The sequence below is a fragment of the Misgurnus anguillicaudatus genome, chromosome 22 (genome assembly GCF_027580225.2).
Source record: "Misgurnus anguillicaudatus chromosome 22, ASM2758022v2, whole genome shotgun sequence".
In the NCBI taxonomy this organism is placed as follows: domain Eukaryota; kingdom Metazoa; phylum Chordata; class Actinopteri; order Cypriniformes; family Cobitidae; genus Misgurnus; species Misgurnus anguillicaudatus.
Window position 1 is genome coordinate 32,073,994 of NC_073358.2, and position 51,906 is coordinate 32,125,899.

General features: G+C 37.8%; 1 protein-coding gene across 1 annotated transcript; it reads left to right on the forward strand.

The window, feature by feature from the left end:
- The first annotated feature begins 3,929 nt into the window (after nucleotides 1–3,929).
- On the forward strand, nucleotides 3,930–51,237 carry LOC129440263 (uncharacterized). Its single transcript, XM_073860791.1, has 96 exons — nucleotides 3,930–3,947; nucleotides 4,128–4,346; nucleotides 4,429–4,572; nucleotides 4,655–4,811; nucleotides 4,893–4,920; nucleotides 5,024–5,135; nucleotides 5,267–5,359; nucleotides 5,457–5,520; nucleotides 5,619–5,717; nucleotides 5,805–5,908; nucleotides 5,995–6,133; nucleotides 6,314–6,432; nucleotides 6,592–6,741; nucleotides 6,822–6,992; nucleotides 7,082–7,382; nucleotides 7,493–7,563; nucleotides 7,664–7,751; nucleotides 7,849–7,966; nucleotides 8,043–8,166; nucleotides 8,270–8,406; nucleotides 8,575–8,830; nucleotides 8,925–9,167; nucleotides 9,263–9,439; nucleotides 9,527–9,672; nucleotides 9,754–9,844; nucleotides 9,928–10,317; nucleotides 10,408–10,534; nucleotides 10,732–10,850; nucleotides 10,932–11,128; nucleotides 11,213–11,396; nucleotides 11,508–11,673; nucleotides 11,831–11,955; nucleotides 12,055–12,363; nucleotides 12,497–12,700; nucleotides 12,785–12,910; nucleotides 13,003–13,173; nucleotides 13,317–13,421; nucleotides 13,497–13,592; nucleotides 13,677–13,809; nucleotides 25,566–25,630; nucleotides 26,109–26,327; nucleotides 26,409–26,552; nucleotides 26,678–26,792; nucleotides 26,880–26,907; nucleotides 27,093–27,198; nucleotides 27,585–27,677; nucleotides 27,776–27,839; nucleotides 27,939–28,037; nucleotides 28,125–28,228; nucleotides 28,315–28,453; nucleotides 28,577–28,695; nucleotides 28,856–29,005; nucleotides 29,087–29,257; nucleotides 29,348–29,648; nucleotides 29,773–29,843; nucleotides 29,946–30,033; nucleotides 30,133–30,250; nucleotides 30,329–30,452; nucleotides 30,557–30,693; nucleotides 31,308–31,563; nucleotides 31,653–31,895; nucleotides 31,989–32,165; nucleotides 32,250–32,395; nucleotides 32,477–32,567; nucleotides 32,650–33,039; nucleotides 33,127–33,253; nucleotides 33,446–33,564; nucleotides 33,645–33,841; nucleotides 33,927–34,110; nucleotides 34,229–34,394; nucleotides 34,528–34,652; nucleotides 34,749–35,057; nucleotides 35,202–35,405; nucleotides 35,497–35,622; nucleotides 35,718–35,888; nucleotides 36,034–36,138; nucleotides 46,022–46,168; nucleotides 46,262–46,504; nucleotides 46,598–46,774; nucleotides 46,860–47,005; nucleotides 47,089–47,179; nucleotides 47,261–47,650; nucleotides 47,729–47,855; nucleotides 48,056–48,174; nucleotides 48,256–48,452; nucleotides 48,538–48,721; nucleotides 48,826–48,991; nucleotides 49,141–49,265; nucleotides 49,373–49,681; nucleotides 49,769–49,972; nucleotides 50,064–50,189; nucleotides 50,297–50,467; nucleotides 50,613–50,717; nucleotides 50,794–50,889; nucleotides 50,974–51,105; nucleotides 51,202–51,237. The coding sequence occupies exons 2-96, from the start codon at nucleotides 4,140–4,142 to the stop codon at nucleotides 51,220–51,222; spliced, it is 14,658 nt and encodes a 4,885-aa protein (XP_073716892.1). The 5' UTR covers nucleotides 3,930–3,947; nucleotides 4,128–4,139; the 3' UTR covers nucleotides 51,223–51,237.
- Nucleotides 51,238–51,906: the final 669 nt, after the last annotated feature.

The following is a 51,906-nucleotide window of genomic DNA, read 5'->3' on the forward strand; positions in this document are numbered from 1 at the left end:
TTTGAACAAAATGTTGCCAGTAATAACATAAATTTAAATCTACAGTAAGTTACCGACAACCCAGCTGCAAATTTCTACGGAATTTTTTTACAGTGAAATTAAATTACATTTTCACTGTAAAAAAATCCGTAGAAATTGCAGCTGAGTTGCCGGTAACTTGCCGTGGATTTGAATTTGTTGTTTTCTGGCAACATTTTGTTCGAGGTTAAATGAACATTAAAGATTTACTTTGTCTTTGTCTTTACAGAGTAAAACTAAAAAAACAGCATCAAGCAAAACATTTTGGGAAACAAAATCTGAAGCAAAAAAACAGAAAAGGGTTGATGATGATTTCTGGTTCCCAGAATGCTTTGCATGAGGCTGTTATTGTATACTTTTATTCTGTAAAGATAAAGACTTGTTAATATTTATTTTTATATTTATAATTTATAATATTTAAATTTATTTAACTTTGAACAAACTCTTGCAAGTAAATAACATACACTGTAAAATGTCTGTAGAAATTACAGTATTACTGGGTATTACTGGCAACTAGCTGCCGGTAACTTGCTGTAGATTTTACATTTATTAAAATCTACGGTAAATTACCGGCAACCCAGCTGCAATAACATTGTAATTCCTACGGAATTTTTTTACAGTGTACATATTAGCTGTATTTTCTGTTTGTATTTTAGGGAAGAGTGAAAAATAAAATATGGATGGACATTAAAACTTTGCAAAAACAACAACGCTGGTTAATGATGGCCTTTTGCACAGTACTGTATATTATTATATTTAAATTATGTATTAAAAATAAACTTAATCAGATGACACTTCAGGATACTTCCTCTTGATTGGTGTTTTTTTTTATTCAAAATGGGAAAAAAACCATTAAAATAAATATACGCCTGTCTGGTAATGCCAAGCTCTGAAACATAGTAGAAATAAAGTGAGTGGGGGTCTTCAAATGTTGATTTGGGCAATAGTGGTGGCCTTAAAGTGAAAAAGGTTGAGACCCATTTGTCTCTAGGTGGTGCTGGTGCGCCTACAAAAAGCAATGGTGTTGACAGACTCTCTGTTCTTGTAACTTCGCAACCCATACTGCTTGTGTGTCAAGGTTCCTTCTTTGGTTTCATTCCTGGGATGATCATATAGATGGAAGCAGCTTTCCACAACTATTTTTGTACATGTTCCACATTTCGTATCCTTGCTCAGGAACAGTCCTCATTTCAGATAGTCTCAGTTACACTATAGAAGATGTATAGGATACTGTACTCTGCAAAAAAAATGATATAGACATAATTTGTTAAGTTAAAGTAACATAAAAATAAGTTTAACAATTTCAACTTGTTTTTATATGTTTATAAGTTCAAACTTAAAATAGTAGGTTGATTTGACTTGCAAAACCAAGTTGTTTTAACTTCATGCTGCATTTTTACAGTGCACAAATGATTGTTTCTCATGCTAGATTTTAACTTGTCCTCTGTAACATAAACGCATGCAGTGAGAATCTTCATAGATAAATAAAATAAAAACATAATTAAAAAAAACAACTAAAATGTTTTCTGGTCAAATGGCTATTATATATAAGCTCTATATATATATATATATATATATGTTACTATTTTTGTCCATTTTTTTACTTGAGGAACAGCTTTCTTGTCATTTATACCATGTAGTTTAAGCCCCAGTAAGTGTTGTTGGTATTACATAATAAAACAACATCTGTTACAATGAAATTCATCATGGTATTTATTTCCAGTCACTCCTAATGACTTGACCAATGAATGAATAAAATGTCTTTCACAGAGCCAAGTCTATTAAAATAATTTAATTACTGCTGTCAGTACACGTGAAGGGCTGGAACTGGATACTAAAATTTATACCGTACCACTGTAACACTGAGTACCGCCACTTGGCAAGATCATTTAACTTGCACACGGCTGGACATGCCAAAAATATGTTGCAGGGTATCTCCAATTACGTTACAACTCCGAAGCTGTTCAGGAAGAAGTGGGTGTGTTGAAATAGTGAGAATGCCTTCATGTAATGGGGGTCTGTATCCACACTCTATGGTATGAGCAAATGAAATGAGTCATTAAGGATTTACAGCACAGTAATAGTCCAGAATATGTAGACTGTCAACATGTTCACTTTAATCTTATATCAGTGGTATTAATACAAGAAAGATACAGTAACAGTTTTGCTTGGATGGAATACATAGATATTCAGATGTAGTGAATTCTGACTTGTGCATTTAATGCGGTTTCAGCATGTCTAAGTGAGTTTTAAAAGGATAAAAAATAATAGACATTAATAGCCACTGAACAATATTGCAAGGTATTTCATTTAATACATACATATTTGTCAAATTTCTAAGAAGTTAACTTCCTTACATCTTGCTTTGGCTTTGAATTACAGTGAAACGACACAAATTTGGTATTGAGTAAAAGTAAGATTAAATGTGATAAGTCTTTCAATAATGACATACACTGTTCTTTATATACATTGTTATTATTCGGGGCTATAATAAATAATTGTATGAATGTCGTATGTAAATTCAAGTATGCATAGACAAATGTAATGTTATAAGACTATTATTATATGATTAAAAGACTTTTTGATTTGAATGTGTCTTGCCTCAGCTTACCTTTTACATTTTTACAGCTTTGACCAACTAAAGGCTATGCATGCTAAGAATGCTCTGAGCTTAGGGTCACATGCAATAAAATCAGACAAATGTTATGCTAGTGTTGATATCTGTTTCACATTGGATGAGGATGTAAAGAGAACAGGGAAATAAATACATTATCCAGTAGCAAACTTTATATTTAACAAAAATAAGATCAGATACACATGTACAGTTGATAAAATCTATAACCTAAATTTGACAGTACCAACTGCAACCACACTGTCATTACCAACCTTCAACTCTCTCCAAACTTTCAATATCTGTTCCAAATTTACGAACACCTTACCACATATCTATGGCCTTATATAAGATCTTAGTTGACGATAATCACTCTTAAAAATAAGTTTATAAAAAAAGTGTCTTACCTTTTTAGTCTAAAGAGCCTTTTTCCATTACAAATAACCTTTTGTGCAGCAAAAAGTCTTTATTAGAAAATTTGGGAAAATATGGTTCTCCTATTTCTCCTTTTCTCTTCACATACTGTGTTATGTATGTGCTTGTGTCGAAACATTGCAGCAAATGTATGTACCTTGTGTACCAAAAACATCTGCTAGTGATGAGGCAGCAAATTGATGACAAAGTCAAGTAGTTCTACAAATATCTCCTTGACATTTAAAGGTTAGATTAAATCATAAAAACTAATCCCTGTGTGATGAATCCCGTTTCAGATTCACTGATGTATCAAAATACATCTATTGACATGTTTAAAGATAGTGTCGAATGATTATCACAATGAATCTTTTAAACAGTACAGTTAATTAAATTGTGCGTGCTTCCGTGTTAATCTTTCCGAACTAATTCCGGATGAGAAGCACATCTGAATGATTGCCAGCACCAAGTGTTTCAAGTGATCGATCCTTACATATGAGCTTTAAAGACATTAGTTAGCCATTTTTAACTTCTGCTTGCTTTGCAGAACAAAGCGAATATAAGGAGGTATGGACCAGCACTGGAGCCAGCTGAGGAGCCAGCCAAGTTCGTGAGAGTTTTGGTGAGTTTCTTTATACATTACTACTTTAATTAACGATGATGATGATGTATGTATGCTGTATGTGAACTAAGAATGACCAAACATGTTACAGCTTTTAAATTTCAACATTACTAATATTACTTGTTAGCTAATGCATTCATTATTGTTAATGAATGGGATCTTATTGTAAATATATATAAATACAATACATACATGGTAATATATTCTTTTATTTTTTGTAATTGTGCAATTTTGTATATTACAGGGCTGCTGAATAAACATCTTTACCTGTGGGAAGGTAGAAAGGTACATTTATCAGTGTTTACTGTTTGTGTCATTTTAAAATTAAACAGCACATAAGTGTAGCCTACTGCTGTAAGCTGTCTAAGTATATAGTGTGTGGATTGCATACTTTTCATACTGCACACAAAAAGTTATGTTGTAAAATAAGGATAATTCATTTATATGATCCTCTCATCGGCACAGTAAACCGCCACCATGAGTACGGACGCTGAGATGGCCGTTTACGGCAAGGCTGCCATTTACCTCCGTAAGCCTGAGAAGGAGAGAATTGAAGCTCAGAACAAACCCTTTGATGCTAAGACTGCCTGCTATGTGGTTGATGACAAAGAGCTGTACGTCAAAGGGACAATCAAGAGTAAAGATGGTGCCAAAGTCACTGTTATTACTCTTGACACTAAGGAGGTAATATATCCCTATTTTATGAAAATGAGTTAACACATACTAAAAATTTGCTCTTCATTAATCTGTTGAATTGTGTTAACAGGAAAGAGTTGTTAAGGAGGATGATGTCCACCCAATGAATCCTCCCAAGTTTGACAAGATTGAGGACATGGCCATGATGACCCATCTCAATGAACCCTCTGTGCTTTATAACCTCAAAGAGCGTTATGCAGCATGGATGATCTATGTAAGTCAAGCAGAAATAAAGCAGCATTGAACTTCATTATGGCTGTGATGCTACAATCTGATCATTTCTGTGTTGCTTTCAGACCTACTCTGGACTTTTCTGTGCTACTGTGAACCCCTACAAGTGGCTCCCAGTGTACGATGCAGAAGTGGTGGCTGCCTACAGAGGCAAGAAGCGTATGGAGGCCCCACCCCACATCTTCTCTGTCTCTGACAATGCCTATCAGTTCATGCTTACTGGTAAGATCAGAATCTGGAATCACAAGATGATTTTTTGTTAATAAAGCAATTACTTAAACAAAATTACCATTCAATTTACAGACAGAGAGAACCAGTCTGTCCTGATCACGTATGTATCTACTTTTATTAAGAGATGTTGAAAACAGCTATATATTCTTCTCATAGAACTTCTACATGTCTTATCATTATGTATCTCTTCTCTTATAAACCAGTGGAGAATCTGGTGCTGGAAAGACTGTGAACACCAAACGTGTCATTCAGTACTTTGCTACAGTTGCAGTGCAGGGTGACAAGAAGAAAGATCAAACTCCCGGCAAAATGCAGGTATGCATGTATAAGATATTAAACTACAACTGTCTATGCTTATATTACTATCTTTAATTGTAGTAAATTTAGTCACTACAAATGGTGTTTAGACTTTAATATAGATTATTAAAACCTTTTTAAAAACACAGGGATCTCTTGAGGACCAGATCATTGCTGCCAACCCTCTTCTTGAGGCTTATGGTAATGCCAAGACTGTGAGAAATGACAACTCCTCTCGTTTTGTAAGTTTTGATTTACATGAGAGACACCTGTTTGAATTTTATGAATCTCACTGTGATTGCACTACATTGACTCAAATGTTACTATGTTTTTGAACAGGGTAAATTCATCAGAATTCACTTTGGCACAAGTGGGAAACTTGCTAGTGCTGATATTGAGACATGTAGGTGGACTTGCATTAAATTCACACATCCTGCACAATTGTCTTTGACTGTAACTATTAAGACGTTTGTGATTTACTTTAATACATCCTCTGAACAGATCTGCTGGAGAAGTCTAGAGTGACATTCCAGCTTTCAGATGAGAGAGGCTACCACATCTTCTACCAGATGATGACCAACCATAAGCCTGAGCTGATTGGTAGGTGCACGTATTTCATTTAAAGCTTTAAAATGCCAGTGAATGTAGTAAACTACTCTGTAATTAATGCAATCTGGTATGTTACAGAAATGACGCTCATCACCACCAACCCCTACGACTTCCCCATGTGCAGTATGGGTCAGATCACAGTGCCAAGCATTGATGATAAAGAGGAGTTGGTTGCCACTGATGTAAGTCATTGCTATTTTATTAATGCCACTGGTATTTTACATAAATATGGCAGTTCTTAAAGTTCATCCCTCTCTATAATTTTCAGACTGCTATTGACATTCTGGGCTTCAGTGCTGAGGAGAAGATGAGCATCTATAAGTTCACTGGAGCAGTGCTGCATCATGGTAACATGAAGTTCAAGCAGAAGCAGCGTGAGGAGCAGGCTGAGCCTGATGGCACAGAGGGTGAGACTAAGTAGTTACATTGTATGTCACAAATAGTATTTCACGTAAAAAGTTTTCCAGTTAGAAACTACTGTTTTAACATGCTAAAAATATCTTGAGATCCATGTTTCTATTTCCATGTTGAAAAACGGTTTCATTGCATGAGATCGAAATGATTTTCTCAAACTTGAAAAATTTCAGATGCTGACAAAGTTGCCTACCTTTTGGGCTTGAACTCTGCTGATATGCTCAAAGCTTTGTGCTACCCAAGAGTGAAGGTCGGAAATGAGTTTGTAACCAAAGGTCAGACCGTGCCACAGGTATGTAGGCCTTAAAATATGTCCAGTAAATTATTCGCCTCAATATAATGTGCAGTATATATGTGTGCAGTACATGTGAAACATTATGCGTATGACTGCAGTGTTATTACCCAAGTAAAAGAAACATTTAATAAAATGTAAACTTGTGTTTGTTGCCAGGTGTACAACTCTGTTAGCGCCTTGGCCAAATCTATCTATGAGAGGATGTTCTTGTGGATGGTCGTACGTATCAACCAGATGTTGGACACAAAACAAGCCAGACAGTTCTTCATTGGTGTGCTGGATATTGCTGGCTTTGAGATCTTTGATGTAAGAATTATTATTTTTTCTCTTCTCAAAGTGGAATTGTTTATAATCAGTTTTAAGTAAATGTGTGTTTTGTTCTCCAGTTCAACAGCATGGAGCAGCTGTGCATCAACTTCACTAATGAGAAACTGCAACAGTTCTTCAACCACCACATGTTTGTGCTGGAACAAGAAGAGTACAAGAAGGAGGGCATTGTTTGGGAGTTCATTGACTTCGGCATGGACTTGGCTGCTTGCATTGAGCTCATTGAGAAGGTTCCTACTGGTTTTTATACCTCTTCATTTCTGTCTTTTTCCAAACACATAAACTGTGATAGTAATACCTTTAATTTATTGTTAAACAGCCCATGGGTATCTTCTCCATCCTTGAAGAGGAGTGCATGTTCCCTAAAGCTTCAGACACCACCTTCAAGAACAAGCTGTATGATCAGCACCTTGGCAAGTGCAATGCTTTCCAGAAACCAAAGCCTGCCAAAGGCAAGGCTGAGGCCCACTTCTCCCTGGTTCACTATGCTGGCACTGTGGACTACAACATTGCTGGCTGGTTGGACAAGAACAAGGATCCACTGAATGAGTCTGTTGTGCAGCTGTACCAGAAATCTTCTGTCAAACTCCTGGCTACTCTCTACCCACCTGTTGTTGAGGGTAATATAAACATGTTGTGTTAATAAAACTATGTTTGTCAATGTAACAAAACTCTTATTCATAATTTAGATCATTACATTTAATGTCTTTCTCTTTATATATTTAAAAAGAAACTGGTGGTGCCAAGAAGGGAGGCAAGAAGAAGGGTGGTTCTATGCAGACCGTGTCTTCTCAGTTCAGGGTACATCATTATCTGAGATAATAAGTGAATAATGCAACAATTCTACAGCATTAAAACTCAGACTAAATCAACAGACTGAAATTGATTTATAATTTTACAGGAGAATTTGGGCAAGCTCATGACCAACTTGAGGAGCACCCATCCTCACTTTGTGCGTTGCTTGATTCCCAATGAGTCCAAGACTCCAGGTGAAGACAAAAAGCACATACAGTAAAGATATGCAGACATTTAAAAAACATGCAATGATGGTAAATATCTCAACTCTTGACTTTTACCATTTTACAGGTCTTATGGAGAACCACCTGGTTATCCACCAGCTGAGGTGCAACGGTGTACTGGAAGGTATCAGAATCTGCAGAAAGGGCTTCCCAAGCAGAATCCTCTATGGTGACTTCAAACAGAGGTAAATGGGATTGCATAAAATACTGAGTTATGTAAATTTATTCAGAGATCTAATGCAATTTCATACTGTATCACAGATACAAGGTGCTGAATGCCAGTGTTATCCCTGAGGGACAGTTTATGGACAACAAGAAGGCCTCTGAGAAACTCCTGGGATCCATCGATGTTGACCATGACCAGTATAGATTTGGACACACAAAGGTTAATATTTTGGTTGACAAGGATTCACAGATTCAGAAATCATGATGTTTAGTTTGAACACATGCAATGAAATTAATATTTGTATTATTGTGCATGAATTCAGGTGTTCTTCAAAGCTGGTCTTCTGGGTACTCTTGAAGAGATGCGTGATGAGAAACTGGCTGCTTTGGTCACAATGACTCAGGCTGCGTGCCGTGGTTTCCTCATGAGGAGAGAGTTTGTTAAGATGATGGAGAGGAGGTATTGATATTATATGTGTTACATCAACTTCTGCTATTCCTGTGGCAAATATGCATGATCTTTATATTGGATGATACTAACACAGACCACAGGTATATTGAGGACTTTTGTGTTGATTGCAATTGCTAATGACATTGTCCATCATTATTTTTCATATTATTTGATCAGAGAGTCCATTTACACCATTCAATACAACATCCGCTCCTTCATGAATGTCAAACACTGGCCATGGATGAAGGTTTACTACAAGATTAAGCCTCTGCTGAAGAGTGCTGAGACTGAGAAGGAGCTTTCAAACATGAAAGAGGACTATGCAAAGTGCAAAGAAGATCTTGCCAAGGCTGAGGCCAAAAAGAAGGAGCTTGAAGAGAAGATGGTTGCCCTGCTGCAAGAAAAAAATGATCTGCAGCTGCAAGTGGCCTCTGTAAGTATTCTTTACTGTAAATTAAGTAAATGCAATGCTTTGGATTCTGGTTCCAATTGTGTCTTTTTTCAAATGCTATAAAAAATTATTTTAGGAATCTGAAAATCTCTCAGATGCTGAGGAGAGATGTGAGGGTCTGATCAAGAGCAAAATCCAACTCGAAGCTAAACTCAAAGAGGCAACTGAGAGACTGGAGGATGAGGAAGAAATCAATGCTGAACTAACAGCCAAGAAGAGAAAACTGGAGGATGAGTGTTCTGAGCTGAAGAAAGACATTGATGACCTGGAGCTCACCTTGGCTAAAGTGGAAAAAGAGAAACATGCCACTGAGAATAAGGTTTGAACAATAATTTCATTTCATATAAAATCATTTATTTTTAAAATTCTGATAATTTTTTTTAATTCTGAGCTCATTTATGATAAATCACACAGGTGAAGAACCTGACTGAGGAAATGGCAACTCAGGATGAGAGCATTGCCAAGCTCACAAAGGAGAAGAAAGCCCTCCAAGAGGCACATCAGCAAACTCTGGATGATCTCCAGGCAGAAGAAGACAAAGTCAACACTCTGACCAAAGCCAAGACAAAGCTTGAGCAACAAGTTGATGATGTGAGTTAGTTTTTTCAAAAGGGTTAGTTTTAAACTAGATTGTGTTCATCCAACTAATTTAAAAACATTGTCAATGTTGTCCAACAGCTTGAGGGTTCACTGGAACAAGAGAAGAAACTCCGTATGGACCTTGAGAGAGCCAAGAGAAAGCTTGAAGGAGACCTGAAATTGGCCCAGGAGTCCATCATGGACCTGGAGAATGACAAGCAGCAATCTGATGAGAAGCTGAAGAAGTAAGTGAAAATTCATGAAGTTATTAAAAGTGTCTTGTTGTAATGTGACTTGTTATACATGGTTTTGCTTTTTTATAACAGGAAAGACTTTGAAACTAGCCAGCTGCTCAGCAAGATCGAAGATGAACAATCTCTTGGAGCTCAACTTCAGAAGAAGATCAAGGAGCTTCAGGTATTTTGTGGGACATTTTTAATTATGGTTAAAATAGTAAATTTAAGATTGTTAATTGTGTGCTTGATTTCTTGCCATTGTAGGCTCGCATTGAGGAACTGGAGGAAGAGATTGAGGCTGAGCGTGCTGCTCGTGCAAAGGTTGAGAAGCAGAGAGCTGATCTCTCCAGAGAACTTGAAGAGATCAGTGAGAGGCTTGAGGAGGCTGGAGGAGCAACTGCTGCTCAGATCGAGATGAACAAGAAGCGTGAAGCTGAATTCCAGAAGCTGCGTCGTGATCTTGAAGAATCCACTCTTCAGCATGAAGCTACCGCTGCTGCCCTCCGCAAGAAACAAGCAGACAGTGTGGCCGAGCTGGGAGAGCAAATCGACAACCTCCAGCGTGTCAAGCAGAAGCTTGAGAAAGAGAAGAGTGAATACAAAATGGAGATTGATGATCTCTCCAGCAACATGGAGGCTATTGCCAAAGCAAAGGTTGAAAATTTGATTTCTAGAAGAATAAATGTGAAAAATGTGAATATAATTAGGAATCTTTTTAATTTTAAATGATGTTGTTGTTTTCAGGCAAATCTTGAGAAGATGAGCCGCACACTGGAGGACCAACTTAGTGAAATTAAGTCCAAGAATGATGAGAACCTCCGTCAGCTAAATGACCTCAGTACTCAAAGAGCAAGACTTCAAACCGAAAATGGTAACAAATGACAATCAAGAACAATTTAAGAGAATGCTGCAAATAACAGTATTGATTAAGTAACAATTTACATTAGACCATTAAATGAAATATGGTAATTTATAAATTATTGCTACACACTTGCCTTAGAGCTTGTTTAAAAAAACTTAATTACATAAAAGCACTGATCTAATAAATGTGAATCTAAATCTCACAAGGTGAGTTTGGCCGTCAGCTGGAGGAGAAGGAGGCTCTTGTTTCTCAGCTCACCAGAGGCAAACAAGCTTTCACTCAGCAAATTGAGGAGCTAAAGAGGCAGATTGAAGAGGAGGTTAAGGTAAAACAAAACAATCATTGGGATTGCACACTTGCCAGTTATTGCAGGGCAAAGGTAACAACATCTGATTTTATCTCCAAGGCTAAGAACGCTTTGGCCCATGCAGTGCAGTCAGCTCGTCATGACTGTGACCTCCTCCGTGAGCAGTTTGAGGAAGAGCAGGAGGCAAAGGCTGAGCTCCAGAGGGGAATGTCTAAAGCCAACAGTGAGGTCGCTCAATGGAGAACCAAATATGAAACTGATGCCATCCAGCGCACAGAAGAACTTGAAGAGGCCAAGTATGAATATGAACAAAACCTGATAAAATATCTGTTAATAATATTGCTTGCTTGTTCTGACCAATGTTATTAAATGCTTTACAGGAAGAAGCTGGCTCAGCGTCTGCAAGAGGCAGAGGAACAGATTGAGGCAGTGAACTCCAAATGTGCCTCTCTGGAGAAGACCAAGCAGAGACTCCAGGGTGAGGTGGAGGACCTCATGATCGATGTGGAGAGAGCCAATAGTTTGGCTGCCAACCTTGACAAGAAACAGAGGAACTTTGACAAGGTAAGCAATTCTAAGTGCGTATGTGATATATAAGTTTATTGAAACTTGAATATAAACGTATTCCCTGTTTTATTAATTATTTTCCCTCACCCTAAACTTTTTACACCCAAGGTTCTGGCAGAATGGAAGCAGAAATATGAAGAAGGTCAGGCAGAGCTGGAGGGTGCACAGAAAGAAGCTCGCTCACTCAGCACTGAACTGTTCAAGATGAAGAACTCTTATGAGGAGACTCTGGATCATCTGGAGACACTCAAGAGAGAAAACAAGAATCTTCAGCGTAAGAAAGAAATTGTTGAATGTATATAGTCATCTGAATTTATTAATGGAACATTAACCTGAATAAATTACAATGCACAGATATGAAATCCACATTGGTAAACCACAGTTTGTGTACTGAACATTATTTAATAATAACATTTTTTTCTTACCTGTAGAGGAGATCTCAGATCTGACAGAGCAGTTGGGTGAGACTGGTAAGAGCATCCATGAACTGGAAAAGGCCAAGAAAGCAGTAGAGACTGAGAAGGCTGAGATTCAGACCGCTCTGGAGGAGGCTGAAGTGAGAATCTTAAGATTGGACTAATTCAATTTCTTATCAGAACATTATTAATGAACAACAATGTAATTCTAAAATATTCTGTTATAACAATTTTAACAGGGCACCCTGGAGCATGAAGAGTCCAAGATTCTTCGTGTCCAGCTTGAGCTTAACCAGGTAAAGAGTGAGATTGACAGGAAGCTTGCAGAGAAGGATGAGGAGGTCGAGCAGATCAAGAGAAACAGCCAGAGAGTCATTGAATCCATGCAAAGCACACTTGACTCTGAGGTCAGGAGCAGAAACGATGCTCTGAGAATCAAGAAGAAGATGGAGGGAGACCTTAATGAGATGGAGATTCAGCTGAGCCATGCCAATCGCCAGGCTGCTGAGGCCCAGAAACAGCTGAGGAATGTTCAGGGACAACTCAAGGTTTGTGACTTCTCTTTAACTACATTTCAAGAACGTATACTTAATAGTTAACTAATATGTACATAGTCTAATTTAGTATGTTAGAAAAAAGTTTAAGCACAAGGGCTTATAAGAAACTGTTGTTATCCTCAAGGATGCCCAGCTGCACCTTGATGAGGCCGTTAGAGGACAGGAAGACATGAAAGAGCAGGTGGCCATGGTGGAGCGCAGAAACACTCTGATGCAGTCAGAGATTGAGGAGCTGAGAGCTGCTCTAGAGCAGACAGAAAGAGGTCGCAAAGTGGCTGAACAAGAGCTGGTGGATGCCAGTGAGCGTGTTGGACTGCTGCACTCTCAAGTAAACCATAATGTTTATTTTTACATTAAATTTAAGGAAACTAAGAGCACAATTAAACAAATCAATGTTTTTTTTATTTTGTAGAACACAAGTCTTCTGAACACCAAGAAGAAGCTTGAAGCTGACCTTGTCCAGATCCAGGGTGAAGTTGATGACACTGTGCAGGAAGCAAGAAATGCAGAGGAGAAGGCCAAGAAGGCCATCACTGATGTGAGCAAGAGTAACTTCCAAATATTTCACAAGCACAAATATTTTTCTACAGACTTAAAATTTTGGCATGCATTTCTTTATTAATGTAAAAGGCTGCAATGATGGCAGAAGAGCTCAAGAAGGAGCAGGACACCAGTGCTCACCTGGAGAGGATGAAGAAGAACCTGGAGGTCACAGTGAAGGATCTGCAGCATCGTCTGGATGAGGCTGAGAATCTGGCCATGAAGGGAGGAAAGAAACAACTCCAGAAACTGGAGAGCAGAGTGAGTTTTATTTCAATTTTCATAGTCATGATGTAGGCGTTGTGAAGTGTATGTCATGGTATAATAATGCATATTATATTGTTGATTGACAACAATGTTTTTTTTTTTTGCATAACATTAATCTAATAATATATTTTATTTAGGTCCGTGAGCTTGAAGCTGAGGTTGAGGCAGAACAGAGACGTGGAGTTGATGCTGTTAAAGGTGTCCGCAAATACGAGAGGAGAGTGAAGGAGCTCACCTACCAGGTAAAGAATCTGGAAAAAGAATCATTTTAAATAATTGAGTTATATTTTAGTCTAATGTGTTGGTATTTCCTGCAGACTGAGGAGGACAAGAAGAACATCAACAGACTGCAGGATCTGGTTGACAAGCTTCAGCTGAAGGTCAAGGCTTACAAGAGACAGGCTGAAGAAGCTGTGAGTATCTGATTTGCAAGTTATAAAGATCCCACAAACATTTGAGATCTCTAGTACCCTGTTTAACTGTTCTTAACTTTGCAGGAGGAGCAAGCCAACACTCACCTGTCCAAGTTGAGGAAGGTGCAGCACGAGCTGGAGGAGTCTGAGGAGCGTGCTGACATTGCTGAGTCTCAGGTCAACAAGCTCAGAGCCAAGAGCCGCGACGCTGGAAAGGGTAATATTACCTTAAATGCATGTTTTTCAAGCTGCTTTATATCTTGATAAAATGTTCTATTGTCTATATTACTGTATTAACATATATACTTGTTTATCTTTTTTTTAAAGGGTAAAGATGCAGCTGAGTGACAAACACCGCCTACAATTTACTCTCCATGTCTGAAACTCTGAAAAAATAATGTTCAATAAAGTAAAAAATGTAGCAGTTTCTTGTGTTTTGTTTATTCACTATTTTTGACGTGTTACCTATTTGTGTTACTAGGGCTGTCACAATGATTAAATAATTGTCTCATGATGATTTCAGATCACCGCAATGATTGCACATTTCTTTAAAAAACACAAGGGGGAGCTCCAGCGCCTTTATAAATGAGACCGTATCAGAAGGCGCTCCTTAACTGACAGTGTAACGCGATACATTGCAAAGCCATTCAATACAGTGGAAAAAACAGCATTTAAAGAAATGCTCCAAAACCTTGATAAGCAGTATTAACTGCCAGGTAAAACTGTTCTGATATAGTCCGTTTATTTTGATTGCATTTTGACAATTTATTGTGTTTATTTTTTATTGCCTAAAAAGGCAATTAATCGTCATAATTGTCACAATATTTAAGGCTAACCATCAGACAAATTTCAGAACTGTGACAGCGTGTGTTACACTATTAGTATGGCTTGAGATATGTATGTATAACTTAAAGGAGTGCTCCTGAGCGGAGTCTTGTCTATCAGAATTTAGACAAAGATGTTATTAATAATTCATTGATTTTCAATTTATGCATTGGTTCAAAGCAATCTGAAGTGGGCTGTGTTGAGAGGAATGGCTATATCATGACTATCAATCTGTGGTGGAGAAGGAGATTCTGACAGACATGACAAGTACATTAAACAGCAGAATAATAGAATAGACTGCTAGAGGAACTCTTTTGTTTTTAACTCTAAACAACAATAAACAGCAGTATAATTTATTCATAAATGCTTCTCAGTGCAAAAACACGTTTTTAATGTAAGCCTACTGTATAGAGTTGCAGGGATGAGGGATTTTTTTTACAAAAAGCTATAAGACACTTTGTTCATCAAGATAATCTTCAGAAATTAAACCAATTTTTATGAATTTTGAAGTCTAAATGTTACTAGCCTACAAATAAAAACTTTTTTTTTTAAAAGCTAGGGATGCACTGAAATTAAAATTCTTGGCCGAAACCGAAAAAGAGGAAACCAAAGCCGTAAAAACGAAATGAATTATTATGCCAATTATTAGTACAAATGCATTTATGGCTATCACTGTGTACTAACTTTACTAGGGGTGTGTGACGGATCACAAAACTCACGGTTCGGATCACATTACAATTTTTGAGGCACGGGTCAGATTATTTTTCAGATCATCAAAATGGGAGTGGGGAAAATCTAATAACAAATAAAGAAATTGCAAACATTTATAAAAAAGAACAAAGTTGCACATTAATAAGGGCTAACATTAGCATTAGGTACAGAAATCGAATTAAATGAGTTCTCCGACTCATCAGAGGAGTACGAGAGCGACGCACGGGCTCATAACCCCTCTGCGCTCTCCAACTTCTCAGGCGGTAGGAGACAATTACGGGCTCATAACCCATCGTCTTCCTCCTCCTTCGCCAGAGGGTGCATCGAGTGGCGTGAGGTGTCTTCAGCAGAGCCTCCCTTACTCACCCACCCAGCAGCGGACTTAGGTGAGTGTTACCATACACAACACTGCTGTCGGTGCGGCCAATATGCACACACCGGCAATCACCTCCGTTGCGCCCACCGCGGGTACACCGATCGTGCCTTTAGTCCCTCTCGCACGGTATCTGGGGGCGTGGGAACAGCTTCCCAGCCCGTCGCGTTGGCTTTTACGCACGATTCATCTCGGCTATGCGGTCCAATTTGCCCGGCGTCCCCCCAAATTCTCCGGCGTTCGTTTCACTGCGGTGAGAGCTGCCGATGCGCACGTCCTCCGTGCGGGATCGCTGTCCTATTGGCGAAGGACGCGATCGAGCCGGTACCTCCAGTCGAGATGAGGTTGCGGTTTTACAGCCCTTACTTTATTGTACCCAAGAAAAGTGGCGGCTTGCGACCGATCCTGGACCTGCGTTCGCTGAACCGTGCACTACACAGAATGCCGTTCAAGATGCTGACGCCCAAGTGCATATTTCCATGCATTCGTCCAAATGATTGGTTCGCATCCATCGACCTGAAGGACGCGTACTTCCACGTATCGATTCTCTCCCGGCATAGGCCGTTTCTCCGCTTTGCGTTCGAGGGGCGAGCATACCAGTACAAAGTCCTCCCATTCGGGCTCTCTCTGTCGCCCCGTGTATTCACCAAAGTAGTGGAGGGGGCATTAAAACCCCTGAGAGAGAAAGGTGTGCGCATTCTCGCTTATATAGACGGTTGGCTAATAATAGCTCAAACATGTCAGACGCTGTGCAATCACAGAGATTTAACCTTAAAACACCTCGCTCGTTTGGGTCTTCGGGTCAACTGGGAAAAGAGCAAGCTTTGCCCCGTGCAGAGAATCTCTTTTCTCGGGATGGAACTGGACTCGGTCGATTTGACAGCTCGTCTAACAGAAGCGCGTGTACAGTCGATTCTGACTTGCCTGAATACATTCAAGAGCAAGAGCGCGGTCCCACTGAAACAATTTCAGAAGCTCCTGGGGCATATGGCAGCAGCTTCGGCTGTGACACCTCTCGGGCTGCTTCATATGCGACCGCTTCAGCATTGGCTTCACGATCGAGTCCCGAGGAGAGCGTGGTTACGCGGCATTCACCGTGTTATCATTACACCTGCGTGTCGTTGCACTTTCAATTTGTGGTCAGACCGTGCGTTTCTCCGAGCCGATGTGCCTCTGAGACAGGTCTCCAGGCATGCGATAGTATGCACAGATGCTTCAGCCACGGGGTGGGGGGCCACGTACGATGGGCTTACGGCTTCGGGGGTCTGGACGGCACCCCAGCTGCATTGGCACATAAATTGCCGAGAAATGTGGGCTGTATATCTTGCGCTCGTCCGTTTCAGCAACGAGTTATGGGGCAAAGACGTATTAGTTCGCACAGACAACACTGCGACCGTGGCGTACATCAATCGTCAAGATGGTTTACGCTCGCGTCACCTGTCACCTGTCGCATCTCGCCCGTCACCTCCTCACTTGGAGCCAGAAGAATTTGAGGTCTCTTCGAGCCATTTACATTCCGGGCACGCTCAATGTAGAGGCGGATGCGCTCTCTCGGGCTGCGCGTCCCGGCGAATGGCGGCTCCACCCCATAGCAGTTCAGCAGATCTGGAGACGTTTCGGCAAAGCGCAGATAGACCTGTTTGCTTCCCCAGAGACGACTCATTGTCGCCTGTTCTATTCACTAGCCAACGACTCGCTCGGTGTGGATGCATTGGCACACAGCTGGCCGCGAAACATGCGCAAATACGCGTTCCCTCCGGTGAGCCTCATTGGGCAAACCTTATGCAACAGTTTGAGTCAGAAACTGAGATGGCAGGCCAGAGCTCGACATTTTTGTGATGAAATATGCAATTTTCAGTCATAAAACACCTGCAAGGCTTGAAAGAGCCTCAGCCAAAAAAAAGTAACGCAAAAGTAACTAAAAAGTGATGTAACCATTACTTTCCATGAAAAGTAACTAAGTAACACAATTAGTTACTTTTTTGGGAGTAACTTAATATTGTAATGCATTACTTTTGAAACTAACTTTCCCCAACACTGGAGATATGTCGCTTTAACGTTTAGAAATGGACAAGGCAAAAGTAATGTTTTAACAAAGTAAACCTGTCGCATATCACATTAATACGACAATGCGCAAATGCGCATGTTGCCAATTTGTTTTCCGGCATTTTTAGACTGCTCCCGCAGAGTTTTAGCTCAGTTGTCATTTAATAAATACAACTTTTATTGGGTTACCAACTCTGCCTTAAGGCGCTTTTCCACTGCACATGAAAAACAACGGCCAATAAACCAGAAGTCATTAATTTCCTATGGAAAGTATCAAAGGGGCTGTGTGATGTGCCGACAGTTTGCGGATGTGTAATTTTCAGATCCGTTTTCAGTGTTGGATCCGATAAAAAATTTGAACTTCTGCGACTACACCGCATGGCATAGTTATGTACACTAGATGTCGCCTTGGGGTTCTAAGCATGCGTCAAAACCACCGCCATCTTGGAACAGGGGTCTTTTCATAGGAAGTAGCTAGGTAATGTTACTATCTCGAATTCATGGACGATGCCGGACTTTTGTGCTGCGCATGGATGTTAAGCCGCCTTCCACTGCACACGACATATGAAAGCAATTGTCGGACTTCGCCCCCTAGTGGCAGTCGTAATGAAGTTTCAGTTTAATCGTCCATGGGAGAGAAGCTGATTCCAGCCAAAAGGCTTCATTCCAATATTTACCATAGTGGAATAAATAAATGAACGCAAATGAATGAAACAATAAACAGCTCTGCATATATGAACAAAGACAAGATTAAAATAAAGTATACATATTAAATTAATAATGTATTACTTATATGTAATCAGTCTTTTTTTAATGATTCAAATGTTACTGATTAAGTACTGATTAACAAAAATGATTTATAATTTTCACCTCACACACAGTTTTTTTTATTGGAATACACTTAAATACATCACTTCCGGTCGACATATCGCATGCGGTGTAGTCCCACAAGTTCACATTTTTTAACGGATCCCATGCTTAAAAAACGGATCTGAAAATTATGCATTCACAGATGGTCCCCACCTCATGCAGCCCCTTTGCGACTCTCCATAGGAATGTGAATGACTTCCGGTTTATCAGCCATCGTTTGTCGTGTGCAGTGGAAAGGGGTTTAAAGTTTGAGGGCCCTATTTTAACGATCTAAGCGCATTGTCTAAAGCGCACAGCGCAACGTCTAAATGGGCGTGTCCGAATCCACTTTTGCTAATTTAACGACGGGAAAAATCGTTTTTGCGCCGAGCGCATGGTCGAAAAGGGTTGGTCCTATTGTAATGGGAGTATTTTGGGCGTAACGTGCAGTAAACCAATGAGAGTCACAGCTCTCATTCCCTTTAAAAGCAAGTTGCGCTGGCGCTATGTCTAATCCCTATTTAGATGACGGACTTTGTAAACTGAAAAACTAAGCGGAGGAAGACGACCCCCAGTTTAAGATTAATGTTAAATAATTGTGTTGTTTTTCCCTTATATTGAAATTGTTATTTTTTTTATTAAAACCTTTAAAACCCGTTTTCTTTTAGTCATGGAAGTAAAAAGCAGGCTTGTAATTGCTTTAAATGTATGGCTATCCAATATCATCAAAAAATAATTTACAAGTATCTAAGATAAGGTTTGTACTCTAAAAATACTTTATTTGTAACAAACAGGAGATAAAGAATTTACAAACGGCTCTCCTCACGTTTCAGCACTTTGGACAGCGTTTTTTTAGCAAAGAGTTTTTTTAAGCATTACTTACAAATGTTTCTCATCTCGCCATATCCACAGGTACATCATATACAATAAATCCGTGAGGTAGCATTAAAAAAAAACATTTAAAAACAGATGCATTTGTTTAAAGCAAAGCATTTATTTACTTATCAGGCTGCAGGTGAAGCAGCACTTTGCGCCTTCTAACGTCTCATAATCAGTCCCCATTTATAAATATGTCCAAGAGACTCAATAATAATCTCTTAAATTCAATCCTTTAATCTTTCATATTTAAAAGCATTTTTGTGCTGCTGCGCATTTATGTACTTTGTGATAAGCAAACCCGCGTTGTCCTCCCGTTTATAGGCGCATATTACTAGTGCGCTCTTTAAATAACATAAAACATATTGCGCCATTGACTTTAGACTTTAGACCAGGTTTTTGTTGGTCAATGGCGTAGTCTATTTTAGTTGCCTCAAAATAGCAACGCGCCAACAATGCGCCTGAACACACCTCGTTTTTCAGACCAGAACGCCCATGGGCGCAAAAGGGGCGCAAATGCATTTGCTATTTAAACAACGCGGCGCTAAACGTGAAAATTAGGGTGGAAACTAGCAAAAGACTCTTGCGTCGCGCATTGCGCTGCATTGCGCCGGGTGTAAGATAGAGCCCTGAATGTTGGATCCGTAAAACTTGTTGGACTACACTGCATGTGATATGCCAGCCGGAAGTGATTTTTTTCAGTGTATTATAATCAAAAACCGTGTGTGAGGTGAAAATTATTCATCCTTTTTGTTTAACTTTATCAGTAACATTTGAATCCCTAAAAAACTTTTGATTACTAATAAATAATATTTATTTTATTATTTTAAGTTATTTTATTCTTGTCTCCATATGTTCTCTCAAAAAAATTGGCAGTCTTTGTTCATATATGCATAGCTGTTTATTGTTTCAATTATTTGCGTTCATTTATTTATTTGTTAAATACTGGAATAAAGCCTCCTGTGCTGAAATGAGCTTTTCTCCCATGTACTTCATATAAAAACGCGACAGGATCCCATGGTTTTCTAAAATGACTTTAGAATTTGTGATCACAGTCCTCCTCTTACCAAAGTTTATAAGTTTCCATCTGCAAACATTCTCAAACTACAAAATGCAAGGTTGTGGGACTGAACAGCTGTAAACATGTGCTAATAAGCAGAGCTGGTTTATTTTTGGCCATACGGACATCATTCACTTCGAGAAGGCTTCTCTGTTGTTTACTCGGTTTACAATTTCTGTAAATTTTGTAATGTGTTTAATGAGTGTTTAAATGCAAGCATAGGTGTTTATACAGTAGGATTTAAATACTTTTTAAAGAACTGTAGACTTGTAAGTCTTTTAAAGTTTCATGGTATATTGCTAATAGTTACAGAAGAATACAAGTTAACAGAATACCCTTTATACTGATACAGTATTACGTAATTCAAAGATCCTGAAGGGAGGTTACTGTAATTACAGTAGGAGAACAGGAGGATATTGAATTGTCTGAAACCATAAGTTGCGAAATGCAACAGTGATCCTAGGATGTCAGAACTTGTTTTACTGTAACTTGTATAAAAAAATCTGCACTTAACAGAGATGTTTTGAGCATTATTATTCTTTGTTTAATTTGAATGTGTCATTGCACTGCACACTAAAGGAAGACATGAATTGCTTAATAAATGTAAGTCAATGAATTAAATCAAGCTTCATTTTAGTCACTTTTTGTCTTTGAAAAATATTGTGGTTTACATATATATACTGTTTTAAAAAGGAAGTATTACACGTCCTTTAAATATTTCCAATACTTTTATTTATCTTAAATCCACTTTTTTCTTTAACTTTTTTTTAAATGTATGTACTCTGTGCAGTTACAAATCTATAACATGCAGTTGTTGATTTGACACATGCAGGGGCGCCGCTAGCAATTTTGAGTCCTATGAATATAAGGGTTGGGCCCCCTATACCCATTTCGCACCTACATACAATCCAACCTATCTATCCAACATATTTGTATGCAATTTAATAATACATACCTATTTCTTTTGCTATTGTTTTGACCACAATTATAGAGACCTACAATGTCTGCAGCTAAGATGATTTATTATTGTGCAAATGTAAATTTAATTGAAAAATACAGCACAATAATCAAATATTCTGAGAAAATGCAACATTCTTAAACAAAGATTAAAAATAATTGTGACCCTGCCTGTGAAAACCCAGCTGAAGTATTTATTTGTGGTTTACGGTTTCCTACGTAAAATCATCCTATAATGTTAAGAACATTCTGTGAAAATATTAACTTAATTTTGACTGAGTAATGTCATGTCAGCGATTGAAATCATAGTAAAATAATGCTTGAAATCAAACTGTGATGCTTTTTATCACACGATAAGATTTGAGACTTTAGTTTTCACAGGCAGTCTTAGTTACATACTGTACAGTACCTGAGCTGTTACACACATAGATATGTATAAAGGCTAGGGCCCAGTTGCATAAAGCACCTTAAGTGTAATTTTCCCTTAAGTTGTTTCCTTTAAACTTAAGGGTGTTGCAGAAAAACCCTTAAGTTTTTCTGTTGCGTCTCCATGGCAACAATAGTATTTTATAACAACAAACCGGGGTTGCTGTCATGAAACACTTAACGATTACCCTTACCTAAGAGAACTGTTTAAGGGATTATATGCAAAACTCTTTAATTATTATCTTACAGTAGTTAAGGGGAATTTACCCCTTAAGTGTCATAGTTAAGGGAAAAACTTAAGGTGCTTTATGCAACCGGGCCTAGATGTATTACGGCGGGGTCTCTAACGTCATCACCTGGCGGCCATATTGCCTCGGTCAGCTCGCTCACTCGTGGCATTGTGTTTAATGGTGAAGATACTTTTAGATGACCATAACTTGCTCAATTTTCTACCTATTTTGAAACGGTTTGTTTTCTTACAAACGTTATTAACGTGGCTATAATTCTGTATGCTTTAACATGATTCATAAAAAGTATTCATTAAGTATGCAGTGTCATAATTACATCTCTGACGTTTATAACAAACCAAACTGTTTGAAAATCGGTAGAAAATTGAGCCAGTTATGGCCATTTACTAGTACATGCTCCATTAAACGCAATGCTACGAGTGAGCGAGCGCCCTGTGGTAAGATGGCCGCCACATGCGGACGTTCCACTCAATGGCCAGCAGCGCGGGTGAGACATCTACATATCTAAGGTTACACACACCAAAATTAATGTAACATTTAAAAATGGCAAACAACAACAATACATCTTTTCTAGAAATTGACCTTCTGCCTTAAATAAGACTCGCTCAAAAATGCTTGACCAAAGCTTGTATTATAATTATTAGCATTTTTTAAAGGTGAATAACAGGTTTCACACACCATGCTTCAGTAAAGCAAAAATAACGACCGGTGTTGTGTCGAACTCAGTTCCCCCTATGTTTCCCTTTAGTGTAGTGCTTTTATAGCGTTTTCATCACGTTACATTTAGAAAGATTAAAGATTTGAATTGGTTATACTAAAAAGGCATAATATCATGTATTTTATAATACAATTTATTAAATATTTCATACATTTGACAGTTTTCTATTAGGGTATTTCTTTTAAAATATAGCCTGTCTTTTTCTTTTTTTTCCTTTACTGGTTGTTTTAAAAATGTAATGTTTGCATACATAATTAAATAAATATTATACATATAATATGATTCATACTGTAAAAATAATTGACTTACCATTAAGAACAATACAGATACATTACAGAAATACACACATATACATCTCAGTAGCCATTAAAACTTTAAATATATAAATAATAAAACCTATAACGTGATAAAAACGCCATTAAAACACTACACTGAAGGGAAAAATAGGGGGAACATAGGGGGAACAGACTTCGACACAACACCGGTCATTGAAACAGTGAACTCGAGACTTTAGACTGTTTTTATCAACGGGATTCTAAAATGAAATAAAAAGGACAACTATAGCAGATTACAGAATACATTACATTACTGGACTAGTTTAGCTTTCGTTGCATTTCTTTCTTATCACAATCAACTCTCATTTTCTTGACTGAATGAAAATACTTCCTTGGCATATTGTGTTACAAAACATAGGGGTGTGTAACTTCATAGTTTCTGTTAATTAATTAAAACAGGTAAGGGCTGACTTCGCGTCAAAAGCATGGAACGTAAATCACCTTGTTTTAAAAAAAACTGGGGTGAACAGAAAACTTTACAGTGGAAAGGAAACTGTATCATCCCAGCGTTACATTATGTAAACTGCATTTATAGTAGTGCACATATGCGGATTTCATCATAGCAAATAACAGTAAATACACACACCTTGTTCTCTCTCTGAAGTTCACTCCGCACTGTGAGACCGCGTGGATTGAAGAAGGCGCTAAAAACGCAGAGTAAAGGACGGGGCGGAGTTAAGAGGGCCCAGCTTAAGGGGGTTTCGCATAAGGCTGGGCCCCCCAAAAGTTCACGTGCCATAGAATCGTCCTAACCCCCCCCCCCCTTACGACGCCCCTGGACACATATGTGACCCAGCTAAAGTAATCTTTTACTGTTTTTTTATATAAAATCACCCTACGTAATTTAAAGAACATTCTGAGAAATTATGATATCGTTTATATTGACTGAGTATAGTCATGTCAAAGATTGAAATCCATGTGAAATTAATGGCTGAACTAATACCGTATGTTGATTCTCATTATCTCAATATGTGATTTTCAGACTTTACCCTGGTTTTCGCAGACATGGTCACATATTTAAAATCTCTTTTGAAAAATCACATATAATATTTATTTACCCCCAAACCCCTTAATACAGTGTACAAAATACATCATTTCAAAACAAGGCATTATTTCATTGGCATCATGCATTGAGAGTATGCAAAAACATGGTATAATACATAACAAGTCCTAGTTACATTTTTTTATGTTTAATCAATTAATTTTGTTGTTCCTTGTTTTGGTCATAAAATGAAATACAGTGGGATATAATTGTTCTGTAAAATGAACATAATAATACTTATAAATAAAATAATAACATCAATAAAGCAGATTAACACAAACAAGAACAACTAAAGTGATAAATAATCTTGGTCAAACTAATTAAACCTCTAGTACTCATTTTAAAACAAACAGTATTAGCTTCAAGATTTTATTATAAATTATTATTATATATAAAAATAGCAACAGTCTCATGCCGTATCTTTCTTTTAAATTTACATTACAAAACATCAGCAAGAACTGTCATGCAACTGTACTGAAGCCAATATTAGAAAAATCTAGTAGCTATTGCCATACACAGGCACAAGTTATTCTGCATATTAGGCAGTTCAAGAAATCTGATCCTTGAGTATGCACAAGTGTCCACGGAATGCAAATCAATCAATCGAAGCAATAAAATAAAACATAAACCTGTACTAACAAATAAACATGACAAGCATTACATTTACAAAACATTTAGGGTAGGCTATATAAAAAATTCCAGTGGTACTGACTTCTTAATAACAAAAATAGTCTACCTGTATTATAAAATATTACTGCTATTTCAAAGCAGGAATGTAATTCTAATAGTTAGATTTAATTGTAATTTAACAACACAAAGTTTGCAGAAAAAATTATTTACTTGGTTAAAAATATTATCTTATTTTTGCATACAATCTAAAAAAGAAGCAATGTCAGTGAATTGTGTTGCTCCAAATTTATGTTTAAATTACACGTTGAACATATTGAACAATGTTTGAGGTAAAAACCTTATAATAATCGATTAGTAAAAGCTTTTAAAGTTAATCAATCAAAAGCAAAGCATCTTTATGTCACAGAAATTATAATATTATTTAACATTATGCATTGTAAATGAAATATAATAATATAAGATATGCTAAAAGCTTGGCTATTTACATCTTTGCTAGTTGAACTTTGGACAGCAGTACCAATTGGTCCAACCGAACACTTTCTCAACATCTAGGGTAAAGCCATATTTGGAGAAAGCCACATATAACTTCTGCATTGCTAGCAAAGCCAATACAGTATAAGAGCAGAGGCAGACCTGGAGACATTTGCGTCCAGAAGACAAGCCAAGTTTTTGTGTGGTAAGATGAACTCTCATTTCTTTAAAAAACACACTCGGAAATTACTAGATAAGAACAACTAGGTTATAGAAAAAACAGTATAGAGTGTCTCATCCTCCAATTGTTCAATTTTAAATTTTTTGGTCATATTTTTTAACTTAATGTTTAATTTCAAAGTCTTTGAATAGTTTACGAATGAGCATGGTATTTACATCTATGTAGACAGTGACCTTATATGTCTATTACAGTGTGAGGATCTTTGTCAGCATCTGTGGAAGTGTGAAAAGGTAAACATCATGATATTTAATAATGACACACAATAACCTACATACTATACACTCCAAAAACAAACGGTGCCAAATAGCACCAAAAGTGGTTCACTGGCTCGTAATCAGGGGGACCATTTTAAGTGCTATATAGCACCCATGTAGTACCTGTGTAGCACCTGTATAGAACCATATCTGATGCTACTGTATAGTGGTGCTATATCACCCCCGGATGGTTCTTCATGCTTTATAGGTGCTATATAGCACCAAAAATGGTGCCCCTATGATTTCAAGCTTAGTGCTATTTAGCACAACTTTTTTAGAGTGTACTCTTCAGACTAGGACAAACCATCAAAAGTATAAAAATGTATATTGACATTTAGGATAGTTTTGACTTTGAATTTCTGGACAACATATAGTAAAATTTTATGATTAGACCTAAAAAGACGTAATTTCTATCCTGTTCATCTAGCTCAAGTATTTTTTTTAATTTCAACAGAAAGCCGCCACCATGAGTACGGACGCTGAGATGGCCGTTTATGGCAAGGCTGCCATTTACCTCCGTAAGCCTGAGAAGGAGAGAGTTGAGGCTCAGAACAAACCCTTTGATGCTAAGACTGCCTGCTATGTGGTTGATGACAAAGAGCTGTATGTCAAAGGAACAATCAAGAGTAAAGATGGTGCCAAAGTCACTGTTATTACCCTTGACACTAAGGAGGTAAAGTTTCCACATTTTCTGGAAAACTAAAATTCACATTTCACTACCCACTTTCTAATGTCCGCTCAATCACTTTTATAGGAGAGAGTTGTCAAGGAGGATGATGTCCACCCAATGAATCCTCCCAAGTTTGACAAGATTGAGGACATGGCCATGATGACCCATCTCAATGAACCCTCTGTGCTTTATAACCTCAAAGAGCGTTATGCAGCATGGATGATCTATGTAAGTCAAGCAGAAAGTGAAGCAGGATTCAAGTTCATTATGGCTGTGATGCTACAATCTGATCATTTCTGTGTTGCTTTTATACCTACTCTGGACTTTTCTGTGCTACTGTGAACCCCTACAAGTGGCTCCCAGTGTACGATGCAGAAGTGGTGGCTGCCTACAGAGGCAAAAAGCGTATGGAGGCCCCACCCCACATCTTCTCTGTCTCTGACAATGCCTATCAGTTCATGCTTACTGGTAAGATCAGAATCTTCAATCACAAGATGTGTTTTATTTGTTTTAATAAAGCAATTACTTAAACAAAAATCACCATTCAATTTACAGACAGAGAGAACCAGTCTGTCCTGATCACGTAAGTATTGAATCTACAGTTCACACAAAGATCTTGGGAAAATTTTGAACTATGAAGTAGATTTCAGATAAATGTAGATTTACCAAATGTTAGAAGTAAATAAAATAAGAATATCAGAATATTAATGTTGGCTTATGAAATGTCCACTCCTTATGCTGTCTATTTTATCTTCTCTCATAAACCAGTGGAGAATCTGGTGCTGGAAAGACTGTGAACACCAAACGTGTCATTCAGTATTTTGCTACAGTTGCTGTGCAGGGTGACAAGAAGAAAGATTCCAGCAAAATGCAGGTACTCTATATAATACTATAAATGAAGAGTTTCGTTGCAAAACGAGATAAATCCATTTTTTTACATTTTTGTCAAAACATGCTTATTATTATGTTATCATGTTATTATTTAGTTTTATGGTGCTACCTAGCTGTATTTTTTAAGTTATGAAGGTTTAAACAAAACAAACCAACTGCAGTTGCATTGAAATTAATTGGAATGCACAACCAAAAAATGAGATTTCTGAACCATTAAAAAACGGTGGTTATCTCGTTTTGCAACGAAACTCTTCAAATTGTACCTCATCAAAGAAACTTAAAACTACTACCAAATTTTCTTACTTTTAATTTGTCTTATGCAAAATATTATCAAAGTGTTAATAACTATAATAACCTTTATCCACACAGGGATCTCTTGAGGACCAGATCATTGCTGCCAACCCTCTGCTTGAAGCTTATGGCAATGCCAAGACTGTGAGAAATGACAACTCCTCTCGTTTCGTAAGTTTTGATTTACATGAGAGACACCTGTTTGGATTTTATGAAGCTCATTGTGATTGCACAACACTGACTCAAATGTCACTATGTTTTTTGAACAGGGTAAATTCATCAGAATTCACTTTGGCACAAGTGGAAAACTGGCTAGTGCTGATATTGAGACATGTAGGTGGACTTGCATTAAATTCACACATCCTGCACACTTGTCCTTGTCTGTATCTCTTTAGACGTTTGTGATTTACTGTGAATACATCCTCTGAACAGATCTGCTGGAGAAGTCTAGAGTGACATTCCAGCTTTCAGATGAGAGAGGCTACCACATCTTCTACCAGATGATGACCAACCATAAGCCTGAGCTGATTGGTAGGTGCAAGTATTTCACTTAAAGCTTTAAAATACCAGTGAATGTAGTAAACTACTCTGTAATTAATGTTATATGGTATCTTACAGAAATGACGCTCATCACCACCAACCCCTACGACTTCCCCATGTGCAGTATGGGTCAGATCACAGTGGCAAGCATTGATGATAAAGAGGAGTTGGTAGCCACTGATGTGAGTCATTGCTATTTTATTAATGGCCATGGTATTCTACATAAATATGGCAGTTCCTGTATTTCATCCCTTTCTATCATTTTCAGACTGCTATTGACATTCTGGGCTTCACTGCTGATGAGAAGATGAGCATCTATAAGTTCACTGGAGCAGTGCTGCATCATGGTAACATGAAGTTCAAGCAGAAGCAGCGTGAGGAGCAGGCTGAGCCTGATGGCACAGAGGGTGAGATTAAGAAGTTCTAGTGTATGTCACGAATAGTATTTTCAAAAATAGTTGAAAAATACTTTGTTTTAGTGTTCACAGCATAAAGTTATAATTAATTTTCTTCAACTTGAACAATTTCAGACGCTGACAAAGTTGCCTACCTTTTGGGCTTGAACTCTGCTGATATGCTTAAAGCTTTGTGCTACCCAAGAGTGAAGGTCGGAAATGAGTTTGTAACCAAAGGTCAGACCGTGCCACAGGTATGTAGGCCTTAAAATATGTTCAATTAATTATTTGCTTTAATTTAATGTGCAGTATATATGTGTGCAGTACACGTGAAACACTTGGCGTATGACTGCAGTATTATAACCCAAGTACAGAAAGTTTTAATAAAATGTAAAACTTGTGTTTTTTTGCCAGGTGTACAACTCTGTTAGCGCCTTGGCCAAATCTATCTATGAGAGGATGTTCTTGTGGATGGTCGTACGTATCAACCAGATGTTGGACACAAAACAAGCCAGACAGTTCTTCATTGGTGTGCTGGATATTGCTGGCTTTGAGATCTTTGATGTAAGAATTATTTATTTTTCTCTCTTCTCAAAGTTGAATTGTTCATAATCAGTTTTGAGTAAATGTTTTTTTTTTCTTCAGTTCAACAGCATGGAGCAGCTGTGCATCAACTTCACCAATGAGAAATTGCAACAGTTCTTCAACCACCACATGTTTGTGCTGGAACAAGAAGAGTACAAGAAGGAGGGCATTGTTTGGGAGTTCATTGACTTCGGCATGGACTTGGCTGCTTGCATTGAGCTCATTGAGAAGGTTCCTGCTGGTTTTTATACCTCTTTATTTCTGTCTTTTTCCAAACACACAAACTGTGATAGTAATATCTTTCATTCATTGTTAATATAGCCCATGGGTATCCTCTCCATCCTTGAAGAGGAGTGCATGTTCCCTAAAGCTTCAGACACCACCTTCAAGAACAAGCTGTATGATCAGCATCTTGGCAAGTGCAATGCTTTCCAGAAACCAAAGCCTGCCAAAGGCAAGGCTGAGGCCCACTTCTCCCTGGTTCACTATGCTGGCACTGTGGACTACAACATTTCTGGCTGGTTGGACAAGAACAAGGATCCACTGAATGAGTCTGTTTTGGGGCTGTACCAGAAGTCTTCTGTCAAACTCTTGGCTACTCTCTACCCACCTGTTGTTGAGGGTAATATAAACATGTTGTGTTAATAGAACTATGTTTGTCAATGTAACAAAACTCTTATTCATGTTTTGGTTCATTATTGCCTTGCCATTACATTTAATGTCTTTCTCTTTATATATTTATAAAGAAACTGGTGGTGCCAAGAAGGGAGGCAAGAAGAAGGGTGGTTCTATGCAGACCGTGTCTTCCCAGTTCAGGGTATGTCATTATCTGAGATAATAAAAGTGAATAATGCAACAATTCTACAGCAATAAAACTCAGACTGAATCAACAGACTGAAAGTGATTTATAATTTTACAGGAGAATTTGGGCAAACTCATGACCAACTTGAGGAGCACCCATCCTCACTTTGTACGTTGCCTGATTCCCAATGAGTCCAAGACTCCAGGTGAAGACAAAAAGCACATACAGTATAGATATTCAGACAATTGAAAAAAACATGTAATGATGGTAAATATCTGAACTCTTAACTTATTCCATTTTACAGGTCTTATGGAGAACCACCTGGTCATCCATCAGCTGAGGTGTAACGGTGTACTGGAAGGTATCAGAATCTGCAGAAAGGGCTTCCCAAGCAGAATCCTCTATGCTGACTTCAAACAGAGGTAAATGGGATTGCATAAAAATAGTGAGTTGTGTAAATTTATTTAGAGATCTGATGCAATTTCATACTTGTGTCACAGATACAAGGTGCTGAATGCCAGTGTTATCCCTGAGGGACAGTTTATGGACAACAAGAAGGCCTCTGAGAAACTCCTGGGATCCATTGATGTTGACCATGACCAGTATAGATTTGGACACACAAAGGTTCATATTCTGGTTTACAATGATTCACAGATTCAGAAAGCATGATGTTTAGTTTGAACACATGCAATAGAAATTAATATTTGTATTATTGTGCATGAATTCAGGTGTTCTTCAAAGCTGGTCTTCTGGGTACTCTTGAGGAGATGCGTGATGAGAAACTGGCTGCTTTAGTCACAATGACTCAGGCTGCGTGCCGTGGTTTCCTCATGAGGAGAGAGTTTGTGACGATGATGGAGAGGAGGTGAGTAATGGTAGAAATCGTTAGAAATGGCACAACATCCTTTTTTTTAAATAATCCAGTTGTTATATACCTGTATCTTCTTGTATTCCTGTAGCTCAGTTAGTAGTGTATTGTGTTAGCAATGAAAATGTCATTGGTTGATCGTCGGGAACACACATGCTGCTAAAAAAATATAACTTAAGTAAAAGTCTCCTGTAAAAGTGTCTACCAAATGCATAAATGTATATTTTTCTACTTCAATGATTCAATGAGTTCAAAGTGCTGAAAATGGTCATTAAAATGTACACTGCATTAAATATCTAATTGTCAATGGCAAAGAATTATACTGTCATGATTACCCTTCAAACAGTTTACATCCATGTCTGTTAATTACATTGTTTAGTTCAGTTTAATATTGAAAAAGCACCTATACAAAAACAAATGCATATCTACTGAATACGACAGTATTCTCAACACAACATCTTACTAGATTTAAGAACCAGCATCCCTTTTAAGTCTGTAACAAATATAAATGTAAAGTAAATTATGCACGGCACAAAGAATCATGTTGAGAAACTACAAAACTATTGTGTTGACGTTCAATATTTTTTGTGTATTAAATTATTGTTTATCAGGGACTCCATTTACACCATCCAGTACAACATTCGCTCATTCATGAATGTCAAACACTGGCCATGGATGAAGGTTTACTACAAGATTAAGCCTCTGCTGAAGAGTGCTGAGACTGAGAAGGAGCTTTCAAACATGAAAGAGGACTATACAAAATGCAAAGAAGCTTTGGCAAAGGCTGAGGCTAAAAAGAAGGAGCTTGAAGAGAAGATGGTTGCCCTGCTGCAAGAGAAAAATGATCTGCAGCTGCAAGTGGCCTCTGTGAGTATTATTTACTGTAAATTCAGTAAATTGAATGCTTTGGATTCTGGTTCTAATTGTGTCTTTTTTCAAATTATGTATATTTTTAGGAATCTGAGAATCTCTCAGATGCTGAGGAGAGATGTGAGGGTCTGATAAAGAGCAAAATCCAACTCGAAGCTAAACTCAAAGAGGCAACTGAGAGACTGGAGGATGAGGAAGAAATCAATGCTGAACTGACAGCCAAGAAGAGGAAACTGGAGGATGAGTGTTCTGAGCTGAAGAAAGACATTGATGACCTGGAGCTCACCTTGGCTAAAGTGGAAAAAGAGAAACATGCCACTGAAAATAAGGTTTGAGGAATAATTAGATAATTTGATTTCATTGATTTTGTTATATTCTTTCAAAAATTTTTATTCTAATCTCATTTATGATAAATCACACAGGTGAAGAACCTGACTGAGGAAATGGCAACTCAGGATGAGAGCATTGGCAAGCTCACAAAGGAGAAGAAAGCCCTCCAAGAGGCACATCAGCAAACTCTAGATGACCTCCAGGCAGAAGAAGACAAAGTCAACACTCTGACCAAAGCCAAGACAAAGCTTGAGCAACAAGTTGATGATGTGAGTAAATTATTCAAACTTGTTTTAACTAAATTATTTTCATCCATCTAATTTGAAAACATTGTCAATGTTGTTTTCCAACAGCTTGAGGGTTCCCTGGAACAAGAGAAGAAACTCCGTATGGACCTTGAGAGAGCCAAGAGAAAGCTTGAAGGAGACCTGAAATTGGCCCAGGAGTCCATCATGGACCTGGAGAATGACAAGCAGCAATCTGATGAGAAGCTGAAGAAGTAATTGAAAATATATGATGTTATTAAAAGTGTCTTGTTGTAATGTGACTTTTCATACATGGTTTTGCTTTTTTATAACAGGAAAGACTTTGAAACTAGCCAGCTGCTCAGCAAGATCGAAGATGAACAATCTCTTGGAGCTCAACTTCAGAAGAAGATCAAGGAGCTTCAGGTATTTTGTGGGACATTTTTAATTATGGTTAAAATAGTACATTTAAGATTGTTAAAGTGTGCTTGATTTCTTGCCATTGTAGGCTCGCATTGAGGAACTGGAGGAAGAGATTGAGGCTGAGCGTGCTGCTCGTGCAAAGGTTGAGAAGCAGAGAGCTGATCTCTCCAGAGAACTTGAGGAGATCAGTGAGAGGCTTGAGGAGGCTGGAGGAGCAACTGCTGCTCAGATCGAGATGAACAAGAAGCGTGAAGCTGAATTCCAGAAGCTGCGTCGTGATCTTGAAGAATCCACCCTTCAGCATGAAGCTACCGCTGCTGCCCTCCGCAAGAAACAAGCAGACAGTGTGGCCGAGCTGGGAGAGCAAATCGACAACCTCCAGCGTGTCAAGCAGAAGCTTGAGAAAGAGAAGAGTGAATACAAAATGGAGATTGATGATCTCTCCAGCAACATGGAGGCTATTGCCAAAGCAAAGGTTGAAATTTTTATTTCTAGAAGAACAAATGAAGATATGTGAATATAATTAGGAATCTTGAAGACTAAATTATATTGTTGTTTTCAGGCAAATCTTGAGAAGATGAGCCGCACACTGGAGGACCAACTTAGTGAAATTAAGTCCAAGAATGATGAGAACCTTCGCCAGCTTAATGACCTCAGTACTCAAAGAGCAAGACTTCAAACCGAAAATGGTAACAAACGACTAAGTTTAAAAAATGTTGCACATAACAGTATTGTGTAATGAACTATTTAGATTAGACGGTTAAATGAAATATGGTAATTTATAAATTATTGCTACACACTTGCTTTATAGAGCTTGTTTGAAAAACAATTTAGTATATATATAGCACTAATCTACTACATGTGAATCTAAAACTCACAAGGTGAGTTTGGCCGTCAGCTGGAGGAGAAGGAGGCTCTTGTTTCTCAGCTCACCAGAGGCAAACAAGCTTTCACTCAGCAAATTGAGGAGCTAAAGAGGCAGATTGAAGAGGAGGTTAAGGTAAAACAACACAACTATTGGGATTGCACACTTGCCAGTTATTGCAGGGCAAAATAACAACATCTGATTTCATCTTCTAGGCTAAGAACGCTTTGGCCCATGCAGTGCAGTCAGCTCGTCATGACTGTGACCTCCTCCGTGAGCAGTTTGAGGAAGAGCAGGAGGCAAAGGCTGAGCTCCAGAGGGGAATGTCTAAAGCCAACAGTGAGGTCGCTCAATGGAGAACCAAATATGAAACTGATGCCATCCAGCGCACAGAGGAACTTGAAGAGGCCAAGTATGAATATGAACAAAACCTGATAAAATATCTGTTAATAAAATTGCATGCATGTTCTGACTGCTGGTTATGAAATGCATAACAGGAAGAAGCTGACTCAGCGCCTGCAAGAGGCAGAGGAACAGATTGAGGCAGTGAACTCCAAATGTGCCTCTCTGGAGAAGACCAAGCAGAGACTCCAGGGTGAGGTGGAGGACCTCATGATTGATGTGGAGAGAGCCAATGGTTTGGCTGCCAACCTTGATAAGAAACAGAGGAACTTTGACAAGGTAAGCAATTCTGAGTCCTTGTGTGATATACAGTTGTTGTTTAACACTTGAATAAAAACTCAATTCAGCATTCTACATTTAATAACATTTCCTTGACCCTGAAATTTCTTCACCCAAGGTTCTGTCAGAATGGAAGCAGAAATATGAAGAAGGTCAGGCAGAGCTGGAGGGTGCACAGAAAGAAGCTCGCTCACTCAGCACTGAACTGTTCAAGTTGAAGAACTCTTATGAGGAGACTCTGGATCATCTGGAGACACTCAAGAGAGAAAACAAGAATCTTCAGCGTAAGAAAGAAATTGTTGAATGAATATAGGCATCTTAATATATTACAATGTACAAATGTAAAATCAGCATTAGTAAATGACAGAATGTATACTGTTCATTATATACTAACATTGTTTTCTATCTCGCATGTAGAGGAGATCTCAGATCTGACAGAGCAGTTGGGTGAGACTGGTAAGAGCATCCATGAGCTTGAAAAGGCCAAGAAAACAGTAGAGACTGAGAAGGCTGAGATTCAGACCGCTCTGGAGGAGGCTGAAGTGAGTATCTGGAGATTAGACTTATTCAATTTCTTATCAGAACATTATTAATGAACATTTAAATTCTAAAATATTCTGTCATAAAAATTTTAACAGGGCACCCTGGAGCATGAAGAGTCCAAGATTCTTCGTGTCCAGCTTGAGCTTAACCAGGTGAAGAGTGAGATTGACAGGAAGCTTGCAGAGAAGGATGAGGAAGTCGAGCAGATCAAGAGAAACAGCCAGAGAGTCATTGAATCCATGCAGAGCACACTTGACTCTGAGGTCAGGAGCAGAAACGATTCTCTGAGAATCAAGAAGAAGATGGAGGGAGACCTTAATGAGATGGAGATTCAGCTGAGCCATGCCAATCGCCAGGCTGCTGAGGCCCAGAAACAGCTGAGGAATGTTCAGGGACAACTCAAGGTATGTGACCATCGCTTTGCGGGTATTACTCTAAGTACATACTTTTTCGATGCATGAATGTTGATTTACTGTATAATCTAAAGTAAGTGTGTTATGTAAAGGTTTTAGCACAAAAGCATATTTTAAAAGTATTGTTATGTTCAGGATGCCCAACTGCACCTTGATGAGGCCGTGAGAGGACAGGAAGACATGAAAGAGCAGGTGGCCATGGTGGAGCGCAGAAACACTCTGATGCAGTCAGAGATTGAGGAGCTGAGAGCTGCTCTGGAGCAGACAGAGAGAGGTCGCAAAGTGGCTGAACAAGAGCTGGTGGATGCCAGTGAGCGTGTTGGACTGCTGCACTCCCAGGTAATCTTTAAGCACATTTTCCCCAAATACAATAGGAAACCATGCTACAGATTTGATATGTTTGTTTTATTCTAACCTTCATTTATTTCAGAACACAAGTCTCCTGAACACCAAGAAGAAGCTTGAAGCTGACCTTGTTCAGATCCAGGGTGAAGTTGATGACACTGTGCAGGAATCAAGAAATGCAGAGGAGAAGGCCAAGAAGGCCATCACTGATGTGAGCAAGAGTAACTCCTAAATGTTTCACACACACAAATATTTCTGTATATTTTCATACATTTAATTTAATGTGTATCTGGACTTTTCTAAAAGGCTGCAATGATGGCAGAGGAGCTCAAGAAGGAGCAGGACACCAGTGCTCACCTGGAGAGGATGAAGAAGAACCTGGAGGTCACAGTGAAGGATCTGCAGCATCGCCTGGATGAGGCTGAGAATCTGGCCATGAAGGGAGGAAAGAAACAACTCCAGAAACTGGAGAGCAGAGTGAGTTTTCTTTCCATTTCAACTTTCATAGTCATGATGTAGGCGTTGTGAAGTGTATGTCATAATATAATAATGCATAGTGTATTGTTGATTGACAACGATGTTTTCTTTGCATAACATTAATCTAATAATATATTTTATTTAGGTCCGTGAGCTTGAAGCTGAGGTTGAAGCAGAACAGAGACGTGGAGTTGATGCTGTTAAAGGTGTCCGCAAATACGAGAGGAGAGTGAAGGAGCTCACCTACCAGGTAAAGAATCTGGATTAAAGTTAATTTCAAATCAATTTAGTGACATTTTAGTCTAATGTGTGTGTATTTCCTGCAGACTGAGGAGGATAAGAAGAACATCAACAGACTGCAGGATCTGGTTGACAAGCTTCAGCTGAAGGTCAAGGCTTACAAGAGACAGGCTGAAGAAGCTGTGAGTATCTGATTTGCAAATTATAAAGATCCCACAAACATTTGAGATCTCTAGTACCCTGTTTAACTCTTCTTGACTTTGCAGGAGGAGCAAGCCAACACTCACCTGTCCAAGTTGAGGAAGGTGCAGCATGAGCTGGAGGAGTCTGAGGAGCGTGCTGACATTGCTGAGTCTCAGGTCAACAAGCTCAGAGCCAAGAGCCGCGATGCTGGAAAGGTAAGTTTTAATAACTGATAAATGTCAATTCAAAATTTCTTTCATTATGATATCTAGTACAAATCAAAGACTGACATTATCTCTTTGTTTTTCAAGGGCAAAGAGGCCGCTGAGTAAAGAACACAGCAGAAGCTTGACTTATAATTTACAATGGTTATTCTGAAAACAAAATAAACATTTTGTAATCATATATCAACTTGTCTGGACCTTAATATCATTTTTTCATCATATGCAAATGGTTTAATTTACATTTTATCCAAGTTGTGGACATGCATAAAATATCACTTTAGCTCTAGAGGTTTTTGTTAGAAAATACATCAATCATTTGACAAAAAATATAAATTATAGTGTATGGGGATTTAAAACTTGCAGCAAAGCACCAACACTGCAAATGATCACATCAATTACTAAAATCACAAAGACAATCATAAAACAATGCTGAATTTTCAAAGCGCATTACAACGGACCACTGGAAAGACAAAGTCTTAGTTTGAATTAAGCATTCAATATGTGGCTTTGTAAGCAAGTTAAGAAGAAATAACATTTAAAGTCTTTCAATTAACTGTATTTATATGGTTTTAAAACAAGATATTAAACACTTTCAGGTGATCAGTGTTTCCTTACATGAACCATGTTCAGCATATTTTATGTATTTCTCTCCACAGTACTGAGTCTGACAATGCATTTCAAAAACACAGTTTTGTTTGTGTTTCTATGGAGAATCACATTTATAATACCATTTATAACACCAAAATGTAATATAAAGGAATTTAAAAAAAAATCTTTGAACTGAATTAACTAAGTGGAGATGTTGGACAGAGCAAATTAAATAAAATAAAAAATAAGTTTACTGAACTTTGTTCAACCTAGTAACTAATACTTTTTAGTAAAGACTACTATTGGCCACTTGACTTGTCTGCTACAACAACTAAAGGTTCTATGTTAATACAACTTAACCTGTTTAGTTTCACCCTCTGTAAAACATAAAATAATTTAGTGCAATGGGTTTCCTCGCAAATTTCTAGTAATGTCAACAAATTGGGGTTAAGAGACAGTAATATTGTAATGTAACTAATAACTTTCAAATGAGAGTAACTTGTAATATATAATGTATTACATTTAATAAAGGTCTGAAAAAGTTTTAATTCACCTTTTCCAAATTAAAGGCCTTAAAAAGTATTAAATCAGAGCAGCAAATGATCATGGCATTAAATTGCATAAGGTATTGTTTATTTCTTGTGTTTCATTATAAAGTGAAGAGAAGGTGTACCTTGTGGTTAAGATGAGATCGCTAAACACTTATTGAACAGTGCACACTAGATGCAGATGTGTTTAAATCGAAGTTTAAAGTTTGACATCTTCCCAAACATTGGTTTTGAATGTTCCCAAGATTGGGTTTTGACGTCTTCCCAAAGGTGGGTTTGGATGTGTTCCCAAGATTGGATCTTGAGGTCAGATCAACGTTGGATTTGGACGTCAGATCAACATTGGAATATTGTGGTGGCAGATCTTCAATGTGAAATTAATGGTTGAAATTAAACTTTAATTCTTGTTATCTCAGAATTTGATTTTGAGACTTTTTCGCAGACAGGGTCACATATTTAAAATCTATTAAAAAAAATCATATATAATGTTATCTATCTATTTATCCCACAAACCCTAAATACAGTGTACAAAATGCATTTTCTAAACAAGGCATTATTTAATTGGCATTATGCGTCATGCAAAACATGGTATCAATTAATCTATGAATTTCTTTGTTTTGGTGATAAAATGCAATACAGTGATCAATGGGATATAATTGTTCTGTAAAATGAACATAATACTTATAAAAAACAATAACATTAATAAAGCAGATGAACAGAAACAAGAAGATCTAAGTGATAAATAATCTTGGTCAAACAAATGAAACCTCAAGTACTCATTTTAAAACACAGAGTAGCAAAAGATTAGCTTCAGGATTTTATTATAAATATAAAATACTGTTATTATATATAAAAATATATTTCTTTTAAATGTACACTACAAAACATCAGCAAGAACTGTCATGCAACTGTACTGAAGCCAATATTAGAAAAATCTAGTAGCTATTACCATACACAGGCACAAGTTATTCTGCATATTAGGCAGTTCAAGAAATCTGATCCTTGAGTATGCACGAGTGTCCATGGAATGCAAATCAATCAATCGAAGCAATAATATAAAACAAGTTGTACTAACATATAAACATGACAGCATTACATTTACAAAACATTTAGTGTAGGCTTTAGTCAAAATGCTAGTGGTACTGATTTGCTATACCAAAAATAGTCTACCTGTATTATAAAATATTACTGCTATTTCAAAGGACAGCAGGAATTTAAATCTAATAGTTGGACTTAATTGTAATTTAACCACACAAAGTTTGCTGAAAATAATTATTTAAAAATACAACCATATTCTTTCTGCATACAATCTAAAGAATGGCTCATCTGTATATTTTAATTGCGTGGCAAATTTCCACGCATTGAACCAATGTGATTTTCTAAATATGACTTTATTACATTGACCTAATGTAATTTTTATTGAAATCAAGCACCACATCAGATAAATGTAATTTAATTATGTGGCAAATTTCCACATAAAGTTATTACATTATGTTATAGTTGTATCTCATGTTTGTTGGATGCATATAAACTCTTTCTGCTGAAATTATCAACGATGACATTGAACCAATGAATCAATTGGTAAACGGGATATTTTTAACAAATTAGATAAGTGAAAAGCAGACTATGAGATCTTGCTTTGCATTTAGAAACAGTTAAATATCATGTGAACGGTCCTACAAGTGTATATGTTTGTATTTTCTTGTGTACACCAATATATTCTAATAAAAAAACATTGATACAAACCTTGTTTCTTCAAATAAGTCCAAGAATTTTTACTTTTTGAAAACAAGCTTCAACCTGAGGCGATTAAACTCCCACATTATTCAAAACCATCAAAAATTTAAATATGCACTTATCTTTATTAATCCACTGCAGATTTGAAGATTGAATATATATAATTTCACCTAAAATAATCTTAAAAGTAACTTTTCTTACCTAGAGACAGAAATATTGAAAAACTGCTATGATGTCCATTGAGTTGCCTTGCTCTATATACAACCCATTTCATGTACAACCTGGACAATTGACATTTCTCCAAAGAAAAAAATGCATCTGTTTATAAATGTATATGTATAAATTCAAATTGATCTAAAATAAATGATTTATGGTCATCAAATGAATACCAATTGGGATCAGCACACCAACTCAAATGTCACATTTGTTTCTGAATGTATAATATTTTAATTGATAGTTCAGGACACCAACTCAAATTTCACTTGTTCATCCAAGTAACTTCATTCTTTCTACAGTATATGTACAACATGGAAAATTTACAGTTCGCCAAAGAAACAAAACCACGTCTATTTATGAATGTATAATATTTTAATTGACCTGAAATTGACAATTTATAGCCATCAAAAAAATGCCAATGGGGTTAAAGCACAAACTCAAATTTCACTTATTACATTGAACAACCTGGAAATTTTACATTAGTCCAAAAACATTTGTTTCTCAATGTATAATAGTTAAATTTACCTCATTTGTTTTAGTGTACAATCTAAAAATAAAGCAATCTTAGTTAATAGTAAAAAACCTTAAAATAATCTATTAGTAAAGGCTTTTAAAGTTAATAAATCAAAAGCAAAACATCTTTATGTCTCACAAATGACATTATTATTTAACATTATGAATTGTAAAAATGCATTAACAAGATATGCTAAAGGCTTGGCTATTTACATCTTTGCTATTTGAACTTTGGGCAGCAGCACCAATTGGTCCAACCGATCACTTTCTTAACTCACATACAGGGTAAAGCCATATTTGGAGAAAGCCACATATAACTTCTGCATTGCTAGCAAAGCCAATACAGTATAAAGAGCAGAGGCAGACCTGGAGACATTTGCGTCCAGAAGACAAGCCAAGTTTGTGTGTGGTAAGATGAACTTTCATTTAACTTTAAAAAAGACACTTAGGGAAACACTCGGAAATTAGATAAGAAGAACTAGATTATAGAAAAAAGCATAGAGTGTCTCAAATCCTCCAATAATGCAATTTCCCAATTTTTTTAGTCATGTTTTTTTAACTTAATGTTTTAAAGTCTTTAAAACAAATTAGCATGGTATTTACATGTATGTAGACAGTGACCTTCCTATGTGTATTACAGTGTGAGGATCTTTGTCACCGTCTGTGGAAGTGTGAAAAGGTAAACATGGTGATATTTAATAATGACACACAATAACCTACATTATCAATAATATAAACATGTATGTTGACATTTAGGTTAGTTTAGACTTCTGGACAACATACAGTAGAATTTTATGATTAGACCAAAAAAGATGTCATTTCTATCCTGGTCGTGTAGCTCATGTATTTTTTAATTTCAACAGTAAGCCGCCATCATGAGTACGGACGCTGAGATGGCCGTTTATGGCAAGGCTGCCATTTATCTCCGTAAGCCTGAGAAGGAGAGAGTTGAGGCTCAGAACAAACCCTTTGATGCTAAGACTGCCTGCTATGTGGTTGATGACAAAGAGCTGTACGTCAAAGGGACAATCAAGAGTAAAGATGGTGCCAAAGTCACTGTTATTACTCTTGACACTAAGGAGGTAAAGTTTCCACATTTTCTGGAAAACCTAGATTCAAATTCCACTACCCACTATCTAATGTCCGCTCAATCACTTTAATAGGAGAAAGTTGTTAAGGAGGATGATGTCCACCCAATGAATCCTCCCAAGTTTGACAAGATTGAGGACATGGCCATGATGACCCATCTCAATGAACCCTCTGTGCTTTATAACCTCAAAGAGCGTTATGCAGCATGGATGATCTATGTAAGTCAAGCAGAAAGTGAAACAGCATTCAAGTTCATTATGGCTGTGATGATGCAATCTGATCATTTCTGTGTTGCTTTCAGACCTACTCTGGACTTTTCTGTGCAACTGTGAACCCCTACAAGTGGCTCCCAGTGTACGATGCAGAAGTGGTGGCTGCCTACAGAGGCAAAAAGCGTATGGAGGCCCCACCCCACATCTTCTCTGTCTCTGACAATGCCTATCAGTTCATGCTTACTGGTAAGATCAGAATCTGGAATCACAAGATGTGTTTTATTTGTTTTAATAAAGCAATTACTTAAACAAAAATCACCATTCAATTTACAGACAGAGAGAACCAATCTGTCCTGATCACGTAAGTACTGAATCTACAGTTCACACAAAGATCTTGGGAAAATTTTGAACTATGAAGTAGATTTCAGATAAATGTAGATTTACCTAGCCTATGTTAGAAGTAAATAAAATGAAATGTCCACTCCTTATGCTGTTTGTTTTATCTTCTCTCATAAACCAGTGGAGAATCTGGTGCTGGAAAGACTGTGAACACCAAACGTGTCATTCAGTACTTTGCTACAGTTGCAGTGCAGGGTGACAAGAAGAAAGATTCCAGCAAAATGCAGGTACTCTATATAATACTATAAACTGTACCTCATCAAAGAAACTTAAAACAGAGTCAAAATGTTCTTACTTTTAATTTGTCTTATGCAAAATATTATCAAAGTGTTAATAACTATAATAACCTTTATCCACCCAGGGATCTCTTGAGGACCAGATCATTGCTGCCAACCCTCTGCTTGAAGCTTATGGCAATGCCAAGACTGTGAGAAATGACAACTCCTCTCGTTTCGTAAGTTTTGATTTACATGAGAGACACCTGTTTGGATTTTATGAAGCTCATTGTGATTGCACAACACTGACTCAAATGTCACTATGTTTTTTGAACAGGGTAAATTCATCAGAATTCACTTTGGCACAAGTGGAAAACTGGCTAGTGCTGATATTGAGACATGTAGGTGGACTTGCATTAAATTCACACATCCTGCACACTTGTCCTTGTCTGTATCTCTTTAGACATTTGTGATTTACTGTAAATACATTCTCTGAACAGATCTGCTGGAGAAGTCTAGAGTGACATTCCAGCTTTCAGATGAGAGAGGCTACCACATCTTCTACCAGATGATGACCAACCATAAGCCTGAGCTGATTGGTAGGTGCAAGTATTTCACTTAAAGCTTTAAAATGCCAGTGAATGTAGTAAACTACTCTGTAATTAATGTTATCTGGTATCTTACAGAAATGACGCTCATCACCACCAACCCCTACGACTTCCCCATGTGCAGTATGGGTCAGATCACAGTGGCAAGCATTGATGATAAAGAGGAGTTGGTAGCCACTGATGTGAGTCATTGCTATTTTATTAATGCCACTGATATTTTACATAAATATGGCAGTTCCTGTATTTCATCCCTTTCTATCATTTTCAGACTGCTATTGACATTCTGGGCTTCACTGCTGAGGAGAAGATGGGCATCTATAAGTTCACTGGAGCAGTGCTGCATCATGGTAACATGAAGTTCAAGCAGAAGCAGCGTGAGGAGCAGGCTGAGCCTGATGGCACAGAGGGTGAGACTAAGTAGCTTTAGTGTATGTCACGAATAGTATTTTCAAAAATAGTTGAAAAATACTTTGTTTTAGTGTTCACAGCATAAAGTTATAATTAATTTTCTTCAACTTGAACAATTTCAGACGCTGACAAAGTTGCCTACCTTTTGGGCTTGAACTCTGCTGATATGCTTAAAGCTTTGTGCTACCCAAGAGTGAAGGTCGGAAATGAGTTTGTAACCAAAGGTCAGACCGTGCCACAGGTATGTAGGCCTTAAAATATGTTCAATTAATTATTCGCCTCAATATAATTTGCAGTATATATGTGTGCAGTACATGTGAAACACTCTGCGTATGACTGCAGTATTATAACCCAATTACAGAAAGTTTTAATAAAATGTAAACTTGTGTTCTTTTGCCAGGTGTACAACTCCGTTAGCGCCTTGGCCAAATCTATCTATGAGAGGATGTTCTTGTGGATGGTCGTACGTATCAACCAGATGTTGGACACAAAACAAGCCAGACAGTTCTTCATTGGTGTGCTGGATATTGCTGGCTTTGAGATCTTTGATGTAAGAATGATTTATTTTTCTCTCTTCTCAAAGTTGAATTGTTCATAATCAGTTTTGAGTAAATGTTAATCTTTTCCTCCAGTTCAACAGCATGGAGCAGCTGTGCATCAACTTCACCAACGAGCGTCTGCAACAGTTCTTCAACCACCACATGTTTGTGCTGGAACAAGAAGAGTACAAGAAGGAGGGTATTGTTTGGGAGTTCATTGACTTCGGTATGGACTTGGCTGCTTGCATTGAGCTCATTGAGAAGGTTCCTACTTGTTTTTATACCTCTTTATTTCTGTCTTTTTCCAAACTCATAAACTGTGATAGTAATACCTTTCATTCATTGTTAAACAGCCCATGGGTATCTTCTCCATCCTTGAAGAGGAGTGCATGTTCCCTAAAGCTTCAGACACCACCTTCAAGAACAAGCTGTATGATCAGCATCTTGGCAAGTGCAATGCTTTCCAGAAACCAAAGCCTGCCAAAGGCAAGGCTGAGGCCCACTTCTCCCTGGTTCACTATGCTGGCACTGTGGACTACAACATTTCTGGCTGGTTGGACAAGAACAAGGATCCACTGAATGAGTCTGTTTTGGGGCTGTACCAGAAGTCTTCTGTCAAACTCCTGGCGACTCTCTACCCACCTGTTGTTGAGGGTAATATAAACATGTTGTGTTATGTTTGTCAATGTAACAAAACTCTTATTCATGTTTTGGTTCATTATGGCCTTGCCATTACATTTAATGTCTTTCTCTTTATATATTTAAAAAGAAACTGGTGGTGCCAAGAAGGGAGGCAAGAAGAAGGGTGGTTCTATGCAGACCGTGTCTTCTCAGTTCAGGGTACGTCATTATTTGAGATAATGAAAGTGAATGCAACAATTCTACAGCAATGAAAAAAATTAGAGTGAATTATCAAACTGAAAGTGATTAATAATTTTACAGGAGAATTTGGGCAAACTGATGACCAACTTGAGGAGCACCCATCCTCACTTTGTGCGTTGCCTGATTCCCAATGAGTCCAAGACTCCAGGTGAAGACAAAAAGCACATACAGTATAGATATTCAGACAATTGAAAAAAACATGTAATGATGGTAAATATCTGAACTCTTAACTTATTCCATTTTACAGGTCTTATGGAGAACCACCTGGTTATCCATCAGCTGAGGTGTAACGGTGTACTGGAAGGTATCAGAATCTGCAGAAAGGGCTTCCCAAGCAGAATCCTATATGCTGACTTCAAACAGAGGTAAATGGGATTGCATAAAAATAGTGAGTTGTGTAAATTTATTTAGAGATCTGATGCAATTTCATACTTGTGTCAGAGATACAAGGTGCTGAATGCCAGTGTTATCCCTGAGGGACAGTTTATGGACAACAAGAAGGCCTCTGAGAAACTCCTGGGATCCATCGATGTTGACCATGACCAGTATAGATTTGGACACACAAAGGTTCATATTCTGGTTTACAATGATTCACCGATTCAGAAATCATGATGTTTAGTTTGAACACATGCAGTAGATATTAATATTTGTATTATTGTTCATGAATTCAGGTGTTCTTCAAAGCTGGTCTTCTGGGTACTCTTGAGGAGATGCGTGATGAGAAACTGGCTGCTTTAGTCACAATGACTCAGGCTGCGTGCCGTGGTTTCCTCATGAGGAGAGAGTTTGTGACGATGATGGAGAGAAGGTGAGTAATGGTAGAAATCTTTAGAAATGGCACAACATCCTTTTTTTTTAAATAACCCAGTTGTTATAAGCCTGTATCTTCTTGTATTCCTGTAGCTCAGTTAGTAGTGTATTGTGTTAGCAATGAAAATGTCATTGGTTGATCGTTGGGAACATACATGCTGCTAAAAAAATATAACTTAAGTAAAAGTCTGCTGTAAAAGTGTCTGCCAAATGCATAGATGTATATTTTCCTACTTCAATGAATCATTGAGTTCAAAGTGCTGAAAATGGTCATTAAAATGTACACTGCATTAAATATCTAATTGTCAATGGCAAAGAATTATACTGTCATAATTACCCTTCAAACAGTTTACATCCATGTCTGTTAATTACATTGTTTAGTTCAGTTTAAGATTGAAAAAGCACCTATACAAAAACAAATGCATATCTACTGAATACAACAGTATTCTCAACAAAACATCTTACTAGATTTACGAACCAACATCCCTTTAAAGTCTGTAACAAATATAAATGTAAAGTAAATTATGCACAGCACAAAGAATCATTTTGAGAAACTACAAAACTATTGCGTTGACGTTCAATATTTTTTGTGTATTAAATTATTGTTTATCAGGGACTCCATTTACACCATTCAATACAACATTCGCTCATTCATGAATGTCAAACACTGGCCATGGATGAAGGTTTACTACAAGATTAAGCCTCTGCTGAAGAGTGCTGAGACTGAGAAGGAGCTTTCAAACATGAAAGAGGACTATACAAAATGCAAAGAAGCTTTGGCAAAGGCTGAGGCTAAAAAGAAGGAGCTTGAAGAGAAGATGGTTTCCCTGCTGCAAGAGAAAAATGATCTGCAGCTGCAAGTGGCTTCTGTGAGTATTATTTTCTGAATTTACAAAACTTTGCTCTGGTTTCAATTGTGTTTTATATGGAATTATTTAACAAATCATTTTAATTTTTTTCAGGAATCTGAGAATCTCTCAGATGCTGAGGAGAGATGTGAGGGTCTGATCAAGAGCAAAATCCAACTCGAAGCTAAACTCAAAGAGGCAACTGAGAGACTGGAGGATGAGGAAGAAATCAATGCTGAACTGACAGCCAAGAAGAGGAAACTGGAGGATGAGTGTTCTGAGCTGAAGAAAGACATTGATGACCTGGAGCTCACCTTGGCTAAAGTGGAAAAAGAGAAACATGCCACTGAGAATAAGGTTTGAGGAATAATTTAACATTAGATTTCATTAACTTTGTTATATTCTGTCAATTTTTTTAAAATTCTGAGCTCATTTATGAAAAATTCACAGGTGAAGAACCTGACTGAGGAAATGGCAACCCAGGATGAGAGCATTGCCAAGCTCACAAAGGAGAAGAAAGCCCTCCAAGAGGCACATCAGCAAACTCTGGATGACCTCCAGGCAGAAGAAGACAAAGTCAACACTCTGACCAAAGCCAAGACAAAGCTTGAGCAACAAGTTGATGATGTGAGTAAATTCTTCAAACTTTTTTTTAACTAAATTGTTTTCATCGATCTTATTTGAAAACATGGTCAATTTTGTTTTCCAACAGCTTGAGGGTTCCCTGGAACAAGAGAAGAAACTCCGTATGGACCTTGAGAGAGCCAAAAGAAAGCTTGAAGGAGACCTGAAATTGGCCCAGGAGTCCATCATGGACCTGGAGAATGACAAGCAGCAATCTGATGAGAAGCTGAAGAAGTAATTGAAAATACATGATGTTATTAAAACTATCTAGTTGTCTTGTAATTTTTTTCATACATGGTTTTTCTTCCTTATAACAGGAAAGACTTTGAAACTAGCCAACTGCTCAGCAAGATCGAAGATGAACAATCTCTTGGAGCTCAACTTCAGAAGAAGATCAAGGAGCTTCAGGTATTTACTTGGACGTTTTTAGCATTGTTTAAAATGGAAATTCAAGATTGTTAAAGTGTGCTTGATTTCTTGTTACTGTAGGCTCGCATTGAGGAACTGGAGGAAGAGATTGAGGCTGAGCGTGCTGCTCGTGCAAAGGTTGAGAAGCAGAGAGCTGATCTCTCCAGAGAACTTGAGGAGATCAGTGAGAGGCTTGAGGAGGCTGGAGGAGCAACTGCTGCTCAGATCGAGATGAACAAGAAGCGTGAAGCTGAATTCCAGAAGCTGCGTCGTGATCTTGAAGAATCCACCCTTCAGCATGAAGCCACCGCTGCTGCCCTCCGCAAGAAACAAGCAGACAGTGTGGCCGAGCTGGGAGAGCAAATCGACAACCTCCAGCGTGTCAAGCAGAAGCTTGAGAAAGAGAAGAGTGAATACAAAATGGAGATTGATGATCTCTCCAGCAACATGGAGGCTATTGCCAAAGCAAAGGTTTAAAATTGTATTTCTACAAGAGTAAATGTGAATATGATTAGGATTATCAAATATTTAATGACTTTGTTTTTTTAGGCAAATCTTGAGAAGATGAGCCGCACATTGGAGGACCAACTTAGTGAAATTAAGTCCAAGAATGATGAGAACCTTCGTCAGCTAAATGACCTCAGTACTCAAAGGGCAAGACTTCAAACAGAAAATGGTAACAAATGACAAATCTTGAACTAGTTAAAAGAATGCTGCACATAACAGTATTGTGTAATTAACATTTTAGATTAGACAGTTAAATGAAATATGGTAATTTAAAAATGATTGCTACACACTTGTCTTATAGAGCTTGTTTAAAAAAGACTTTAGTATAAAAACCACTAATCTACTACATGTGAATCTAAATCTTACAAGGTGAGTTTGGCCGCCAGCTGGAGGAGAAGGAGGCTCTTGTTTCGCAGCTCACCAGAGGCAAACAAGCTTTCACTCAGCAAGTTGAGGAGCTTAAGAGGCAGATTGAAGAGGAGGTTAAGGTAAAACACCACAACCATTGGGATTGCACACTTGCCACTTACTGCAGGGCAAAGGTAACAACATCTGATTTCATCTCCTAGGCTAAGAACGCTTTGGCCCATGCAGTGCAGTCAGCTCGTCATGACTGTGACCTCCTCCGTGAGCAGTTTGAGGAAGAGCAGGAGGCAAAGGCTGAGCTCCAGAGGGGAATGTCTAAAGCCAACAGTGAGGTTGCTCAATGGAGAACAAAATATGAAACTGATGCCATCCAGCGCACAGAGGAACTTGAAGAGGCCAAGTATGAATATGAACAAAACCTGATAAAATGTCTGTTAATAATATTGCTTGCTTGTTCTGACTGCTGGTAATGAAATGCATAACAGGAAGAAGCTGGCTCAGCGTCTGCAAGAGGCAGATGAACAGATTGAGGCAGTGAACTCCAAATGTGCCTCTCTGGAGAAGACCAAGCAGAGACTCCAGGGTGAGGTGGAGGACCTCATGATTGATGTGGAGAGAGCCAATGGCTTGGCTGCCAACCTTGACAAGAAACAGAGGAACTTTGACAAGGTAAGGAATTTTGAGTGCTTGTATAAACACTGGCAATAAAAAACAAATTTCAGCATTCTATAACTAATAACATTTTTATTGACCTTGAAATTTCTTCACCCAAGGTTCTATCAGAGTGGAAGCAGAAATATGAAGAAGGTCAGGCAGAGCTGGAAGGTGCACAGAAAGAAGCTCGTTCACTCAGCACTGAACTGTTCAAGTTGAAGAACTCTTATGAGGAGACTCTGGATCATCTGGAGACACTCAAGAGAGAAAACAAGAATCTTCAGCGTAAGAAAGAAATTGTTAAATGAATATAGTCATCTGAATATATTACAATGTACAAAACATATTAAAATGTGAGTTCAGCATTGGTAAATCATGTGTCAGAATGTGTATTGTTCACTGTATACTAACAGTGCTTTTAATCTTTCATGTAGAGGAGATCTCAGATCTGACAGAACAGTTGGGTGAAACTGGTAAGAGCATCCATGAACTGGAAAAAGCCAAGAAAACAGTAGAGACAGAGAAGGCTGAGATTCAGACTGCCCTGGAGGAGGCTGAAGTGAGTTTGAATTCGTGTCCCAACATACCGTGCTTACCATACTACTGTACATTTGTAATGGGGAGTATATTTTAATTCTAAAAATATTTTTTTATCTATTTTTACAGGGCACTCTGGAGCATGAAGAGTCCAAGATTCTTCGTGTCCAGCTTGAGCTTAACCAGGTGAAGAGTGAGATTGACAGGAAGCTTGCAGAGAAGGATGAGGAAGTCGAGCAGATCAAGAGAAACAGCCAAAGAATCATTGAATCCATGCAGAGCACACTTGACTCTGAGGTCAGGAGCAGAAACGATGCTCTGAGAATCAAAAAGAAGATGGAGGGAGACCTAAATGAGATGGAGATTCAGCTGAGCCATGCCAATCGCCAGGCTGCTGAGGCCCAGAAACAGCTGAGGAATGTTCAGGGACAACTCAAGGTATGTAACTTCTCTTAGCATATTTTCAATGTTGTATCATGTACTGCAAAGGGTTCCTTTAATTGGTTACCATGAATTAATGTTCAGGATGCCCAACTGCATCTTGATGATGCCGTGAGAGGACAGGAAGACATGAAAGAGCAGGTGGCCATGGTGGAGCGCAGAAACACTTTGATGCAGTCAGAGATTGAGGAGCTGAGAGCTGCTCTGGAGCAGACAGAGAGAGGCCGCAAAGTGGCTGAACAAGAGCTGGTGGATGCCAGTGAGCGTGTTGGACTGCTGCACTCTCAGGTAACCTTTAAGCACATTTTTATCAAATACAATAGGAAACCATGCTACAGATTTGATATGTTTGTTTTCATCTAACCCTTATTTATTTTAGAACACAAGTCTCCTGAACACCAAGAAGAAGCTTGAAGCTGACCTTGTTCAGATCCAGGGTGAAGTTGATGACACTGTGCAGGAAGCAAGAAATGCAGAGGAGAAGGCCAAGAAGGCCATCACTGATGTGAGCAATAGTAACTCCTAAATGTTTCACAAAAATAAAATTGCATAAAGTAATTTTTGCATATTTTCATACATTTAATTTAATGTGTATCTGTACTTTTCTAAAAGGCTGCAATGATGGCAGAAGAGCTCAAGAAGGAGCAGGACACCAGTGCTCACCTGGAGAGGATGAAGAAGAACCTGGAGGTCACAGTGAAGGATCTGCAGCATCGTCTTGATGAGGCTGAGAATCTGGCCATGAAGGGAGCAAAGAAACAACTCCAGAAACTGGAGAGCAGAGTGAGTTTTCTTTCCATTTCAACTTTCATAGTCATGATGTAGGCGTTGTGAATTTTATTTCATAGTATAATATTGCATGTTATATTGTTGATTGACAACAATGTTTTCTTTGCATAACATTAATCTTATAATATCTTTTATTTAGGTCCGTGAGCTCGAAGCTGAGGTTGAGGCAGAACAGAGACGTGGAGTTGATGCTGTTAAAGGTGTCCGCAAATATGAGAGGAGAGTGAAGGAGCTCACCTACCAGGTAAAGAATCTGTATTAATGTTTATTTTAAATCAATTTAGTTATATTTTAGTCTAATGTGTGTGTATTTCCTGCAGACTGAGGAGGATAAGAAGAACATCAACAGACTGCAGGATCTGGTTGACAAGCTTCAGCTGAAGGTCAAGGCTTACAAGAGACAGGCTGAAGAAGCTGTGAGTATCTGATTTGAAAATTATAAAGATCCCACAAACATTTGAGATCTCTAGTACCCTGTTTAACTGTTCTTAACTTTGCAGGAGGAACAAGCCAACACTCACCTGTCCAAGTTGAGGAAGGTGCAGCATGAGCTGGAGGAGGCTGAGGAGCGTGCTGACATTGCTGAGTCTCAGGTCAACAAGCTCAGAGCCAAGAGCCGTGATGCTGGAAAGGTAAGTTTTAATAACCGATAAATGACAACCTTAATTTTCTTTCATTATGATATCTAGTATAAATCAAAGACTGACATTATCTCTTTGTTTTTCAAGGGCAAAGAGGCAGCTGAGTAAAGAACACAGCAGAAGCTTGACTTATAATTTACAATGGTTATTCTGAAAACATAATAAACATTTTGTAATCATATATCAACTTGTCTGTAACTTAATATCATTTTTTCATCATATGCAAATGGTTTAATTTACATTTTATCCAAGTTGTGGACATGCATAAAATCTCACTTTTGCTGTAGAGGTTTTTGTTAGAAAATACATCAATCATTTGACAAAAAATATCAATTATAGTGCATGGGTGTTTAAAACTTGCAGCGAAGCACCAACACTGCAAATTATCACATCAATTACTAAAATCACAAAGACAATCATAAAACAATGCTGAATTTTTAAATCTCATTACACCAGACCACTAGAAAGACAAAGTCTAAATTTGAATTAAGCATTCAATCTGTGGCTGGTAAGCAAATTAAGAAAAAATAACATTAAAGGTCTTTCATTTAACGTCATTAATATGGTTTTAAAACAAGATTTTAACCCTTACGAAAATTAACCATGGTTTTATTGTGGTAAAAGTGTAGTAACCATGGTTTTTTGGTGTATTGATTACTATCAGCAAAACCATGGTTTTACTACACTAACCATAGTTTAACTATGGTTATTTTGTGGTTACCATGGTTTTACTACAGTAACCATGTTTTTTTGTTTTAACTGTAGTAAAACCATGGTTAATTTTCGTAAGGG

Coding starts and splice junctions, on each gene's coding strand:
- LOC129440263 (XM_073860791.1), top strand. CDS start 4,140: ATGAGTACGGACGCTGAGATGGCCGTTTACGGCAAGGCTGCCATTTAC. Junction 6,134..6,313: donor TGAGCCTGATGGCACAGAGG/GTGAGACTAAGT, acceptor GAAAAATTTCAG/ATGCTGACAAAGTTGCCTAC. Junction 9,168..9,262: donor AACATGCCACTGAGAATAAG/GTTTGAACAATA, acceptor TAAATCACACAG/GTGAAGAACCTGACTGAGGA.